Source organism: Rhineura floridana, chromosome 9 (genome assembly GCF_030035675.1).
Source record: "Rhineura floridana isolate rRhiFlo1 chromosome 9, rRhiFlo1.hap2, whole genome shotgun sequence".
In the NCBI taxonomy this organism is placed as follows: Eukaryota; Metazoa; Chordata; class Lepidosauria; order Squamata; family Rhineuridae; genus Rhineura; species Rhineura floridana.
Genome location: NC_084488.1, coordinates 114,924,585 through 114,996,673, shown reverse-complemented (window position 1 = coordinate 114,996,673; position 72,089 = coordinate 114,924,585). Strand labels below are relative to the sequence as shown.

At 44.1% G+C, this 72,089-nt stretch overlaps 1 long non-coding RNA gene across 1 annotated transcript; it reads right to left on the bottom strand.

Annotated features, from left to right (window-relative positions):
• Window positions 1–56,061: 56,061 nt before the first annotated feature.
• On the bottom strand, window positions 56,062–65,877 carry LOC133363851 (uncharacterized). The gene is made up of 3 exons (XR_009757782.1): window positions 65,767–65,877; window positions 58,085–58,171; window positions 56,062–56,724 (listed from the first exon to the last, which is right to left on the bottom strand). It is a non-coding gene; the product is annotated as an uncharacterized LOC133363851 (long non-coding RNA).
• Between the last annotated feature and the right edge of the window lie 6,212 nt (window positions 65,878–72,089).

The following is a 72,089-nucleotide window of genomic DNA, read 5'->3' as shown; positions in this document are numbered from 1 at the left end:
CAACATGACTCCTCCCATCCCCACTGCTGCCGTGTCACGCATGACTTCTGAAACAGGGAGCTTTCTCCATACGGGGAGGTCCTGCGCGCAGTTTAGAACCTCCAGCAATTCAGGGTTTGGGGTTTTGCGGGGATCCTCCACAGGTAAAGCAGGTTCCCGGGTTCAGGTGTTAAGTCCAACATGGCACAGGTGGGAGGAGCCACACAACTTGGAGATGGGGCTAAATGCACAGCCTCACTGCCCCTTTCCCAACACTTGCCCTGTTCAAATGAGCAATGCCTGGAGAGGCTCAGAAATGCTGTACAGCAGCACTGCATTTACCTAGGTAGTATATGCAGACATTATCTTTTAGACACATCCACAGCACTGAACTCCAAAGAAATATACCTTCAACAAATTGAAATCCCAAAATGCTGCAATTAACCAGTTTATTAATTGTACAGCTTATGTCCCCCCCCCACAAAAATAAGAACAGTATTTCAGTTAAACTTTCTCCCTGTTCCTCTTTCCTCTCCAATTTTGAAGGGTTTTTTTTATATATAAAAGCTGGGTTTTTTAGTATCAAACAAGCTACTTGGCAAGGATCAAAGACTTAGATAAAAGGAGATCAGATACTCACATCAAAGACTTGGATCACTGAACTTAAGGCAATTTTGCTAGAGGTGTTTCCATACAAAGGATCTTCTTGCAGAAAGCTAGACCAGACTGTCTTTCGGTGGTATTCACTGCTAGTCCTGAGCAGACCCATTGAAGTTAATATATATGACTGACTTAGGTTCATTAATTTTAAAGGGTCTACTCTGAGCAAGACTTAGTTGAATACAACCTTTTAGTTACACAGTTAACAGCCTCACAGTTGAGTTTGACTAAACAATTCATCCAACTAGTTTTGAATGCACAGGTACATGTTAGAATCACCAAGGAAGTGGAATTAAAAGCTGCAGCTGAAAAAGGAAACAATGTTTTGCTGATATTTTGATATTAGATAAGCCTTATGTCTCTTTTCTCTCTTCAATTCTATGCATGTTTATCAAAAACAAGTCTCACTGTGGGCCCCATAAGATTTACTCTTTAGCAAATGTTTTCGGATTGCCTCCACCAACCCAGGAATTGAGGCTGCTGTTCTGTGCCTATTTCCCTGGGAGTGTGCTCTACTGAATACAGTGTAACTTACTTTTAAATTAATCTACAGCGGATCGCACTGTAAGAAATATAGCACAGAAATGCAAGAGCTTTCGGGTTCCAGGAAAAATAAATATTTGTAAATTGACCATTCGTTGTTTCGATAGACGTGCCTTTTTTCAGGTTTAGACAGGTCAGGCAAATGGAAAACACAGCTAAATCTCTCAGGTATGTACAGAACAGATCTGATGGCAAATGAAGGAAATATCTTATTTGCACTGCAAATGGTAGCTCTGTCCTAAGAAAAATGTGCACAAGCTCCTTTTTAAAGACACATGCTTAGGAAACGGAATTCCTGTCACCTTACACAGGAAGCTTCGCTATACCGAGTCAAGCCAGGGGTCCCTCTAGCTTTGTATAATCTACATACTGACAACTGATCATCACTGAGAGATCTTGAGATCAGCTATGAATACCTGCTAGCTTAATGCATTGACTGTTTGAATGCTAAACAAACGCTTTGCTGGATAGTGGGAAAAGCAACAGAGAATGAACTGTAGGGGTGGCACAAACTTTCATGAACACCCCACTGCATCTTATTCCCCAAAACAATCACTCAGCACACACTCCACAACTAATTGAGGTTCAGCCAGTGAAGGTTTTACTGCACTTCCCACAGATTCATCTCGATTTCCAACCAACTTCAGTGGATAAGATTTTAACGAGGCAGCACAGAAAAAGAAACAAAACATTCAGGATCTTTTGAGGACCAGATATCCTTGGAAAAACCTGTCATGTTGTAAAAAGAGAGCCATCTTTCAAAGGATGGGCTATTTTACACCCTCAAGAATGTGAAGTGCTACCTTACTGCGTTCATTTGATTTGAGAGCCAGTGTGCTGTAGCGGTTCAACTGGGCCGTGGGAGACCAGGGTTCAAATCCCTGCTCAGCCACGAAGGTCTGTGGCTGGCCTTGTGCCAGTCACTGTCTATCAGCCTAGCCTACCTCACAGGGTTGTTGTGAAGATAAAATCAGGAGAGGGAGAACCATGTTTATCTGCCACATTGAGGTCCTTGGAGGAAAGGTGGGGTATAAATGTAATAATAATAGCCTGTGGACAGCGATACCAACCCATTCTGTCCTTCAGAATCATATCTTCTCACCCTTGCCTTTTCCTTCTCCCTCACCCTTTTCGTTTGCTGCACTGTTAACATTTGTAAGCTCTCTGGGGCAGAGACACATCTTCTTTCTTATGTTGCTCTGTAAAGTACTGTGTATAATGATGCTGCTGTAAGTCATATACGGTGATGACTGGCAGTGGCTAGATGGATTTAGACGCAGCTCTCATTGGCCGGAGTTGAGGAGATGTTCAGAAGCATCAAGAATGTCACCAGCCTACATGCCATGCAGAGAGGAATCGGCAGCTCCTTGCCCAAGAAAGGCTCCTGTGCCTTTCCTATAAAGATGCAATCCTTCGTGGATTTATGCAGAGGATGGGAATCTCTTCTCCACCGCTAGCAGTGTTTTGCCAGAGGCAGTTTTGCCCCATTGAACTAAGTGCTAAGGCTTAACTGGCTTATGAATGGCAGCCTTGCAAGGCACCTCCCCCATCCTCTAGACGGCACTGGTAACGCTGAACACCATCATTGACCAGTATCGATGAGCATCGGACATCTTTTCGTGTACTCTAAGACCCCTCTCTGCAGGGCCAGACTTACTTCCCCAATGTCCTTTTGAGCAAAGTTGAAGCAAGCACCATTTTTTTATTATTATTTTGCATTCCCATTACATCCTTTGGCAGGGAATTCCACATATGCCCTTAACTGTTGGGTGTGGCCTACTCCTGAGTAGACAAGCAGCACTGTACTGGTGAGGCTGTCAAAGCAAGCCTAGTCGAATATCTTTTAAAATAATAACAACATGCTGCTCTTTTATCTGGTGCTGATTTTATTGTTTTATCTATCGCCAGTGTAATTTTATATTTTTATCATGAGCCGCGAGGTGAAGTTATTTGTGAAGTGTTTAGACTTGGGGAGTGAATGCTTGAAGTGAAATAAAGCATGCCCACTCCCACGCTAGACCTCGGTGCAGAGCCTCCGGAAATATAAAAAGGCAACAGCAATTATTTGGTGCATGTGCAGAGGGCTTTCCCCTCCCAATAAGCACAGCCAGCCCCAACCGGCATCCGGGATGTGGAAAAACCCACAGGGGAGCGTTCAGTTCCCAGGGAACTTCCGCCCCGGAACCTCTCCCTTTCTAGAACTCAAGAACGGCCCGCGGAAATCACGAGGGGCGCGTGGGTGCCTCATCTTTTGCCTCCTAGAGTTCCTCCTGCCCCATCGGATTTTCCGATAACACCGTAAGGTTTACCCTTCTCCCCCCCCCCATTCCAGGAAAAGAACCCTAACCCTCAACTTCGCCCCCCCCCGCAGCGCCTTCACTCACCAGATTAAGACAAGACTCCCCCTGGCCGGGGGGCGCCGTCCGCGCAAAGGTTCCCCCACGTCCTTCCTCGCGGGCGCGCAGTGCCGCCGAGATCCGCCCCCCTCGGGCACTCCTGGCTCCACGTGCTCCATGGCCTGGCCCCCCGCGGGGCTCCCGCAGCCTCGCCCTCCCCGCCGTCGCCTTGCTGCTCGGTTAGGAAGGAGGGTCGCTCGCTCCCTCCACCGCCGCTCGCTCTCGCCGACCTCCGCGCCCAGACAGCGCTAGCGCGACGGAGCCAACCGAGCGGTGCCTCTGCGCTCTGCCCACCCCCGTGGCATTTTTGACAATCCGGCGAGGGGGGCGGGTCTGGGTGGCACCCGCGGCCTCTCCCCCTCCGAAGAGGCAGGCTGGGAGAAGCCCCTTCCCACGGTCCCGCCCCCGCGCATCTTGATCGTCGGGAGGGAGGAGGAGGAGACGAGAAGAGGAATCGTGGTTCTCTGCGCCCGGCTCCGCTGCCGCCTTCTCCGGACCAGAAATGCGCGGGGATTGCGGGGGAGGGCGACGCAACGCATTCTTGATCCAAGACTGAGCGCCGTCGAATCTATCTGAAAGAAGTCGCTAGCCCTCATTGGTATAAGGAGAGAGAGAGTGAGAGAGAGAGAGGTTTTGCAATAGACAGCGCCTGTGATCCGTGAGGTGTGTGGACAGTCTGTCCGTTGACTTTGCCGACGGCAACCCCATCCCGTGAATGTGTACTCTGGCCAATGTAAATCCCATTGGATTCAGTTTATTCTCCTGGATTGAATGTGCCTGCTGGCGTTCCCTCTGCATCCTTGGCTCTGGAGATTTAGGCTGCAATCCAGTACACACTTACCTAGGAGTAAGTCCCATTGAGCCCAATGGGGCTTACTTCTGAGTAGACAAGCACTGGATTACAGCCCTAGGCTGCAATCCTATATTCACTTACCTAGGAGTAAGTCCCTCTGGTTTCTTTTTTGGTGCATGGTAGAACTTACCTCTGAGTAGAGAGATGCATAGATAGCACTGTTCAAGCCTGATCCTATGCACAGTTAGGCATCATTTTAAAAGTCTGCAAAAATGCATCTAAGTGATGATAATGATGAGAATTTCCTATGGCTAACGCTAGGAAAGTTTGGACTGATACATGCAATCCTACACATGTTTACTCAGAAATATGAAAATGGAAATGGACTGCCTTCAAGTCAATCCCAACATATGGCTACCTTATGAATAGGGTGTTCATGGTAAGCGGTATTCAGAGGGGGTTTACCATTGCCTCCCTCTGAGGCTAGTCCTCCCCAGCTGGCTGGGGCCTGCTCAGCTTGCCACAGCTGCACAAGCCAGTCCCTTCCGTGTCCGCAACTGCCGGCTGGGGGGCAACTGGGCTCCTTGGGACTATGCAGCTTGCCCACGGCTGCACAGGTGGCAGGGCACGTAACCCCTGAGCCACTCACTGTGGGGGTGATCTTTAGCTGGCCCTTGGCACGAGTGGGGATTCGAACTCACAGACTCTGGACTCCCAGCCAGGCTCACCTCCCCACTGTGCTATAATAAGCCCCACAAAATTCAGTGGGACAGTAAGACTGCAGAGGTTTGCAATCCTTTATGCATTTAGTAAGGGAAGAATTCCACAGAAATTAGTGGAACTTACTTCTGAGTAACCATGCATGAAGTCATACTGTTACAGTCCATCCTAACTATTTAACTCAGAAGAAAGTCCCATGGAAAACAAGACATTCTTCTTAATGGGTGCTTATTATTGCAGGCAGTGTTAAGAAACAGTGAATTATGTATTTTCTGGATTTAAGATAAATCTGTGCCCTTGCAGGGGTGGAAAGGTGCTCCACCAGGTTGAGATTTTTAGTATGGAGCTTCAGTAATAGAGGAAACCTTCACTTGTTAAATTCCTATTAGCTATCATAATCATCACCACCTTCAATGTATATCACACAACCCCTGGCCCTCAGCCTTGCTTCATGCAGTCAGCCATATTTCCAAAGTCCTCTCGGCAAGCAATCAGTTCAGACCTCCAGCAAGAGCGACTTGTCCCTCTAAGCCATAGCTTACAAACTTATTTATTATTACATTTATATCCCGCATTTCCTCCAAGGAGCTCAAGATGGCGTAATTTATTCTTCTCCCCTCCCCATTTTATTCTCATAGCAACCCTGTGAGGTAGGTTAGACTGAGAGACTGTGAATGGACTAAGGTCACCCAGCAAGCCTCATGGCTGAGTGGGGATTTGAACCTTGGTCTCCCACATCCTCATCCAACACTCTTAATTATTACATGACACGGCCTCTCATTTGCCCATTATGACTCCTGGATTCTTCTCTGGATCAAATTTTAATGTGAGCCAAGGAAGAATTCAACCAACCAATCAATCAATCAGTTTTATTGCGGTCGTAGACCAGAAAAAAAACATTAAAAAAGCAACATGTAGATATTAAATTCAGCATAAATTATTAAAAGCAAATTTAAAAAGGACATATTAAAACAATCACATTATCAGAACTTTCCTACATTGAATGGCTGCAGCACAATATTTGGCCACTTTCTCTTACATCTATAAGACAATCAGCTAACAAATAATCTATATAAAAAGCTTCACTCCTTCCTGGTAAGAAGTCTAAAATGGGTGTAATTTGCTGAGCTCTAAGATCTTTGTAGAAGGGACAGTGTAATAAAACATGGGTAACTGATTCAATTTCTCCATTACCACAAGGGCATTTTCTATCATTATATGGTATTTTTTTAAATCTGCCCTCTAAGAGAGCAGATGGTAAAACATTGAATCTTGCCAGCGAGAATGCTGGCAACTCCCTTGCTGGAGGTCTTGAAACAAAGGCTGGGCAGCTTAATATGTTTTTTAATAATGTTTTAACCCTTTTTTTAAAGTTTTTAAAATGATTTTAATGCTGTTTTGTCTTAATGTGTTTTAAGATTTATTTTTATGATGTTTTAAAGTGTTTTTAGTGCCTTGTTTGCCGCTCTGGGCTCCTGCTGGGAGGGAGGGTGGGATGCAAATTAAATAAATAAATAAATAAATAATAATAATATTTGTTGGGGATGCTGTAACTCTGGATATCCTGCATTGATCTGGAGATTACACTAGATAGCCTGTAAGCCTCCCAGCAAGTCTTATATTATTACTTTCTCCCACCACACATTCTGACCCCAAGCCTGCTCCCTACCACCATTCAGTATTTTTTCCAATTTCCAAATGCCTTCCCTCTTCCTACCCGCCGATGATCCTCTAAGCCTTCTCCTTCCTTCTCTCCTACCCTTTTACCTGGCTGGTGCTCTGGTGACCTGGGAAATGTAACTTTCCCCAGGGGGCTACTTCCCAAGGGAACTGCTAGTAGTTTTCCTACCCAGAAAGTGAATGGGAAAGACGAGAGGAATGGATTTGAAGGGGCATCATTTTGGGGGGGGGACATCATGGAATCTCACAGGGTGTGGGTGGGACAGGAAATCAGAGACCGTCACATCTCTGACTGAGGGTGTGATGGTGTCCACAATTCATGTTGTCTCTGATTAAGGAGATCCAATTGGGAAAGAGTTTTGCTTAATTCAATTCTAGGAGAGTTTACCCCTCAGTTTCAGCAACTCCACAATGGAAAAGGCTCACGAGGACCAGGGTTACTTACCACTTACCTGTTCATAGCACAACAATGTAGCTTTTCCCAATACAGAATTGTTTGTGCTCATCATCAACATGCTGCCTTCAGTCTAGATTGATTGTAGTTCCTGTCATCCAGACTGGTGGGTCAGATTACTTGATACGCATTGGAAAACCCTCCCCTTGATTAGATTATTCATTGGAAACCCTTCCCTTGTGATCTTGGTATATGCCATCACCCACACTCAATGTCATTGGGCAAGTATGGATAAACCCTCCATTGCCGGGACTTCCTACATCCGTTTTCAAATGGACACACTGTGGGGTAAAGGAGAATCTATCTGCAATGAGCTTTTGTTTTTGGAATGAAACAGGTTTGTCAAGAAGCGCTTTTCAGGGGCAAAAATATGCAATAGGTCTAGATTGTGTGTGGATCGGTAGAAAAAAAACAAGCACCCATTCTCCATTGATTCTTGAACAAAATGTTGTGTGTATGCAGCCCAAAGTCTTTCATTTGAAAGGAACCAGGGGCGTCTCTTAATTCTGCGTAACATGATTGTGTATGCTGGAAGGATCTTCTTGCATGCCCATTTTCCCGTCCTACTCCCTTCAATGAATTTCCAACACTATTGTTAGGGATATTTTAATTCCTTTCCCCCACCCCACCCTGCCCCACTGGTACTTCCTCTGTGTTTAATCAACACTTATCTAGCCCAATGCAATCAATTCACACTTACACTAATATGACCTGACCTGTATTTTATCTTTAAAGGGCAACCCCAGGCAGGGAATTTTTTACAGCAGCAACTCAGGATCGAAGGGCTGGAAGGGAGCTGAAATAAATCATGCAGCAATCCTTGCCATGAACCAAGATCTACTACACAATCCTCTCCCATAGGCACACATTAAGTCTCAGAACCGTAGGCTTTGTGTTTAAAATATATCAAAACACATCAGTAACCCAATTTACCTTCAAAAGAAATGTATGTATTTATTTATTTTAAAAACAATTATTTTGTAATTTGAATACATAATTGTGATTAACCAAACAGAGGTTTTTATTATATTAACAAAACATTTCAGCTTCCGCCTTCATCAGCTGCCAACATACAAATGCTGTTACCAAGGTGGCAGTTATACAGCTTTGAGGATGGAATGCTCAGAGGGGCTTCATTTGCAGAAGCTAAGTAGTGGTGGTACTGTCCTGCAGGTTCAGGCCATGTGGTGCCAATGTGTCCAGAGAGTAAATCCAAAAGTTATCCCTTTTGGTCAATGCTGCTGGATCTGCTGGCATCTCTATCGCTGTTATGGAAAAGTCCAACAGGCTGTGACCCTCGATGTTAAAATGCTTTGCAACTGGTTGCTCCACTTTTTTTGTCAAGATTGCCGACTTGTGGTTCCTGAAGCGCGTGCGTAGGTCAGTTGTGGTCTTTCCTACGTATTGGATATGACATCCTGGTCTTTTGCACTCGATGATGTAAACTATATTGCAGGACCTGCAGGTGATGTTCTGTTTGATGTAATACGTCCTGCCTGTCCTAGTGCTTGTAAAAGTGGCTGTCTCCCTGAGGTACACACAGGTGATACAGCATTTGGAGTGACAAGGATGAGACCCTGGATTGGTGATTGGTGGCTTAAGCACAGCTCTCACCAACAGTCTGCGCACATTAGGAGGTTGGCGAAATGCTATAACAGGAGGCCTGCTGATGGCTCTAGCAAGATGTTCAGAGTTTGCCAGCAATGGGTAGCTCTCCTTGATTTCTTGGTGATAGTTAGGAGATGCTGGATGGAAATCTACCACAAATGGAATCCGTTGCTCTCTGCTCTTTGACACCTCAGTATGATGGAGGAGGTTTTCTCTGGACAGAATGGAGGCTCGGTGGATGTTGCAATTCATAATATGTGGAGAATATCCTCTTCGAAGAAGGTGTACAAATGACAATCCGCACATCCCTTTTCTGGATGTCCTTCTTACCATTGAAAACAACAAAATAGCCACTGATCTCTACAGCAAACCCACTGATGCCCACACCTATTTAAACTGGAAATCCTGCCATCCTAGGCATATAAAGAAGAACATTGTGTATAGCTTAGCTCTGAGAATCAAACTTATTTGCAACACTGAAGATAAATACCAGAGAAGGATCAGTGAACTTAAAGAACACCTTCTTCGAAGAGGATATTCTCCACATATTATGAATTGCAACATCCACCGAGCCTCCATGAAATGCTCAGAGGAGCTTCCTTTGGAGAAGCTAATAATGTTTGTACTGTCCTCCAGGTTCAGGCCATGTGGTGCCAATGTGTCCAGAGAGTATATCCAAAAGTTCTCCGTCTTAGTCAATACTGCTGGATTTGTTGGCATCTCTATAGCTGTTATAAATGTCCAACATGCTGTGGCCCTCAGTGTTGAAATGTTTTGCAACTGGCTGCTCCCCTTTTTTTGTCAAGATTGCCAATTTGTGGTTTCTGAAGCATGTGCGTAGGTCAGTTGTAGTTTTGCCTACATATTGGATATGACATCTTGATCTTTTGCATTCAATGACATAAATTATATTGCAGGACCTGCAGGCGATGTTCTGTTTGATGTAATATGTTCTGCCTGTCCTAGCGCTTGTGAAAATAGCTGTCTCCCTGATGTACACACAGGTGATACAGCATTTGGAGTGACAAGGATGAGACCCAGGATTGGTGGTAGGTGGCTTCAGCACAGCTCTCACTAACTGTCTGCGTAAATTAGGAGGCTGGTGAAATGCTACAACAGGAGGCTTGTTAATGGCTCTAGCAAGATGTACAGTTTGCTAGCAATGGGTAGCTCTCCCTGATTGCTCGGTGATAGGAGATGCTGGATGGAAATCTACCATAAATGGAACCCGTTGTTCTTTGTTCTTTGACACCTCAGTATGATGGAGGCTTTCTCTGGATAGAATGGAGGCTGGGTGGATGTTGCAATCAATATGTGGAGGATATCCTCTCAGAAGAAGGTGTTCTTTAAGTTCACTGATCTTATGTTTTTCAACCATTATGATATAATAAAAAGCACCCACAAAAATTAAAACAGATCATCAGCTTAGTACAGAGCCTGTTCTTCTTAATAGTCTGCATCACTATTGGAAGAGCATTGGAAGGGCCAATAACACTAAACGTTCAGTTTTATGTTGATGCCAAATGACCTTCACTGTCATGGGCTCTACAGAGCATTCCTGGAATGATCAGGAAGAGGAGGAGGAAATCTGGGACCCAGGGGAGGGACCCAGTGGGCTACAGTGGCAGGAGAGTAAAATAGGAGAAGGCTTCAGCACTTTAGACATTGACAGCTCTGCCCCCTTTGTTTCAGTTCCAACTGAAGAAACTTTGCTGCTTGGCAAGGAGATGGCCCCTGTTCCTCCTCTTCCCCTCCCTTGTCACCTAACCGCCTCTGCCGCCACTTGAGGGAGGCAGAATTGGAGGCTGGACAAGAGTCAGTGTCTGAGGAAGATTTGCCTGGCCTGCCTGCCTCCCCATCACCTAGGATGTGCTGGCAAATGCGCCAACAGGCACAATTAGTGGCTACTCTTTGCCCTGTTCTAGGATCACCTGCTTGCTAACCCAGTCCTGTTCAAAGACATTGCAAAGAGAGAGCCTGCCCTGAGCTTTCTTAAAAAGTTCTCAAGGGGTGTGTCTAGTTGCTGCAACAATGTCTTAGCATGAGTAATCATGGTCTGTACTGCCGTGTAGAGATGCAGAATCCCGTGTAAACTGCAAGCTGATTTATGAACGGCTCTAAGCAGAAATTCCACATTAAACATAACTGAGAAAAACACACTAATGAGTCCAAGTTTGAATCCAGCAGGGTTGGCCAGGACACTCACCAGCTCAGGGGAGTAGTGCTCCAGCAATGCTCCTACAGATGATCTCAGTGACTGAGCTGGTATATATGGGTTTGGGGAGTTCCTACAATACCCCGGACCTAAGTTACAAGATGTGACCGATATATGGAGTTACCAACTGACCAGGAAAAAATATTGTGGCATGTTCTAGTACCTTTAATAGAAGCATGATCTGCAGAAATCAGCAGGCAAAGGTTTCCACAGCATGGAGATAAGCTTTATCATCTGCTAATGTTTGCAGGCCAAGCTGCTGTTAAAAAGTGCAGTTACAGAGGGCAGTTGAAAAGTTGGCAAGCCTAGGTGCCACAAATTGCTTATTTATCTGAGGCACTGACACTCCATCTTTTGACTGTAAAAGTCCATTTACAGAGCAACTTCATCAAAGCAGAAAAATAGCATTGCAGCACAGTAAAGCCAAGAGACTAAAAAAAAAAAAATTCTAAAACCTGCACTAAACACTACATCCTAAACGAGTGCTATGACTGAACATTCTCTTGCCTTGTTTTGATTGCCATTCATAATGGGAAAAGAAATGGCACTTGAAAATTATTTAGCAGGAGCGAAAATTTCAGTGAAATTCTTATGGGTGGAGTGCAGGGTTTTTCCTGCTCTTGCCTTACCTTAGCGCTGGGGTGGCGAAGGGTTTGTGAGGAAGGGTGGGATATACATTTAACAAATAAAAAATTAAATAGGTCCAAGGTTCAATCCCCAGCTTCTCCAGGAACAGCTGGGAGAGGCCCCAATCTGAAATTATGGAGAGGCGTCACCAGTGTAGACAGTCGTGAGCTAGATGGATCTCCCTTGGTAGGAAGCAGGTTCCTGTGCTCCTTAGAAGACTGAGGGGAGATAAGTTAGTGGTCTTCAAGTACTTGAAAGGTAGCCACACAGAGGAGGGCCAGGATCATCTCAGAGGGCAGGACACGGAATAAGTTGCAGGAAACCAGCTTTCAGCTGAACATCAGGAATACTTCCTCACTGTTCGAGTGGTACGACAATGGGACCAATGCCCTAGGGAGGCGGTGGGCTCTCCTACACTTGAGGCCTTCAAGAGACAGCTGGACAGCCACCAGTCGGGTATGCTTTAAGTCGGATTCCTGCACTGAGCAGGGAGTTGGACACGACACCCTTGTAGGCCCCTTCCAGCTCTACAATTCTATGAATAGGGATGAGTAGATTTTCCCCATTACAGCCCTTTCATTCTCCCGTAGTTTGCTCTTTCCAGCATTCTATAATATATACTAATATTCTGACCTCAGTTCTCCGAGTCCTTTTGTAGACAAAATGGCAGGGTCCGCACGTGGGAACGAGATAGCCCCAAGGTCTGCTGAGGTACACAAAATCTTTGGCGAGAATTACCCTAAGGAAGGTAGCCTCTGTGACAGCCCTTTTAACAGTCTCCAAGTGATTATAACCAGATATGTTCCCCTGACTCTGCAACCTCACCTGCCTTCAGTAACCTCCTTCAGATTACTGACAGGCCAGTAATCTGTCCAAAAGGAAAAGGAAAATAGATGAGTAACAAATAAATAAAATCACAAGCATTTCCGGACACGTGGATATTTTAATCTTTTTAGTTAGCAGCTGTTTTGCTTTGAATATGTTTTTAACTGCTTGTTTTTTTTACAGTTTTATTGATAATTTTTAGAGGAAGGCAATGGTAAACCACTTCTGAATACCACTTACCATGAAAACCCTATTCATAGGGTCACCATAAGTGGGAATCGACTTGAAGGCAGTCATTTTTTCCACTGATAATGCTAATGCTTTTTGTAAACTGCTTACAGGTCTTTACATTCAAGCATTATATCAATTTTGTTAAATAAAATTAAAAAATAAAGGGTGTCCCAGTGTTTCCTAAGGGCGTGACCAGTACCAGAGGGGTCCCAGGAGTAATATACCTTGTATTCCCTCCGCATTCAAGAGATCCAAGTGGTATGACAATTTAAAGGAAGAACTTTATTTTAAACCAAAACCACTGCACAAACAAATAGGCGTAGGTGGCTCCTGGGCTGGAATGACCCATTGTTACAACGTTGTAACTTTTTCCTGAACCTTCTCCTGATCAGCGTCTCTTGCTATCCGTTACTCACGCCACAGACCATCTCTTATATCTACTCTGTACCCTTTGTGACCTACAACCCGCTATGTTGTTCCCATTCCCAAGCTAACAACTGAACTAACTCAACCCCCTAACTGACAAAACAGTATATCTTTTTTTCTCTCTCTCCCCCTTATTTATTTATTTATTATTTTATTTATACCCTGCCCTTCCTTCCAGCAGGAGCCCAGGGCGGCAAACAGAAACATTAAAAACACTTTAAAACATCATAAAAGACCTTAAAATACATTAAAACAAAACAACGTTAAAAACATTTAAAAAACCCTTTAAAACATCTTTTAATAAAAGGGTTCAAGATATTAAAAGACATATTAAAAGCAATTCTAACACAGATGCGGACTGGGATTACTCCCCCTTGTCAACATTCCAGTTACAGGGTTGACTGCAGACGGAGAGGGCAGGACCCAGCCTTTTCCGTCACACGCTTTCTCCCCCCCCCCACTTTATTGGCATAGGACAAGAATATAAGAAGAGTCTTCTGGATCAGGCCAGTGGACCATCTTGTCCAGCATCCTGTTCTCAAGGTGGCCACCCAGATGCCCCGATGGGAAGCCTGCAAACAGTATCTGAGCACAAGAACACTCTTCCCTCCTGCAGGTTCCAGCAATTGGCATTCAAAAGCATACTGGCTCTGACCATGGAGACAGAGCATAGCCATTGCGACGAGTAGCCCTTGATAGCTTCAGCCTCCGTGACTTTGTCTAATTCTCTTTTAAAGCGACCCAGTGCTTGCTGACTGTTGGGGGGGGATAGAAAATGGGAGGGGGAATGGAATGAAGTATCCTGAAGAGGAAGATTCTGCACTGCAACATTTTGTTGCTGGTCTCATTTGTTCTCCCTGTATTCTTATTTAAGTAGGAGAATTTGCAAACTTATTTCACAAATTGTATGCACAGATTTGCCACCGAGTGCAGTTCCTTTGCATCTTCTGCCCCTTGCTGTACATCACTGATGTGCGTGCATACATCAATAGATCAATGTGGGGAAATTAAAGCAGTCTCGGTGTGAACAGATGTATCACTGAACACTAAAGTCAGGATCATTCAGACCATGGTATTCCCGATCTCTATGTATGGATGTGAAAGTTGGACTGTGAAAAAAGTGGATAAGAGAAAAATAAACTCATTTGAAATGTGTTGGAGGAGAGCTTTGCGCATACCATGGACTGCGAAAAAGACAAATAATTGGGTGTTAGGACAAATTAAACCAGAACTGTCACTTGAAGCTAAAATGATGAAACAGAGGTTATCATACTTTAGACACATCATGAGAAGACATGATTCACTAGAAAATACAATAATGCTGGGAAAAACAGAAGAGAGTAGAAAAAGAGGAAGGCCAAACAAGAGATGGATTGATTCCATAAAGGAAGCCACAGACCTGAACTTACAAGATTTGAACAGGGTGGTTCAAGACAGATGCTCTTGGAGGTCACTGATTCATAAGGTCGCCGTAAGTCGTAATCGACTTGAAGGTACATAATAACAACAACATGAATCAGTGACCTCCAAGAGCATAATGTTGATACATTCCATTTCTTGCTCGACAATTTCGAACTTTCCCTGGTTCATGCTTCTCACATTCCATGTTCCTATTGTGTGCGTCGTACAACTCCGGACTCTCACATCTGTGTGCATCAGCCTCTGGGCTTCCCTTTGGCTTTGACCCAGCTGCGTCATTACTCACAGCGCTACTCATACCTGTTCTTTGTTCTTCCCCAGTAGCTTGGTGAGTGCCTTCTGACCTGGGGGTCTCATTTTCCAGCACTATCTCATGTTGCATTTTGGATACTCTGTTCATAGGGTTTTCATGGTAAGAGGTATTCAGAGGTGGTTTACCATTGCCTTCCTCTGAGTTTGGACAATAAAGGATCCCTAATGCATTGATTCCACTTCAGAAATCAGAGCACATAATTCAAAACTAGTCAGTAGGCATCCTGTTCTCACAGTGGCCTACCAGATGCCCGCAAACAGGCCTGAGTGCAAGAGCACTCTCCCCACTTGTGATTCCCAGCAACTGGTATTCCGAGGTATATTACCTCCACCAGTGGAGGCAGAAGATAGCCATCATGGCTAGTAGCCATTAATGTCCTTGGGAATGTGATAGCGTCTGATTGCTCCCTTAACCCCACCCACTAGAGGGCCTCTAAGTTCCCTCCTCTGACAAGCCTCTTTCCACCTCCCTTCTTCTAACTTTCCATCTACCAGTCTAACCATAAATTTCCCCCCACTTACCTGGTTGCTGGCTCAGCCACAGTGATAACAATGAAATGTCTCTTCCTCTCACACACATAAACATGGATTTCTAGCACACTGATACACAACATCCCAATTAAACCCATTTATTTCAACAAGCTGTGCTTTGTTAAGTCCTGGTCTGGTCTGTAATTTGAAGTGCCTTTTGTATCTTCTTAGTGTGTTTATTTGCAACTGAATCAGATCAATCTCTGGACTGTCTACATTTTGCACTGGCGAGTCACCAGCATCATCACTGCCTTTTCTCTTTCTTCTGTTTCAGACACTTTGATTTAAGTTTGTGAAAATCACAAATATAAAGATGCCTTGTTCAAGTACATTTCCCAGGTCTGCTTGTGCCATGCACTCTACATAGAAGCACACCAGATGCAGGAGAAAGTGAACTCTCATCACGATCAGGGCCACTGGAACCAGCATCCAGGTGTGTGAGTCAGTGGGGATTAGGTAGGAGGCAGCATGGAGGATTGTGCATGGGACAGAGGGAGAGAGTTTTGGGGCTGGGCAGCTGGGATGAGGGAAGGGTTTTAAATTTTTCTCTGGTTAGATTAAAATCTAAACTGGAGAAGACTTACAGGCTCCCAAATAATGGTCACCTGGTCACCTTATATTTAAAATGAGCATTACAACCCCCAAGGTGCATATTTCCAAGCCAGGAAATTTCACTGGCATCATGAGATTTCAGTCAATTGGGTTTCACAGAGTACACCCACTTAAAGCATTTCTACTCAGGGCAATGTTTTCTGCCCTCCCTCGGAAATGGTTTCACTTTGGTGCTACATAGTGAATCTGATTCAGCTATGGGACAATATTATAAAGCCGATCAGAGTGAGGGCAGGAAAAAAAACATTGTCTCACTCTGAGTGAGTGTCAGGGTGGAAAGAGAGTTTAACCACTACCAAGACACCCACCTCTGGTGTTGTAAGATGGGCTAGGAAAATACTTCATCCACCACTGAAGAAACATTAAAGGAAGCCCTCCTTTCAAAGGCCACAAAGCGGGCTGCAAAGTTAGTTGGGGGCATTTTGTCTCATTCCAACAATAAACCTCCTGTTTTTGCCACCTGGCCAGGGCTGCAAATACAGGAAGGGGGAAGGCAGAAATTATCAAGAACCCATTATCAAGATCCGAAATAGTACAGGCCTACAGTAGGGGGACAGATGCAACACAGTACCTGTATCTGTAATAGACAAAGGTCACCAAGAACAATTTGCAGGTGCTGCACATCATATCACAGAACAAAACAAGAGGGAGAAAAACCACACTCACTGAAATTCATTCTTCTGGTCACCGGTTGGGAAAAGGCTGTAGCTCCATGGCAGAGCACATGGGCATGCAGAAGGTCCCAAGCTCAGTCCCTGGCATGTCCTGGAAGGAGCTGGGAAAGGCTGCTACCTGAAAGCCTGGAAAACTCCTACTGGTCAGTGTAGGCCAGAGAAACTCAAGCCCGGGCCCCAAATGCAGTCCTCCAGGCCTTTCTCTCTCTGGCTTTTGGGACTCTCCCCAAGCTGCAACCCTCACTGACCCTGCTTTTGCACCCTCCTCGGGTGTTTAGGCCTGGCTACAATGTGTCCTGGAAATCTGATAATCCAAGAGGTTGTCTGTAGCTTGCAAAGTTGTGCAGGGGGAAGGGAGAATTCTACCTTGTGGTTTTTCTCATTACAGTGTTGCAAGAACACTTGCACTTGGCTGACTTTCTCTTCTCCTAAAGATGCAGGATCAGTCTCAGGCCATGAACCTGGCAACTCTAATAGAGAGATGTGTGTCTGTGCATGTGCGTAGAAACTAGCATACTATACAAGGTAAAATTTGCATCAGTTGTTCTACCTGCTTTTGCCTCTGGCCAGGAGCATGTGGATCCTTGAAGGCTGCCCAGAAAGGAAAGATTCCCTACCTCTGGCATAGACAACCCTGCACTGGGTTGACCAATGGGCTGATTTGGTATAAAACAGCTTCCTATATTCCTGTTAACGTTAACCCTTGCAAGAAGCCTAGAGGACAGTTTCTTCCTGTCAGCAGCACCTCTGAAATGCTTATTGCTGTTGTGGCCATGCATCAAACACTGCCGTAATTAAAGTCCAAGAAATGTCTGCAAAAGATCAGATCAGGCTTTGAAAACCCCAGGCAATGCTTATTGTACAAAATATCAAGAGACAGAAAGGTATATAAACATAATCAATACTGCACGCAGAGTTGATTGGATGTTGTAATTTTCATTGATAATTTTAATGTTTTTCCTTAAACCCCATGGAGGTTTTCTACAATCAAGCAGGCTACAAATTTTGCTAAATAATTTATAAAAGAGTGTATCATAACAATGCCTTTTTAGAACAACTATGCTAAGAAACACTATTTCATCACATAGCAAGAAGAATTATCTTTGTATTCAAGAGGTCTGCTTAAAATGGAAGTAGCTTACTGGAGATTGCCCTGCTCTTTGCAACACGGCACCTCTTGGCCAATTTTCAATGCCAATGGGAAAGAAGGTGAGATTATCAATGGAAGAGTTGCATTTTCATGCCAACTTTTTTTTTAATGGCTCACATTCCATTACTGATTTGACATAACAATAGACCTCTACTGTATGCTATTGGCTTAGTTAGGGAAGCAGCTGGAACGTGAGGAAACAACTCTGGAGTATGCAAAGTATGCTTAGTTGAACGAAACAGCTGATTCCAGCAGCTTTTGAACGTACTGGCTGGTTGACGTGAGAAGGGACTATCTGTGCTTTGCATTGATAATGACCTGTCTGAGTGTGTCAACCATTATGTTATGCACAGAAAGCAAATGCCAACAGTGAATTAGGATAGTCACTCACAAGGATATTTTGGAAAATTCTGCATGTATTTTTTCCCCCTCCCTCTGGATTAGAAAACTCAAATTCCCCAATGGGGAATCAATGCAGTACAATGTGTACTTCCAAATGTTGCACAAACACAAAGGAGAGGGCCCGCCAAAAATACACAAAAGAACCACAGACAAAGTCAATGGGACCCATGAACAATATTCACTAATAGGCAAAAAAAAGCATGGTTTAAGAATGTACAACAGCAAACAGATATTTCTATCAAACTTTAACATACAGGGAAATTGGGCAGCTATAGTGAATGCACCAGGGGAGCAGGAAACCTGACCTCCTCTCTGAGATATTGTACTGCCCTACAAATCTGTAAAAATGCAAATATAATTTAGGTTGGTCTTTCACCGTCCAATCCACTTCCTGTGTAGCTTGGAAGAATTCCTTTCATCCATTCCTTCATTTCATTCATGCCTTCCTTCCCCCAGTACCAATTTGCATATGAGCACTGATAAAAGCATAGCGGGAAGGCACTCTTCATGTCATTGTACATATGACTTATTACATCTAGATTCTTTGTGTGTGGGTTTTACCAATGCGCCTGTTCATTTGTGTGCATTGGTAATTCCCCCCCCCTTAAAAAAAACAAGCTTTTATGTGATTGTACTTATTGTTATATCAAAAGATTGTATTTGTGTGTTTTCTTACCAAGACACAAGAACAGATAGTGAAACACTATACAAAAAGAATCCCGGTACAATCAGAGATTTGATCAGACTGAGATTGCTTTCTTGCAGTGTTTTGCAAGGATTACACTGGCATAATTCATGCAGCACATTAATGTAACAAAGAACTATATAGATCAGGGGTGGGGAACCTGTACCTCTCCAAATGTCACTGGACTACAACTCCTAATCTCCCATCATCCCTGCTGATCAACTGACATAAAGGATGGATGTTTAGCCCAACCACAGACTCTCCACCCCTGATGTAGACGCTACACAGTAAGCAGTAACATCATTAATTTCCTGAAAATGAAGGCACTTCGCTTTTAAGGTTGTGTGGGAGATGTAATGAAAACCAAGTGGATGCAGTGTCTGCTTTCTAACATTGCCCCACTGCAGCATCAGAACAAACCCTGTATCAGCCAGGTATTGTCAGCAGCTATGACATGTTTCTTCCATCATCTAATTCATGTTTGCCTTCCATCTGTGTCAAGTTGGGCAGCTTTTAGTCTGTTGACAGCCATACTCCCTCAAATCAAAGGTAACCCGCCAGGGGCTGCAATCCCTGACATTTTCTCTCTTCCTCTGCCACCTCTTTCTTTTTCCTGCACCTTTTCTCTCTCTCTTTTTTTACTGCCACCCCCTTTCCCTTTCTGCCAGCTCCTCCTCTTTTTTCTCCCTCTCCCATCCAGTGAGCTGTCAGGAGAATGACAGGTTGTTCCTGCCAAAGTTATTTAAGTTGGCTGTGTTCTGTCTGCTCTTCTAATTGTGTTTTTAAGGATTGTTTTAAAAATTGAAATGTAATTATATATCGTATTGATTGTACACCGCCCAGAGAGCTTGCTACAGGCGGTATAGAAATCGAATTAAATAAATAAATAAATAAAATAAAGAGCTGAACTGATAGCTTGAAAAGGTCTTTTGGAATGTGTCCAAGCGCTACATGGGGCTTACCCCTGATCTGTATGAAAACTCCTTAAACCCTAACAGCCTGTGAATCTGTTTGCAGATAACTTGAATAAAGGATTAGGGAATCCCATGGGTATTAGCAAGGTCAGCTGAATAGGATCTTCTTGTCCAGAAGTGGTTTGCCTCAAAGGTCAGGTCCTTGAGGCAAAGAAGTTGTGGCTTTCATGCCCTTGCTTGTGGGTTTCCTGGAAGCACCTGATTGGCTGCTGCGGGGGGAAAGGATGCTAGACTTGATCCATCAGGGGTCTTTTATACCTTTTATATACAGAGTATAATTGGAAGACACTGGTGCCATCAGAGCAAGACTTTGGGGCAGACATCCAGAGCCCTGCTCAGTAGAATGAGCAGGGGGGCAATGACAGGAGAGCTGGCTTACCACATCTAAAGAGCCCACACACAATATAATTAAGTCCAGAACCTACTGTTAGCTATCTGTAACCAGTGATGGCTGGTGGCTCCCCATCAGTGGAGCAGTGGAATCCACTCTGGGCTTTAGTCCAAACTTGCAAGGAGCTGTCCAAGGTGCTGAACCTAGAAAAGATTCCACTGCCCCCATTGACATGGAGCCACCAGCCACCACTATCTGCAACTGTCTGGAGAATATTCAGCAGCAAGTTTTGCAGGGAATTTCTGATGGCAAATTTATTTCAGCCCCAGCTAGAGATTAGATTTCTTTCTTCAGCTTTGTGACCTTCTGGTCCCTACTGATTTCACAGTAGCAGAACTTTTGAGGTCAAAACTAGAAGTATGAAATGTAAGGATCCATTCTGGGAGTACCTTGAACATGTGGCTGGTGCTGTTTTGCTCAAAGAGGCCATCGCAGCCTAACTCCCAATAATGGTGTATTGCAGATTGTATACGATTAAAGGTAATGGAACAAAATGCTGTTAATGCCTTCTATAAAATGGGAAGGTCAAAAGATGAAACAGGTATTATATGGCTCAATAAATGTTGCTAGCATAGGCAGTTTAGCTGACAATGGACGGGCTGAAGTGAGTATCCATTACGTTATTTATTATTACACTGAACTGTTAATGCACACGGCATTTTGCAGAGCTTCATAGGCTAAAAGAGACAAGTCAGTGCTTGCAAGGAGCTTACAATCTAATTTGAAGTGTGGGGAAGGAAGGAAATTTTGCTCCTCGTATGGTTTCAGAAAATGAGTGTTGGGTAAGTTCATCTTTAAATGCAACTGAATCGAATTGCTTCCTCATCTCTATTTGCAGCCCCCCCCCCCGGCTGACTGCCCATTCTGATCCGAAAAAGCCTCATGGGAGAAGCGACCACATGATGTTTACCAGACTTGTAGTTGAAGTGTGGGAAGGTGGAAAAGCTGGCTACTGAGATTAGTGCTTGCTGACTTTGTTTTTTGAAGGGAAGTCCTTTCTTTTACCTTTTTAAAAAGTCTTCCTGCACTGACTTTTTTAAAAGTCAAAATGCTTTTTAAAAACATAAACAGCTTTCAGAAGTGTGCTAGAAAGCCTTTCCATCTCCCTGCAGTTACAGCTAAGAATGGGGTTCACTGCCCAGTTCCAATCTGCTTGGATTCCGAGAGTCCGGCTTTCATTCCTGATTCACCTTTTTTCGTTCCTGTTTACTTTTGTAATTGCCAATCCGCTGGTTTTTTTAAGTGAAAAAAAACCCCATAATTTTTAATGAAAATACTTATGAAAATGCTTATGATGCTCCATGTTTTTTTTCCTATTTACATATCAATTAAGCATATAATCGCCCATCGAGTCTGTCTCTTGCCTCAGGCTAACCGATGTGCTGCCTAATGATCCCCCTCTTCGCTAATTCTTCTTGTTTTGCAGTACTTTTGATTTTTACTGTTGAAAAGTTGACCACCACTGCTAATTTTTACCTCTTTTTTCCTGCTAAATTTTAAACTTAAAAAAATCAGTTAAAGTAACAAATACTTTTTACCAAAAATTGCATTATTTTATTCTGTGTATTTATATAATTGAAATCGTGAGGGTTATATGTTTTAAAAGCAGAAAGTAATATTGCTACTGCTATGATTTTGTCACTATTTTATATCTGAAAATCATTATTTTTTTCTTTAATTCAAAGTTATTTAAATAATACTTTTTAACCCTGCAAATGTCATGCTGGTGTGACCTCTTGAATTACTTTATCAGCACCACCACCACCTTGTATTTTTATTTCTTTGATTCCTTAAAGAAATCTGAGAATTAACAAAACAAAGAGAAAATTGGAGAGAGGTTAATGGATGTAAATGGCGATTGTTGTCACCTAGACAGCCTTTAAGAATGCATCAGCTTTGAGGACAGCCAATTACGACGTTAAAAATGTAAAATATGGATCCACCACAAGAAATCAGTGCGGGTCCAAAAAGACAGTGGGCTGTTGGATTAAGTCAAAATCCGGTACTAAATCCAATTTAGCAGATATTCTCCCCCATCCTTAGTTACAGCAAAGCCCAGCGGAGGGCATCATGGGGTTTTCAGGAAGCACAGGCATCTGGGGAGGCTATTGAATGCAGGCCACAAGAGAGATTTGTAGAATGAAAGAAAACTCACAAGATTCCTCAGCTGTTTTGAAAGTAAGGTAAGTGCAGCAAACGTTTCATGCTCTGCTCCAGTAGTGTAGTGGCAAATCCAGAAGTGCAGGGTCTCTTCATTATAGTCATGCCATGCTCCCTCACAGCCACACCTCTTCAGTCACTTGCTTGCTATCTGTCATCATCTCCACACTCCTCAGTCCTTCCTGCGCATGCCTTCTCCCACAACAACAGACATCCCTAGGAGCCAATCAGCATGAAAGGGGAGCATGTTAGCTATTGAGAAGAGTCTTCTCACTGGCTAACTCACCTTTCAATCTGATTGGCTCTAATCAGCAAGAAAGGACAAGGCAGCATGATAGAAAATTCTTCTTAGTGGTTAATAATCTCTCCTTTCATGCTGATTGGCTCGTAGAACACTGGAGGCATAGGGACCTGGCTGGGACTATGTTCCCAAAAACATAAAGGGTCTAAGACCCCCCGAGACCCTGGATGACTATACCCCTGCTCTGCCCATAAGAATTTCACCAAATTTTTCAAAATTATTTCAAAATTATCCCCTTTGATAATTCTTGAATGCAATTTGTTTTCTCATTGATTAACGGAGAATGGTCAGGGAGAAAAAACAGAAGAACCTTTCAGCACAGCAGGATTCTAGCCCACAGACAAATGTGCGCTATATTCTTTATAGCCAAACTTTCACTTTCAACTCAAATTAATTATGAGGTTCATAGCCAGGCTGCAGCTTTCCATGAACAGAAAATATATTGCTCAAATCAGGGGGCACTTAGCCATTGGTTGATCAATTGTGTCTCTGATCATTCTGCCAGTGAGGAGGGCAGTTCTTCATATACGGTTGGAGGTGCAAGCAGAGCCACAAAAGCAGCAATTCCCCTTGAGGAGCATTGGGCGAGCATCACAGGCCGACTAACGTTTGGACGACAATTGGTGGTGATACGTGGCCATTCTTCTCCGGTGGAGCGAGTTGTCTGATGCACTCCAAAAGCAGACAACGGTTTGCTCAGTGGTATCATATTTGTTTAATAAACCAGAGTCTAAACAAATATGATACCGCTAAGTAGAGGCTTTACAACGAACACTGCTTTCTCCCAGGTCAGGCTGTTTGTGCATGTAGTCCAGTACTGGTTCCAGGATCTCAGGCAGAAAGGTAATTCACATCACCTGCTACCTGTCCCTTTCAACTGGAGATGCTAAGGACTGAACCTGGGACCTCATGTAATGCACAATCTCTGCCACTGAGCTGTGTTCCCTTCTAGCGTTGTCAGGTTCCTGGTCTGAGACTGATCCTGTCTCTTCAGGAGAAGAGAAAGTCAGCCAAGTGCAGGTGTTCTTGCAACTCTGTAATGGGAAAAACCACAACATGGAATTCTCCCTTCCCCCTGCATAACTTTTAAAGATACAGAAGACCTTTTGGAGGCTGGGCCTAGCAACCAAGAGGTCTTCTGTATCTTTAAAAGTTGTACAGGGGGAGGGAGAATTCCACCTTGTGGTTTTTCTCATTACAATGCTGCAAGAACACCTGCACTTGGCTGACTTTCTCTTCTCCTAAAGATACAGGATCAGTCTCAGGCCAGGAGCCTGGTAACCTTCCCCTCAAAAAGGGATTGGACAAATGCACAGAGCAGAGGTCTGTCAACAGCCTCCAAGTTCAGAGACCATTTGCCTGATGGAATTCTAGTTGTTGGGGCACACCAATGGCAGGGCTGTTGCTTTTCTGCCCTACTTGTGGACTTCCTGGAAGCATCTGATTGGCCACAGTAGGTAACAAGATAATGGACTGTAGATGGGCCTCTGCTCTGATCCAGCAAGGGCCCTTTTGATATGAAACCGGATTAAAATTACCAACAGAGCTATTTTGTAATCATAACAGCACCGATTGCCATTGTAATTCTCTATGCATCCATAAAAAAGACCCACAGGCTACAGATTTGTCCACCCTGCTATTTTTTCACTACTTTGCTTAAATGCTGTTTCCCGAAGTATGTTATCTGTGGAAAATGTGCAAATCTCTCTCTGCAGACAGTGTTTCTCGGCAGTACATTTTGCTGTACGTTTCTTTCCCCTGAGCTTTTTCCATCAGTTAATGAGAAAAGAAGTTGCATTCAAGGACTTGTCAAGAAGCGGAATATAAATCCACAAAAGGAATACATCATCATTCTTGAGCCATGCAAGACTTATTTTCTTATGTCACACAGAAGACATTTGGCATATTTCCCCCAATATCACTGCTGAATCATGTCCAGGTGTGTGAATAACCCACAGGTTGGCAATTCTATGGTCCGCAGTGCACTCTCAGGTGGACCCTAAGGCCATGATCAAAGGAATCTGCCTTATGCTGTGAAGCCATTGGTCCATCTACCTCTGTGTTGTCTCTTCACTGACTAGCAGTGGCTCTCTGGGGTTTCAGACAGTGTCCTCTCCCAGCCCTGTTTGCAGATGTCAGGGCCTGAACCTGGCACCTTCTGCATGCAAGACAGAAGCTCTGCCACTGATCCATGGTCCTTCTCCAAATGGGACTAAAATCAGAGAGAGAAATGCAGACAGCTTTCTGGAGATCAAATAGGGATGAATGCTGATTTCAAGCTCAGTTCCCCCTGCACTCCACCGTAGTGGCACGGAACAGTGGGAAATGGATGACTTTGATGGACAAACACTTCGGTGACCAGACCCTGTGATGCAGCCATAAGATGTGCCCGCATGATCCAAGCATCCGGGTGACTGTCGCAGCAATGATCGCCAGCCATGATGGAATGACGTGCTATGCCAAGCCATGTCACAAATGGAAGGTGTTAATTAAGTCTTAGAGGAATTCAGTCTTGGAACATTCTGCCTACAAGGACTGTTTAATCTCCTATCATGGCAACATTTCAAAAATACATTTGCCAGATGTCTGTCAGCCTTTTTTCACATATATAGGTATACAAAGTCCTGTTCCAGCCAGACCAGGTAGAATACTTAGGAGGGCTTGTGACAAGTTAGACTGAAAAACATTTCAGAGGAAATGGGTTTTTAAATAACAATAACACTACATTGCTGATCTGATCAAACTCAGGGACTTCCCCACACCCCAGTGGCTGCTTTGGGGGCTTTTTGTGTGTGTGTGTAACAGGATTCACTGGTGCGTAGTACCAGCACTCTTTTTCCTGCTCAGGGCAACTATTTTGTGCTGATACCTACGGCACTTTTATCAAGGCATGAGTACTAGCATCTCATTTTATTTTTTTTACCAAAGAAAGCACTGGTAGTTTTTAAGAGCCCCTCTAGACATTATTTTTACTGTGCATTCATGATTATTTGTACTCGTAGTGCTATTAGAGCAGTCATGCACAATCCCGCTTTCAAGACTATTTGCACCTGCAGAAATTTAGGGTCAGCTACACAACTTCATTTCCGTTCAGTGCATATCCTGTACATTCCTGCTGAAACCCCATGACTTTGTGTACCACAAATGTTCTGGATAATTTTTGTCCTGTTTTTGTGGCACTATAGCCCCTCCAGAAAGCAATAACGTGCTAACATTTCGCAGAACAACTACTAAGGCAGACTAAATCCACCATTAATGCAGTTATTGTATCAGGAGCAGAAGGCAGCCCCCCAAAAAAACAAATCTCTAGACAGACCCTGAGTTGGAAAAAAGGGGGGGGGAATCTGATCATGGATTTCCAGCAGCATGTGAAGTTTGACCCCCAGATTCTGCCGGGCATGGAAGAGCCCCTGGGAAAGTTGGATGTACTGTGAATCTGTGTGTTCAGCCCAACCGGACTTGAGCGTGGGAGAACATTTATTCTTAGCTCTGAGAGGAAATTGCAGGGGGGAACGATAAAATAGCCTGCAATAGTGTGAAGGTTACAACTTGAGATTTTGGGAGCTTTCTGGTGATACATCCTTCTGGGGGACACCTTTCTCCATCATGGCAGGCTTTTTGAGCTGAATGATGGCCTCCCTCTTCCTGCAATGCCGTGCTGCACTGCTGTTTTGTGACTTTGTCATTGTTGGTTTGGGGTGGTTTTATTTTACAATTTTTAATGTAAATTGTATTTGCTTTTAATTGTGATTAAAAAAAACAACAACACCATGGAACCATTGGGGGAAGGGCTCTGTGATGAACCACCAGCATTTGGTGCCAGGTACAATGCATCAGCATGTCCGTCCCAATCAGATGTGAGTGTGGGTTGCAGGATTTGGGGCTTTTTAGTTTAGAGGAAAGGCAAGTAAGACATGATTGAGGGGCATAACCACATGCATGGCATTATGAAAGCGGGTAGAGAAAAGCTTTTCTTCCTCTCTCATAATACTGGAATGTGTGGATATCCAATGAAGCAGAATGCTGGATGATTCAGGACAGACAGACGGACAGACAGATTATAGTTAAACAATGGAATTCACTCCCGTAGGAGGCAGTGATGGCCACCAACTTGGATGGCTTTAAAAGAGGATCAGGCAAATTCATGGAGGATAAGGCTATCAATGGCTACTAGTCTTGATGGTGATGTTCTACCTCCACTGTTGGAGGCATTATGCTTATGAATACCAGTTGCTGGAAACTGCAGGTTGGAGAGTGCTCTTGCGCTCAGGTCCTGCTTGTAGGCTTCCCATGAGCATCTAGTTGGCTACTGTGAGAACAGGATGCTGGACTAGAATCATAGAATCATACAACGGTAGAGTTGGAAGGGGCCTATAAGGCCATCAAGTCCAACCCCCTGCTCAATACAGGAATCCAAATCAAAGCATTGACTAGATACGCTACTGGCCTGATCCAGCAAGGCTATATTCTTGTGAAAACCATTCTAATCCACTGGACCCCTCTGAACACTAATTTTTCCTTTCCAAGACATGCTACTTAAATTCCCATTAAAGTTATGATTAATCCAATTAATCAGTTCAGTACTCCTTTTAATATTATCCTTCCTGATTAATCTGCTTATGTACTATTCATATTTAGGGAGTCATCTCAACAATCAACAGAAAATGCACAGTTTGTCCACGTTTGTTGCAAAGCCATCAACGTGGATCCAGACAAGCGTCAATCAGCGCTGCCTTCCATTTCAAAATTATGCATTTGTTCCAGTGGAGAACAAGCAGGAGTAACAAGCTTTTTAAAAAAAAGAGAATTAAGAGCAAGTTGTTCAGTAAAAATGTAACACATAGTATTATTTTGTCTGTCATACCCACTCTGAGAAGTGTAGCTGCTATGTAGATAATAAGGGGCTATAATGATTGTTTTCAAAGTCCGTGCATAAGAACTGAAATCAAACACTGCAATGAAATAATACTTGTGCTCATGCTTGGTCACAATAATCCCCTCAATGCCGTTCTCAGTTTGCTCCTCTGATGCTTCTGAATGGGCTGGATGGTCCATAATTTGCGACATTAGATGGATGGGAACACAAGGGGCAGAGTTGGTGCTGCAGGTTTGTGAAGAGTGGAAGGAACTGAGAGATACTGTTGCTCAATGGGATACCTGCTCTTTGGAGCCCAACTTGTGGGATAGGTAGATGTGACCTTGACTGTGACCATAACTCAGTGATAGAACATATACTTTCTGAGCAAATGGTCCCGGGTTTGATCACCATTTCAGTTAAAAAGAACAGGTAGCAGGTGGTGGAACAGATGGGGGAGAATGGATACTGAAGTTGCCCATGTCCAATTCGCACCTGGACAACTCAGCAGGTATACAGGACACCTGTCTTCCCGACAATATTGAAATGCATTGTATCTGAACTGAAATGGTCAGCTTTTGAAAATTTGCATTGATACATGTAAATTAGCATATGCAGATCTGTGCCCTGTTTTGTAGCCTGTTTCAGCAATGCATTTTCTCTTGGTGACGGGTAAGTGGCAGTGGAGACTGCTGGCTCTGTTGTCAGTGGGGCAGTGAATCCGCACTGGGTTTTAGTCTGACCCTTCAAGGAGCTGTCCAAGGAGCTGTTGCAGGCCCAATTTAAGTAATGCAAAAAGAAAGGCATGAACCCATCTGAAACGTTGGAAGGAGTATGCCTATGAACAGTAGGCTGGTGGCTCCGATGTCAGTGGGGCAGTGAATAACAGTCTCTGAATATCAGTTGCTGGGAATCACAGGTGGGGAGAGAGTGCTATTAGGTCCTGATTGCGGGCTTCCCATGGACATCTGGTTGGCCACTGTGAAAACTAGATGGTCCTTGGGCCTGATCCAGCAAGGCTCTTCTTATGTTCTTATGGTAGAGGTCAGCCCATGCCTAATGACCATTCAAATAGTGCTACCTCCAGCATCGGAGACAGTTAGGGTTGCCAGGCTCAGGGCCTGAGACTGATCCTGTATCTTTAGGAGAAGAGAAAATCAGCCAAGTGCAGGTGTTCTTGCAACACTGTAATGAGAAAAACCACGCGGTGGAATTCTCCCTTCCCCCTGCACAACTTTTAAAGATACAGAAGACCTTGTGATGTCCCTGTATTAATGTAAATATGGTAAGTGCTGTTTGTATAGAAGATACATGGTAAGTGGAATGAAAGAGGAGGGGGGAGTAGATGAGCAGTAGAATGCTGGATGATTGGCTGAGCGTTTGAATGGCTGAGAGTATAAATGGAAGAATGACAGTTGAATCTGGGTGGGTTGTTTTGGTGGTGTTTGGAGGTGGGTGTTAGGTGGTGGATGTCAGGAGAGTGTGGAGAAAGAGGGAGTGGGAGTTCTAGTTAATGATAAGTCAAGTATCACAGGAATAGATGAAACCATATGCTTAAGTACCATTAGAAAAGTAATCTTGTTATTTCTGTTATTTAATAAATACTATTTTGGTTTACCGAAGGCCTGATCCTTGGCTGGGGTTTCACAGACCAGAAGGGAGGGTAAGGTAATTACCAAGACTGAAGGGCAACAGTAACAAATGGTGGCAGCGGTGAAGAGGAGAATAATAACATTACAAGTATCCAGAGCAACCCGGAGTTATATGAGTTATCTATATAGATACAAAGGGGTTGGGAACAGCATAAGCACGCAGTCACAAAAGTAACCGGATAGAGAGAGAGTCTCAGGCAAGGTCTCTGGGAACATTGGTTATAGAACGTGACTGGTGGTGCTGCCTTGCAGGGGGATCTAGTGAGATGTGTGCTAGAGCGGAGAGAGAAACCATAAAAAAGGACAGTCCGGACTGGTGGAGTCCCTGGTGGTGCCTAGTGAAAGGCAGTAGCCACAAGCAGGTAGGAACTTGACAGGGAGAGCCAGGGAAGGGTGTCACGGACCTCTTTGAGGCTGGGCCTGGCAACCAAGAGTTCTTCTGTATCTTTAAAAGTTGTGCATGGGAAAGGGAGAATTACACCTTGTGGCTTTTCCCATTACAGTGTTGGAAGAAAACCTGCACTTGACTGAGTTTTCTCTTCTCTTAAAGATACAGAATCATTCGCAGGCCCTGAGCCTGGCAACCCTAGAGACAGTCTGACTCTGAATGCCAGTTGCTGGAAACCGCAGGAGGGGAGAGTGATGTTGCTCTCAGCTCCTGCTTTCAGGCTTCCCACATAGGCATCTGGCTGGGCACTGTGAGAACAGGACGCTGGACTAGATGGGCCACTGGCCTGATCCAGCAGCCAGGCTCTTCTTAGGTTCAACTGTCATCCTGGCTCTTTCTCATTTCTTTCCTGGGGGCTGGCTGGCACTTCAAAAGGCCACTGTTGGATCCCAGGCAAAGGAAGGAACGACTCCCACTGAAAGGGGCAGCAGGTGCTGTAGTAAAGTTTTAGTAATTAAACGAATGAGAACATTATTTTAAAAATGCATTCCACATTTTTTTTAAAAAAGCAACTTATTTCCTTTTTTTTTTGATGGTGGGAGGGAATTTGGTCTCATTACAGACTCTATTCAGGAAAGCAAAACACGTGTCGGTTAGCCTAAAGCAATAACGAACTAATTCCCAGCTTGAACTTCTGCTTTAATTAGACTTGTAAGTTTTAATTGTATCTTGGGAAGGGGGAGTCAATTTATTAAATCCATAATATAGGCTGGTCCATAGGGTTTATTTTTCAGACCATGCTTGCAATATGGTAAGCATGAATCTAGGCACAGGGGAAGTTGCTCAGTCCATTGATCCTCCTGGTATGTAGAATACTTCAGGACAGAAGGCCCTATGGTGTTAGTGGACCATGACTCCCGTCATCCCTGATCATTGTCCATACTGGTTGAAGCTGATGGGAGGTGGAGTTCACACACACAAAAAAAGGAAGGTCATATCTCCCGCACCCTCTTCTAGGAGCTATGGCATCATGTGCATGAGTGCAACTGAAATAGATGTGTTGTTGATGATCAATGTGCAACATTCTTTTCTGAAAGTTCAGGGAGCAGGGGGCCTTTTCAGCAGTGGCACCTCAGCTATAGGACAGCCTCCCATGTGGCAACTTTTTAATAGCCTTTTCAGCACCAGGTGAAGACATTTTATTCACCCAGAGTTTTTTTTAAGAACTGTTTTAAATCTGGACTGCAAATTATTTTATGGTGCCTCTAGGCAAGGACTTTTTTCTGTCTTACTGTTTATTGTTGAGTTTTAGTTATTGCTGCATATTGTTTTAATATTTTCCTATAAGCCACTAAGGAAATGTTTACTGGTAGTGACTATATTATTATTGTTGTTGTTGTTGTTACTACTACTAATAATAATAATAATAACAACAACAACAGCCTACAGTACATTGCTGGGTAGTGCAGTTGGAAATTGTCCTTCCTCAAGCTGAGTCAAAGTGGCTGCAGGAAGAATTGCCACAAGCCACTACTCCACAATTGGCTAATCTGTGACCCCTCACAGTTTAACAGTAGCAGCACATGTGATGGAGCGGAGCCACAGACAGACCCTCCTACACTCACTGGCATCCCTGCTGCTTCCCTGAACAGGGCTGGAGCAGGACAGCGCCAAGGTCATGCAACTGCACTGATGGGAGTCCCAGACTGGCAACAGTGGTCCTGCCCCTGCAGATGCACAACCCAGACCTCCCCACCTGCCCTCCCCAGCATTGTCCAAGTAAGTAGCAATGATGCCAGTGCTGGGACGTCAGCTCCATGGCCCTGCCAGTCTCTTGCACCATGCCCACTGTTGCAGATCCCCACTGTATAAGCCCAATTGTGGAATGCTGTTCTTAGAGATGTTTCACTAGTGCCTAGAGATGGGCAAATATGTCCATTTCGGTTTCTCATTTTTCTTGTCTTATGTTCGGTTCTCCACATTTCTACATCAGTTTGCTTTAAAAAAAATGCATTCTGTTATACACATTTTTGGATGCTGTTTTGCCTAATACATATATCTTTGCAAAGCAGTCTTTATAATACACTGTGTTTTTGTATGATGCAATAGATATATTCATATGCGCACGACCCTAGCATATTAATTTTTGTACACGTTACTTGGCTGGAGAAGTGCATTCCAAAATTCAGGGAACTGAGAATTTAAAAGTTTGGCTGGGTTTTGTTTCATGTATTTTTTCAGAAAGTGTGAATTAGCTGAGTTCTTATGTCAATGTGAGCTGAATTTCTCCTATATCCCTACTGGTACCTGCCTTATAGACCTGGGATGGAGAACCTGTGGCCCTCCAGATGTTGTTGGACTTCAATTTCCATCAGCCCCAACTAGGATAGCCAGGATGGTGGGAGTTGGAGACTATCATTATCTGGAGGGCCACAGGTTCCCCATCCCCAGTGGAGGCTGGTCCATTAGGGAAAGTGCCCCACCAAGATCAGTCTGCCTTCAGGCAACCCCCACCTCCTGCATCCTTACTTACAACCAGTCCAGGGGGTGGCCTGGCTTGTTGTCTCCTCCTCCTTAGTCTCAGTGCTGCCCTTGTAGAACTCAGCAGGAAGAAGCTCTGCCTGTCATTGGTTCTGGCTCTGCCTAGTGTTGGGCTCCCTGCCTTCCACCCCACCAATCCAAAGGGGCACCAGATGCCACTGCCCACCCCTGTTGTAATCATTTGAGCACCAGGCAAAGACTTAAAAGAAAATATCCCCAAGCTTTTTAGATGCATGTTCATCTTGCTGTTTTATGCTGTTTTTTTAAAAAAAAAATATTGTGGACTTTTAGTTTATGTTTTGTTTGGATTTATATTTTAATTGTTTTATTCTTCTCTGTAGACCTCTCTGGGGATAGGATTGAATACAAAAATACCTCTAGTAAATAAATAAATTGCATGATCCTGAGTCCCACTGAGTTCATTGAGATCTAATCCCAAATTCGTAGGCATAGTATTGCAGCCTAAATTAATAAAATCCAAATGGCTCATGTGCTCCAGTCCAGCCCCAAGGATTATGCTTGCAGTAAACCTGGTTGTGCAAATGGTAAATCACACATAAAATCAACAATTTTGCGTGTCTCCAAAAGGCCTTTAGAAGAGAGTTGGGGTGTAAGTAAGGACCGCCTGATTCCTTATGGTCCGCCTCATTTATTGAGACCTTCTGCAACCCGGTGATGAGGCACTCTTGGTGGTCACCCTATGCCTCTGAGGTTCAGTTGACCTGACCAGGGAGTGAACCTTTAGTGTGGCAGGCTCTGCCCTGTGGAACTCCTTGCTAACGGAAGTCCGTCAGGAGTAATCATTGCTTTCTCTCAGACATCTTTTTTTTTTTTTTTCAATAATTTTTATTCAGATTTTCATAAAACATACAAGACAAAATCATAAAACATTCAAAGACAAAAAACAAAATCAAAAATAGTTAAACAAAAAGAAAAAAAGAAAAAAAATAAAAATAAAAAATAAAGAGTAAAATATTGACTTCCCATTTGTCAAAGATCAAATCAGTTATAAGTCTATAATATATAACAATCCTGTCTCTTAAGTCATATTATAAAATCACTTTCCTCCAGTAGTTATCTTACTTAATCATCAAATCTCATAAACATTACTTTATTCTTTCCACAAAAAGTCAAAGAGAGGTTTCAATTCTTTAAGAAATATATCTATCAATTTTTTTTTCCAGATAAGCATATCGATTAATCCATCTCATTACTAATTATGATAATCTTATTGTCATAACCATAGTCAAAATAAACATTTCAATTAATCCATCACATCAGAATCTGTTAAGTTCAGTAATTTCAGTAGCCATTGTTCTATTATCCCTATTAGTTCCATTTTCCATCTTCCATCTTCAGTAGTCTTGTTAAGTCCAGTAATTTCAGTATCCAATCTTCCATTATCAGTATTCCATAATAATCTTGCTGTCAAAGCCATAGTCATATAGTAAGAGTCTGATGGGAATTACCTCTATCCCAAATATTTTCTTGCCATCCATTCTGAATAGGTTGCTGAAATACTGCTGTAAAATCATATCTCTGTTCTTTTTTTCAAAATACACTGGGTCATCTCTTGAAAGTTTTTCCATTGTCACATGGCTGCAGTTAATTCCATAGATTTTCTCTATATTGGGCTCCATCACATCATTCCAGTCCAGAAGATTATCCATGCCATTGATAACTTTATCTCTAGAATCTTCATTAATTTCTTCAGAGATAACATTGAGTTCCAAACAATAGATTTTATTTCTAAAGTCCATAGACTCCAAGTCTTGTTCCTGTTCCACGTTTGTTCCAATCTCCGGGATCTCCTCTCTCACAGGGACCCCTGTTCCAGTCTCCAGGGTCTCCTCTCTCACAGGGACCCCTGTTCCAGTCTCCAGGGTCTCCTCTCTCACAAGAACCCCTATGTCTTTAATCTCCTGTGTCTCCAAACAATAAATTTTGTTTCTAAAGTCCATAGACTCCAAATCTTTTTCCTGTTCCACGTTTGTTCCAATCTCCGGGGTCTCCTCTCTCACAGGGACCCCTTCCAGGGTCACCTCTCTCACAGGGACCCCTATATCTTTAATCTCCTGCTTCATTTTACTCAATTCAATTTTCAGCTCCTTACAACCCTGTCGCAGGTTTTGTTTCGTTATCTCAATCTCATCCATTATTTTCTGAAACATAGTTATTTCCAGCTTCTCAGCCACTTTCTTAATTGCCATTTTAAAAGAAAAATATAGGAAAACCACTTCTTATTTCAGCAACAATTGGGTTAATACTCCAAACTTGGTGACATCACAGTATAAACAGAGCAGACAGCCTTATCTCTCCATGCTTAAGTAAACAAAATGCAGTTCCCAGGATCGAAACAATTAATGGCGGTCGTCAGAAAACAGATTCGTCAAAATAAAATAGACCAAAAAGAGAGTAGTCTCAGGCAATATAATATTCTTCAAAATAAAAATCTGGAATAGAAATCCCTCTTCAGTGTATATCTTTAGAATGCAAATCCAGGACAGCTTTTTGCAACAAAAACAGAGATAAGCTATTAATTAGTGAGTAGCAGAGAGAAGTTATGGCTCCCCAGTGAGATGTCAAAAACCGATCAATCTGGCAAATCTCTTTTAAACAGCAACAATTTAAGTCAAGTAAAAGAAAAATATAGAAAGAAGGGTGCTTGCCTGTTAGTGCGTTCTCTCTTAGAAGATAAGATGAACGTTCGCTTTTCCAGATAGAGCTTGTTGTTAAAAATCCGTCCCACCTTCGTCGGTTGGACCTCGTCCCATAAATTAATGAGATCTGGTCGTCCCAACAAAAATAGGCTTTGAGGTTAATCTCTTCGTTTCTCCCTACCCGGGAGAAGTTTAATCAGTCAAAAAAAAGAAAAAATCTGACTGATATATCTGAATAAGCTTCTTTTGAGGCAGGAGCCCGTCTCAAAAGCAGGCACAGGCTAAGTCACCCTTCCCGGAAGTCCCCTCTCTCAGACATCTTCTAAAAACTGCACAACCCTTTTCGCCACAAGCCCATTTTAACCAAAGGCAAGGAGCTTTGCTGCGAAAACAAAAAAAATCGTACAAACTGGACTTTTCTTAATAACAGTTGAAGAGGCTCAGAATGTATTTATCTTCATAGGTGAGGGACTTGCCTGAAAAAAGTTGAAGAAAATGTCCCTTATTTCAGAACTGCAATTCCACAGATTATAAAATGAGTCCCCCACTTTTTTTTTTAATACTGTGCAGCAGCTGAACATAATTTGAAACAGGGACATTGGCTGCAGAGTGTTCTAACTACATAAAATTATTACAACAAAAAAACCCTCACAGGATTTGTTAATTAATTTTTTAAAGGAAGGATGAGCAGATCTGTCCCTTGCCCTGAAGACTCATCAATGCATGTTCCTGAGCACAAGAATGTACCAAAATAAGCCACCTAAGGAAGAACCTGATTAGATCAGATGAAACGCAAGGAGTTTACATCACAATTTGTGAGAGTAAATTGCATGTACATTAGAAGTTGGTCAATATTGTGCATTTGTTTGGCTATCAACCATAGACCATATTTTCCATCATTTATTTCAGCATATTTTTTCAGAATATATCATGTTTTATTACACCTTGACTTCAGGGGCTCATTTCTCAGATGGCCCAAGGACCTTCTTTTCAGCTCAAGGGCCACATTCCCTTAAGAGGGCCACATGTCAGTAGCGGGCAGAGCCAGAGGTAAAAGTGGGTGGAGCAATTGATTGATTTTATCTTTCTACAGTAGAATTGTTAGGAGACACCCCATTCCCCTTACAGAACTACAATTCCAAGAGTTCCCTGGGAAGTTGAATGGATTGTTAAGCCATTCTGGAAATTGTAGCTCTGTGAGGGGATCTACAGCACCAGGATTCTTTGGGGTAAGCCATGTCTGTTTAAACTGGCATGATACTGTTTTAAATGGTATAGTGTAAACAGTTTAGAGGAAGAAGCAGAGGGAAGCTTAGATTGACTTTCTGTCTATTACCCTTCACTGGTTCAGATCACTTGTAACATGTGTTGGTGCTTTACTCTCAACACCTACAAGGTTAGAATTTTGGAATACTAGGCATTTTACACGCACACAGACAAAGCCCCCTGTCTATGCTCATAACTCCAATATTTACTGGCTAGAGGAACACAAGAGTGCATAAGGGGTGTGAATACAGCCATGGAACATTTCTCAGTTCAGGCACAATTCACTGTTAGCATGCAAAGGAAAATCCCGTAGCCACATGTGACCAAAGGTGCAGACAGTCAGCTCCAAATTCACTTTTAACATCAAGCAGTAACTATACCACAACAAAGGTAAATGTAGAAAGGCCCTGGGTGAAAAGAGAAAAATCCAAACAATCGTCCAGCCTTACTGTGAGGCTGAAATGGAATAACCCCATGGAAGCTATTCAGGTTCTTAGTACTGGGATGCATATGAAGTGTCAAGTCCAGTTTTACAACCATCAATAGCAGTGGTTGTCAGTCATCGTTTGGCAAAACATGTCCCACAGCCATTGTTTCTTGGTGAAGTTCTTTGCTTTTATTTGTTCTTTTCCTAGCAATCCACTTCATTTTCAGTGTTTTGCAAGGAGAACCATTTCCCTTTGTTCATCCTTTCCAAAACTTTCAGACAAGTTCTGGTCAAACAAAGATTGCATTGCCCTCTAAAATTATCCTTGGCCTTTTCATATTCAAATAGACTTTTGTTCTATAACCGAGAATGCAAATGAGAAGCAGAGACTCTTTTGTGGATTTAGGCTGTGTGATAATTGCCAGCTTTGCCTGGGGCATCGGTAAACCAATTATGAGCACCGGCTGACGGCTGACGGCAAATGACTCAACAATTGGCAAAGACAGCTATCGTGGCGTTATGACCCTTATGAAAGAATAGGCAATATGAACTTGTGCTTATGAATTCTCAAGGGGGAGTATTTGGGACAGAAGCACGAATCTACCGCATGTGCAGTAGCATCCTCAACTGGCACTTCCTTCAACTGCACTGCAACATTTTCTCAAAAAGAGAAACCCAAAGTAAATGTGCGGCTAGTTAGAATTACACTCAGATTCCCTCATCGCTTGGCAAAGTAGTACACGCGGCCAGCATTAGCAGCTGGCATAAAGTAACAAAAGGTTCAGAAAAAGGCAACCAAAATGATCAAGGGGATGGAGCAACTCCCCTATGAGGAAAGGTTGCAGCATAAGAACGTAAGAAGAGCTTCCCTAGCCACTTTCTCTACGCCATGCATCATTTTAGACACTTCTATAGTATCATCTCTTACTCGCTTTCTCTCTAAACAAAAAAGCCCCAGATGCTTTTCATAGTTTCACAGTGTGCAGCAGCTGAGGAAGAGGCAAATTCCATGCTGAGGATCATTAGGAAAGGTACTGAAAGTAAAACCGCCAACATCATAATGCTGTTCTACGAATCTGGGGTGTGGCCGCATTTGGAAGACTCTGTATAATTCTGGTCACCTCGCCACAAAAAGAATGTTATAGTGCTGGAAAAGGTTCAGAAAAAGGCAACCAAAATGATCAAGGGGATGGAGCAACTCCCCTATGAGGAAAGGTTGCAGCATAAGAATGTAAGAAGAGCTTCCCTAGCCACTTTCTCTACGCCATGCATCATTTTAGACACTTCTATAGTATCATCTCTTACTCGCTTTCTCTCTAAACAAAAAAGCCCCAGATGCTTTTTATAGTTTCACAGTGTGCAGCAGCTGAGGAAGAGGCAAATTCCATGCTGAGGATCATTAGGAAAGGTACTGAAAGTAAAACCGCCAACATCATAATGCCGTTCTACGAATCTGGGGTGTGGCCTCATTTGGAAGACTCTGTATAATTCTGGTCGCCTCGCCACAAAAAGAATGTTATAGTGCTGGAAAAGGTTCAGAAAAGGACAACCAAGATGATCAAGGGGATGGAGCAGCTCCCTTAGGAGGAAAGGCTGCAGCATTTGGGGCTTTTTACTTTAGAGAAAAGGAGTTTAAGAGGTGACATGACAGAAGTGTATAAAATCATGCACAGCATGGAGAAAGTGGATAGAGAAAAGCTTTTGTCCTCTCATGACGTTAGAACTTGTGGACATCCAATGAAGCTGAATGTTGGAAGATTCAGGACAGACAAAAGAAATAACTTCTTCACATAGTGCATAGTTAAGCTATGGAATTGCCTCCCACAAGAGGTAGTGATGGCCACCAACTGGGACGGATTTAAAAGAGGATTAGATAAATTCATATACTGCTGGTATAGCACAGTGGGGAGGAGATCCTGGCTGGGAGGCCACAGTCTGTGAGTTCAAATCTCTGCTCGTGTCTCCTGGGTGTCAAGAGCCAGCTAAAGATCACCCCCACAGGGAGTGGCTCAGGGCTTACGTGCCCTGCCACCTGTGCAGTCATGGGCAAGCTGCATAGTCCGAAGGAGCCCAGTTGCCCCCCAGCTAGCAGTTGTGGACAAGGAAGGGGCTGGCTTGTGCAGCTGTGGCAAGCTGAGCAGGCCCTAGCCAGCTGGGGAGGACTAGCCTCAGAGGGAGGCAACGGTAAAGCCCCTCTGAATACTACTTTTTATTTATTTATTTATTTATTCTATTTCTATGCCGCCTTTTGGCCAAAAGGCCCTCAAGGCGGCTCACAAACAATAAACACAAATACAAAATACACATCAGGGGGAAAAATACAGTGCACAAAAATTTAAATAACAAAATATTAACATTAAGAAAACTTACCACGGAAACCCTGTTCTTAGGGTAGCCATAAGTCGGGATCGCCTTGAAGGCAGTCCATTTCCATTTCAGATAAATTCATAGAGGAAAAGGCTTTCAGTGGTGATGGTGATGCTCTGCCAGGGCAGGTGCCAGAGGGTGGCCAGGTCAGGTCCTGGCTGAGGCCCCTGGAGCCCAAGGAGCCCCTTAAGGGCCCCTCCTTATGGTAGTGCTCCCTTCCTCAATCTGTGGCAGTGTTGGCTCTCAACCCTCCTGCAGATTGCAGAGAGGGAGCTCCCAGACACACACCCCACTACCGTGCAGGCCCGCGATGCCCACCTGCACACCCCATCTACCTTTCCCTTGAAGTAAATGCTGGCCACACTGTGGGCACATGCCTGTCATCAACCAAGATGATGGCAGAGGCATCAGCCCCTTAGGAAACCCTCCGCCAACATCTTGGTTGATGGCAGACATGCATGCACAGCGCAGCCAGCATTCACTTCAAGGGAAAGGCAGGTGAAGCATGTGGGCGCATGCCAGGGCCTGGAGCAGGCTGGTGCCCAAGGGCCCCAACATGCCTGGCACCAGCCCTGTGCTCTGCCTCCATAGGCAGAGGCAGTATGCTTTCAAATACCAGTTGCTGGAAACCACAGGAGGGGACAGTGCTCTTTGCACTCAGGTCCTGCTTGAAGGTTTCCCATGGGCAACTGGCTGGCCACTGTGAGAACAGGATGCTGGACTTGATGGGCCATTGGCCTGACCCAGCAGACTCTTCTTATGTTCTTAACCACCCAAATGCTTTCAGAATTCAGTTCAGGGTTAGGTCTTGGATAGTCTCTGAAGAGAGTAACTTTCTCTGCACAGGTATGCTTGGTCAGTTAAAACTTCAGCAAGCTAATTGCTCAATTGCAGATGAAGAGGCACCTGGATAGTTATCTATCAGATGTGCTATAACTTGGATTCCTGCATTGAGCAGGGGGTTGGACTTGATGGCCTTACAGGCCCCTTCCACTATGATTCTAAGTGATCAGCTGCATGTATGAAACCAGCCATGGCTACTATTTAAAGCATAAAAGACCTATACAGAGTCAGACCATTTGTCTATCTATCTGTCTGTCTGTCTGTCTGTCTGTCTATACACAAACACTTTGCAAACAGAGAGGTTTCTTTGAGGAGCCTTGCTTCACACTTATTTACCATTCAGGACAGTTTCCCATCTGCCATTGGTTTTGTCATCTTAACTCATTATCTGCAGTGCTTAGCTTACCAATGAATCAATAATGAATGACCTCATGCTGTAAAGAGACCTGTTCCCATTTTTCATATTTAGCAGGAAAGGCAAAGGATAATTGGAATGTTTGCTAGACAAATATGTTGAATACATTAAACTCGGCACTTTCTCCAATACGTTCCCAGATGAGTCCAATAAATCTGTCACCGTAACAGATACAAAATGTGGGTGATAAAGAGAATGATGAAACAATGATGATCATGACTTTCTATGCAGTGCTGGACATAGTTGGCTCAGAGACTGTCAATAAGCTACTAGCATTAATGAACTTTACTGATAAAGTTTTACCATGCAAGCATCTCTTCTTATAAGTTCTGTTTCCCAAAGATCCCTTCCCACCCTGTCCAAGTGCATTATATATGGTCTTTTCTGGTCCATACATTTACATTATACTGTCTGCAGAAGCTTCACTTCTGAGCCAAGTGTTAGAGATTTCCATAAATCCATTCAAGTCCATTTGTTTTTATTGGTTCCAGAACATTTCATCAGGCTGCATATAAAAAACCTAAGGGACCCATTTATAAACCACCCTTATAATGTTTCTCTTGAAGAGATGCTCTCTTTAAATAAGTATATACAGGTAGCTAAATAAATAACAAGAAATTGCCACAGAATGGTGGTGGTGTTATTTATTAGATTTATATCCCACCCTTTCTCCAAGTAGAAGCCCAGAATGTTGTGTGGCTAATAACTAGGGCTTGGCATTTGACTGGTCAAAAAGAAGAGCCGGCCAACTGAATGGTCAAATATTGGCTGTGACATTGGCTGCTAATAGTCAAGCATGGGTTGCTGGGTGCAGGAACCTCTGCATGACTGGAATATAGTCTCCTGTAGAAAGGTAAGAGTTGCATCCATTGCTCTGTCCACTTTTGTCTCTGGCCACACCCACCACTGAAATGCAGCCCCCTGAAGGTTGTCCAGAAGGGAACGTGGCCCTTGGACTGAAAAAGATCCTCACCCCTGGTATAATATGCCAAACGACTCTTTGTGTCCAGGACTGAATATGAGCTTCATAATGCGCTGGCCAAATGCCTGAATGCAATGGGTGAAGTCAGCCATTATCACAAATGAAAACACAGCACATGGCCTGTTGTTTAGTGAGAATGACCCAGGCCCATGTATTTGCCAAGACAAAAAAAAAATCCAGCTTGACTGAGTTTTTTTTGTTAGCAATTAATACAATTATTATTGCAACTTGCACCTACTCCGGAAAATTTATTTAAACACTAAAACTGCAAGTACGATATCCTAGCAGCCTTGTACCTGGCAAATTCTAAGAAACTAAAAACTTAGTGCAGTTTTGCAATCAGTGGTTAAAATCAGTGCGGTTTTGAAAGGTTCCCTCTGTCACCTTCATTCAAAATGCCATACATTGTATCCAAACATTGATATAAACTTGATCTCAGGAACCATCATGCAATATTTAGTTATGATATCTCAAGAGTTGTCCAAATGCATAGCGAACAAACTTTCTAAAATATATAGAAGATCCTATAATTTAGCAAAACTAATCAATGTCCAGTTTCCTCTCTGCCTTAAAATAAGGGCCACCATAATCCAGTTTCATATCTTTGCATGGCCTAATTAGCATTGTTTTTATATTTGTTCCACATAGTAATTTAACTGTATAGACTTCTCTTGGGGATGATGCCACGTTCTCATAAAAAGTGATAAATACATTTTAAATAGAGCAGGCATGTATTTATCTTTTCCAAAGCTTATCTCTCCTGTTATTTCCCTCCCAGCTGAGAGGCATGCATTGTTCGAGGTTCATTAGCTTCTGCTAAAAAATTGCCATCCATTAACTCAAATCCAGGATTCAAATTTCTCAGCATTGTAAATAGCTTGGCTGATTTCTGGCTGCTATTAAGTAAGATGTCACCAAATGACTGCCATATATGCAAGGAATACAATACTTATGGCTGTCTGCTTCCTCCCTTCAGCATGAGCAGCTAACAGTACCCATGTGTTTCTTTTATGGCATCAACAGATTCCATAGTTAAGATCCAGGGTCAAAGCAATATTATTATTATTATTATTATTTATATTCATACCAAACACCACTTCATACCAAAACATGCTTCTAAACTGTTTGCCAAGTATACAAAACAATTCCACAAACATTAAAGTATAAATATCCATCAACAATATGTTGAGTTATATTTAACAAAGTCTTGCAGAATGTGAAGCAGTCAATTTTACGTTCCTTCTCCTGTCAGGGAACTCTTCAGAATGACAATGAATGGACCCCTGTAGGAGCTTTGTTACGCAGCACACCATCCTAGGATCTTGGGTCTACACTGTTCGACCATGGAATGGTTTTGCAGGGCTTTTTATACTCTTAAATGTTAATGAGCCATATCCGCTGTTTGGGTTATTGTGACCCTGTTATGTTAACTCATGGGAAGTAGTTAAAATCTGTAGCTGACTAGTGATTCTCTCCACTTCTTAATAGCAGGTATAGAGCATGAGATAATGAGCTTATCTCCGAAAGAGTCAAGTGGTCTACGTCAAAGGGCAACATCAAAGGAAGGCACTCCCTAGTTGTTTACCTTGTCCTTCCAGCTCTCTCACTGCTATAATAATATGGCTAATAAAACACCTGCTACTCAGCACAATTTCTCACTCTCAGTGCTAAGCTTGCAGCTCACGGTGTAGCACTGTGAAGAGCTGTGGAAAGCTGGTTTAGCTCCTGAAAGAAGGCATTCTACTTACTAGCTCTGGTTAACAATATAAGCCTCGTATCATGGCTTCTAATAAGCATGGGTTCAAGCCCGTAAATATACCAAACTAGGCATAAGAACAAGAACATAAGAACATAAGAAGAGCCTGCTGGATCAGGCCAGTGGCCCATCTAGTCCAGCATCCTGTTCTCACAGTGGCCAACCAGGTGCCTGGGGGAAGCCCGCAAGCAGGACCCGAGTGCAAGAACACTCTCCCCTCCTGAGGCTTCCGGTAACTGGTTTTCAGAAGCATGCTGCCTCTGACTAGGGTGGCAGAGTACAGCCATCATGGCTAGTAGCCATTGATAGCCCTGTCCTCCATGAATTTGTCTAATCTTCTTTTAAAGCCGTCCAAACTGGTGGCCATTACTGCATCTTGTGGGAGCAAATTCCATAGTTTAACTATGCGCTGAGTAAAGAAGTACTTCCTTTTGTCTGTCCTGAATCTTCCAACATTCAGCTTCTTTGAATGTCCACGAGTTCTAGTATTATGAGAGAGGGAGAAGAACCTTTCTCTATCCACCCTCTCAATGCCATGCATAATTTTATACACTTCTATCATGTCTCCTCTGACCCGCCTTTTCTCTAAACTAAAAAGCCCCAAATGCTGCAACCTTTCCTCGTAAGGGAGTCGCTCCATCCCCTTGATCATTCTGGTTGCCCTCTTCTCAACCTTTTCCAACTCTATAATATCCTTTTTGAGATGAGGCGACCAGAACTGCACACAGTATTCCAAATGCGGCCGCACCATAGATTTATACAACGGCATTATGATATCGGCTGTTTTATTTTCAATACCTTTCCTAATTATCGCTAGCATGGAATTTGCCTTTTTCACAGCTGCCGCACACTGGGTCGACATTTTCATCGTGCTGTCCACTACAACCCCGAGGTCTCTCTCCTGGTCGGTCACTGCCAGTTCAGACCCCATGAGCGTATATGTGAAATTCAGATTTTTTGCTCCAATATGCATAATTTTACACTTGTTTATATTGAATTGCATTTGCCATTTTTCCACCCATTCACTCAGTTTGGAGAGGTCTTTTTGGAGCTCTTCACAATCCCTTTTTGTTTTAACAACCCTGAACAATTTAGTGTCGTCAGCAAACTTGGCCACTTCACTGCTCACTCCTAATTCTAGGTCATTAATGAACAAGTTGAAAAGTACAGGTCCCAATACCGATCCCTGAGGGACTCCACTTTCTACAGCCCTCCATTGGGAGGACTGTCCATTTATTCCTACTCTCTGTTTTCTGCTTCTTAACCAATTCCTTATCCACAAGAGGACCTCTCCTCTTATTCCATGACTGCTAAGCTTCCTCAGAAGCCTTTGGTGAGGTACCCTGTCAAACGCTTTTTGAAAGTCTAAGTACGCTATGTCCACTGGATCACCTCTATCTATATGCTTGTTGACACTCTCAAAGAATTCTAATAGGTTACTGAGACAGGACTTTCCCTTGCAGAAGCCATGCTGGCTCTGCTTCAGCAAGGCTTGTTCTTCTATGTGCTTAGTTAATCTAGCTTTAATAATACTTTCTACCAGTTTTCCAGGGACAGAAGTTAAGCTAACTGGCCTGTAATTTCCGGGATCCCCTCTGGATCCCTTTTTGAAGATTGGCGTTACATTTGCCACTTTCCAGTCCTCAGGCACGGAGGAGGACCCGAGGGACAAGTTACATATTTTAGTTAGCAGATCAGCAATTTCACCTTTGAGTTCTTTGAGAACTCTCGGGTGGATGCCATCCGGGCCCGGTGATTTGTCAGTTTTTATATTGTCCATTAAGCTTAGAACTTCCTTTCTCGTTACCACTATTTGTCTTACTTCCTCAGAATCCCTTCCTGCAAATGTTAGTTCAGGTTCAGGGATCTGCCCTATATATTCCACTGTGAAGACAGATGCAAAGAATTCATTTAGCTTCTCTGCAATCTCCTTATCGTTCTTTAGTACACCTTTGACTCCCTTATCATCCAAGGGTCCAATTGTCTCCCTAGATGGTCTCCTGCTGTCGGAAGGCAGAGCTGGGGTCCCAATCCCAGGGAGCTGGATCCCGGAGAGTTGGGAGAAGAGTATTCGGATGGATGGCAGAGGGAAGGGGGAGGAACTTCCCCCCTTTGGAGCGAAGACGAAACAGAGGAACTGCCAGTGATAAGGTCGCTTAGCAACGGGGAGCCTGAGCCCTCCCTGGACATTCTCACGCCTCCCCCTCTTTCAGGCTCAGAGCAAGAGGGGAAAGAGGGAGGGCTGCTCACAGCCGAAAAGCGGGGAGGCAGTTTACCATCAGCCCCTCCCCTATCCCCCATCCTGGAATCGGAAACTTCAGAAGAGGAGGGGGGATGCTTCCCCCCTCACCGCGCACACGCAGACAGCTGAAAAGACAGGAGAGAAGGGGGGAAGGCGGGCAGTATCTGAGGGCCAGTTAAGGAGGAGCGAAAGATTGCGCGCCCGTTTGGCCCCTTCTTAAAGAACAGGCGGGAAGAAGTCCCTTGCTCTGTCAACTTTCTCCCAATGCCGCAGGACCTGTATCCCTGTATTGCTTCATGAGAAAACGCAGTCTTTGTTTGGACATTACCCTAATAAAACACAAATTAACTACAGCCGTTGGTCTGGTTCCTGAGTCACATCCTGGGCCTGACACCTGCTTTGAATGTATTTATAGAATTTTTTGTTGTTGGTTTTTATGTTCTTAGCAATGTGCTCCTCAAATTCTTTTTTAGCATCCCTTATTGTCTTCTTGCATTTCTTTTGCCAGAGTTTGTGTTCTTTTTTATTTTCTTCATTCGGACAAGACTTCCATTTTCTGAAGGAAGACTTTTTGCCTCTAAGAGCTTCCTTGACTTTGCTCATTAACCATGCTGGCATCTTCTTGGCCCTGGCGGTATCTTTTCTGATCTGCGGTATGCACTCCAGTTGAGCTTCTAATATAGTGTTTTTAAACAACTTCCAAGCATTTTCGAGTGATGTGACCCTCTGGACTTTGTTTTTCAGCTTTCTTTTTACCAATCCCCTCATGTTTGTGAAGTTTCCTCTTTTGAAGTCAAATGTGACCGTGTTGGATTTTCTTGGCAATTGGCCAGTTACATGTATGTTTAATTTAATAGCACTGTGGTCACTGCTCCCAATCGGTTCGACAACACTTACATCTCGCACCAGGTCCCGGTCCCCACTGAGGATTAAGTCCAGGGTTGCCGTCCCTCTGGTCGGTTCCATGACCAACTGGTCTAGGGAATAGTCATTTGGAATATCTAGAAACTTTGCTTCTTTGTCATGACTGGAACACATATGCAGCCAGTCTATGTCTGGGTAGTTGAAGTCACCCATTACTACCACATTTCCTAGTTTGGATGCTTCCTCAATTTCATATCTCATCCCAAGGTCTCCCTGAGCATTTTGATCAGGGGGACGATAGATCGTTCCCAGTATTAAATCCCTCCTGGAGCATGGTATCACCACCCACAACGATTCTGCGGAGGAGTCTGCCTCTTTTGGGGTTTTGAGCTTGCTGGATTCAATGCCTTCTTTCACGTATAGAGCGACTCCGCCACCAATAGGCATGCTATAGGGAACATTGCATACACCACATATATGGCCATACAACCAATCAGAGAATTTTTGGCATTAACCAATTATATGTCTTCCAGCCCAGAAAGGATATCTAGGCATAAAAGGAGCAAGTGTGGCACACCAACCTAATCCTCCTCGAAGTACAATGATCTTCCACATTTATGGCACCACAAAGTGCCTCTCCTCTTGCAACTATTGGAATTTGGTGTATATTGCAGCAGAGCACAGAAATGAGTAGTCTGGTAAGACTGGTGGTTGAAAGAATAAAGAAACCTAAGGTTTATCACTTCTGGGAAATAAAGTCATTCAGGGTACAGGAATACATATGGCCATTATGAAGCTAGCATTAACTAGTGATTGGATCCATTGGCTGGTGCCACTTCAAATGCATTCTGTTGGCATAACAGGAAGTATCGATATGCATTTGTTCTTTGTCCGCTATCCAATGCTTTTACTGGTCCAATGTCTTCCTCCCAAAACTATTAATATTAATATTGATATAAACTATCGATATTTTGAAAGAAAGTATAGATATTTTGAAAGCAACTCTCAACTTTGAAAGAGTACTATTATTGGCTATTATATGCTTGGCTTGCTTCCTTCATGCTTGGAGCTTGGATTATTCAAGTGGTGGGTGGCAGACAGCGAGAGCGAGCTCTGCAGCTGTGCTGTGAATAAAATCAATAAAGGAACAATATATTCAAGTGGACAATATATTTGAGGGAATATTTGAGGGGGGAAATCCAGTGTTGGGGGAAATCTGCTGAAGATGAGGGAAGTGCTGCCCAGGAAGGGTGGGATATAAATTCAATGAATCAATCAATCAATACATTTTGAACAAACAGGATTGCTCCACAAAAATGGAGAATATGGGAGCCACTGAACTATCTGATGCTAAATTCAGATTCAGTTGAATACTTGCCCATCCCTAGCACTCACACACACTATCTAACTAACTAGCAAGATGAAAGAGGAAGGAAGTAAAGCCTGATAAAAACTATCAACAAGTGAGTTTTAAAGAAGGAATCAGCAAGGAAGAATAGGTTGCCTTTCTATTGCCCTTATCCCCCCCCCCCCGGGTTCAGGTTACTTGTTACAAGCGTTGATGTTTTACTCTCAGCAGAATCAAAAAGCTTAACCGTGAAATTCCCCATTCCCACCCCACTTTTTGGATAGATACCATTGTTGATACTTTTAGCTGGTGATAGTCAGTCTTGAGCCAAAATAGAGTGCTGTCACCAACCATCCACCCCACACACTCAGGGGCTAGAAATGTGTACAATGTGAGACACGGAGTGAAGAAGGGGGTAACTTACCTCAACTAGAGGAATGAAGTGGTGTTGTTACACAATGATCAGGAAGCTTGTATTTAAAGGCAGAGAAGAATAACCATGGAGGAACAATGTACATTAACACTGCAATCTTATATGTGCCTACTCAGAAGTAAGTTCCATTGAGTTCAAAGGGGCTTCCTCCCAAGTAAACAAACAAAGGATTGCAGCCTAAGTGTGTCATTTGCTTCTGCCTCCAACTTTTTTCTTTTCAGTGACATATTGTCACAGCAGCACAATAGGAAAAAAATATCCCTGGAACACTATCAGTAATCTCATGGTGTTCCATTATTCAGTCTCCTTCCACTGAGCTGCAGAATTTTTCGAAGTTCACAACTTCACCCTTTGACACGGACTTGGAAGCTGCCAGCTGAGAACAATTCTTAACCAACAAAACAATATTTGTTCTTTCCCCCCCTTTTTTTGGAGGGGGGAGGGAGAAGTGGACCATTTCCTGACTCTTCCAAAGTTTCCTTCAGCTGCAGATGGGTGCGTGTTCAGATTTGGCAAGTAGAGAACAAGGTAAACAACACCCTTCTTAATGACACGGCGGCTGCAGGTGCAGATTTCCCTTTGGAACTTGGGGCCGTAGAGGCTTTGCCACTGCATGTGAATTTGCAGAGGTGTGAACAAGGCACCAGCAGGAGGAAACACAGCAACAGCGTGGCAGACACATGATGGACAGGAACAGAGAGCAGAATACAGAGGCAGAATGATATAAGGAGAAAGTTTGTGTCATAGGTAGGGATGGAAAGATCTGTCTGTTTCCGTTCTCTCTGTTTCTCATTTTTCCAATGTTAAATTCAGTTCTCTACATTTCTAGAGCGATCTGTGAATTTTTTTTAAAATCCTTATGAAAACTCTCCACCATTTCAGTGCGAATTTCTCCAAATAAACACATTTTTGTAGAAAGTTTTGACAAAGGTACACATTTTTGCAAGCCATTTCTCATCATTTCGTGCCTTTTTACACGTTCTTTTCACTCCTGTGTTCGTTCTTATGCACACTTTCCCCGATATATGCATTTTTGTAAATGTTGTGTAGTTGTCGAACTGTGTCCCAAAATTCTAATAAACGTGAATTCCAAAGGATGGCTGTGCGTCGGTTCTCATGTTGTTTCGGAAATGGTGAATTTGATCAATTCTGCTTGAAATGCGAACTGAATTGAAATTCTCACCCATCCCTAATATTAAGGATAAGGAAGGAAAGGCAGCAAAGAAAAATGGAAAATGCGGGGAGGGAGTAACGTTGTACTGCTAGGATGAATAGAATAGCATTAGTTCAGCTGCAACTTTCCCCGAGCCTGGATAATGAAGAGCCAGGCCCTAGCTGAGGGGACGAGTGGCATAGCCATCAGCATGTTTAACTCCCTGGGCTATCAGTCGAGTTGGAGTCTCCGGCTGGGGACACCACTGTTGGTCTGCCATGCTGCAGGCATTTTCAGCAACCTTCTTGAATGATGACCCAGCCACAGCTTGCCTGCTGCTTCTGGAGCACACTTGCCCTGCATCTCAAGCTGTGATCGGCAGCCACAGGGAGTAGAAATGGGAAGCACGTACTCTGGATGCGCGCTGCGTTGCCTGTGGAGAGTGCAGGCATTGGAAATGTTCGAAATAATGCCTGTCATGATCACAGGGTCATGAAATTGATTTTACACTGACAGTCCTGCTGTAAGACCCGGCTCCAGGGCAATCAAGGTCAGGGTGAGCTTAGCAAAGCCTATTTGAAGTTGAGGGGGAGCAAATCTCGTCGTTGCTCAGAGGCTTCTATGAAGGTCAGGGAGAACCGCTTAACTTTCCTCAGCCTAGTAAAGCAAGGACGCTTCCATGGGTGATGTGGCTGGTCACCCAGGAGTGGTTCTCCTGGTGGGGGCAGAGCTGCAGTAATAGCCTCTTCGTAGGGACATTGCTACTGCTGACCAGAAGCGGGAAAGCCAAGGCAGTGGCAAGGCTGGAGCTGTGCAATTAAACCAATGGGGGCACCGTATTGGTTCCAGTGGTGCGCCTGCACAGTTCTGACCTTGCCTCTGCTTCCCTCTCCCGGTAAGCAGCAGCGATGCCCCCGCTGGGAGGTTCTTGCTGTGACTCCACTTCACTGGACGAGCCGCTCCTTCCACAAAGCAGAGTGAAGCCATCTGCTTCAGGCATGCCATGGGAGGGGACAGATGAAGGCTGTGACTGGCATGAGAGCAGGGCAGGAAGACTTTGTTAAATGTGAGCCTTAGCACTGGGGCACCTTTGGGGCTCTACTTCAGGTGGCAAAATGCTGGGGGGCTAACACTGCTTGAGGCTCCATTATTTGGCCCAACCAAGGTGAACACACACAGATGGACATCCTGCCATCTTGCCACCACCAGTTCAAGATGTCAGCCTTCGATTCCGGCACCCATCAAGACAGAGCTATCTGCCAAGGCTGCAATTCCACACCGAGGCCAAATCAGCACTATACATTTCGAGCACTATTGTGCCACTGTAACAGTCATGACATCTCTCAAAGAATCCTGGGAAATGTAGTTTGTTCAGGGTGCTGAGAGTTGTTAGGAGACCCTAGTCCCCTCCTGGAGTAGTTTAACAACCAGTCCCTCTCCCAGGGGAACTCTGGGAACTGTAGCTCTGTGAGGGGAATGGGGGTCTCCCAACAACTCTCAGCACCCTGAACAAACTACATTTCCCAGGATTCTTTGGGAGAGTCATGACTGTGGCGCAATAGTGCTCGAAATGTATAGCACAGATGTGGCCTCTGTGTGGAATTGTGGCCTTGGCAGTTCCAGGGATACTTTGGGGTGGGAGAAAGCCAGGACTGTTTAAAGTCTATAATACTGCTTTAAATGTACAGCACGGGGGGACTGTTACATGGAAATTCACAAAGTAGGCATCCCTGTTTGGGACCACATGAGGGGAAGGACTTTTTTGTTTTTTGTTCCTGCTGCTATGTATTTGTTACTCATGTGTTTCAGCTGTTTTGCGTATATGTGTGTGTGTGATTACTACATATGTAATTTTGTTTTATTGTAAATTGTATGATTGACTCGGGCTATCGTTTATATAGCAATGATGGTTTGGATCCTAAGAAAAGTTAACTTATGCTGCAGTTAGGGATGGGTGAGAATTTCGATTCAGTTCGCATTTCAAGCAGAATTGATCAAATCTGCAATTTCGGAAACAATATGAGAACCGAAACACAGCCGTCCTTTGAAATTCGCATTTATTAGAATTTTGGGGTGCAGTTCGCCAACTACACAACATTATAAAAATGCATATATCAGGGGAAAGTGTGTGTAACACGAGTGAAAGGAATGTGCAAAAAGGCATGAAATGATGAGACATGGCTTGCAAAAATGTGTACCTTTGTCAAAACTGCCTACAAAAATGTGTTTATTGGGAGAAATTCGCACTAAAATAGTGGAGAATGTTAATGAGGATTTTTTTAAAAAAAGAAATTGCAGATTGCTGTAGAAATGGGGAGAACTTGAATTTAACAGGAAAAAATGTGAAACTGAGAGAACCGAAACAGACAGATCTGTCCATCCCTAGCTGCAGTCCAACAGACAGATATCTGGGAGTAATTCCCCATTGAACTCAGTTGGACTTACTTCTGAATATGAATACATAGGATTGCACATTTTAAGACAGATCAGGAAAGGAAGGTTTCACATCATCTCTCCTCTCCTGCAGCCACTCTGGAACCACAGAGATTGATAGAGGATGTGGGGGACTGCAGGGGATGTGGAAAATCATACCCAATTTGGCAGACCTCGACCTAATTTGGTGTGTTTCCCCCTTCTCCCAACAACCACCCATCCCTCATCCCACAGTCCCCCAACCTTACAGAGAGACTTTTCATTAGATTCCCATGTGCTCTAGCATTATAAGAGCAAGAACATAAGGAGACCCTGCTGGATCAGACCAGTGCCCCATCTAGCCCAGCATCCTGTTCTCTCATTGGCCAGCCAGATGCCTATGGGAAGTCCCCAAGTAGGACCTAAGCACAAGAGACCTCTTCCCTCTTGTGGTTTCCAGCAACTGGTATTCAGAAGCATACTACCTCTGACCATGGAGGCAGACCACAGCCATTTGTCTAATCCTCTTTTAAAGCCAACTGGCCATCACTGCCTCTTTTGGGAGTGAATTCCAGAGTTTAACCAGAGCTTGGAAAAGTTACTTTTTTGAACTACAACTCCCATCAGCCCCAGCCAGTGTGGCCACTAGATTGGGCTGATGGGAGTTGTAGTTCAAAAAAGTAGCTTTTCCAAGCTCTAACTATGTGCTGCATGAAGAAGTACGAGTTTTTTGTTGGTCCTGAATCTTCCAACATTCATCTTCATTGGATGTCCATGAGTTCTAGTGTTATAGGGGGAGAAAAACCTTTTTTCTATCCATGTTCTCCATGCCATGCATAGCTTTATACACTCCTTGATTGCCTTTGTCTTACCGGAACAAGTCCTTGAACTGTGATAATGTCTCTTCCTTGCTTGGATGGATGGATGGATGGATGGATGGATGGATGGATGGATGGATGGATGGATGGATGGATGGATGGATGGATGGATGGATGGATGGATGAGGGTTTAGAAACCTCTGACTTTTGTGTGGCTGGAAGGGATCCTGTTCTACAAATATAAAAATCACCTCTGTTCCTCTGCCTACTTTGGCCTCTGGCCCCACACCTTTTGCCCCTGGCTCTGCCCACCACAGGCTGGTGGGTTAGGGATGTGCTAGAATTCTGCTCAAGTCGGATTTGGTACCGAATTTTCCATTAATTCACTCATTCTCTATTATTGCAAATCGGATTTTTATGCAGCAATATTGTGCAGCTGTTTTTGAAAACATCAGTGCTACGAACAACAGTTTTATCAACATTTCCTTTCATTTATCAATATTTCCTTTCAAAATATCGATATTAATATCAATATTTTTCTGAGGGGGTACAGAAACAGAATGATAAAACTAGCAGCAGGTGGAGAAAGAAGAAACTTGAATCGATACCGACCTGTTAGGTCAATGGAAGGCTTTCAAACCAGTACTGGCCAATGGAACCCATCCCTACTCATGGCTAATCATCACTCAGTGACTGCAGGATCAAATGCTGACTAGCCTGCCTGGGTCTAGAAACCCAGTCCTGTGAACGATGGTTAAAAGGAGTTGGGCATGTTTAATCTGGTCTCCTCTGCGTGCCTGGAATGAAAGATGTTAGATTGACAGGCATGCACGAGAGAGCCTTTTCAGCTGTGGCCCCCAGGCTTTGGAATTCCTTGCCTCAAGAAGCCCGTTCTGCTCCCTCCGTGATGGTTTTCCGGAAACTTGTGAAAACTATCTTGTTCTGCAGAGCCTTTGGGAGGGACTGATGGGTGAGCCTGGTGCTGCTTTTATGCTTTTTATTTAATTTTTTTACCTTTTTAGTCCTTTTAGTATCATTCCCCATATAGATATGCATATATTTACATCTCTCTCTCTCTGTGTATACATATATATATATATATATATATATATATATATATATATATATATATATATATATATATATATAATGGTATTTTATGTATTTTAATTGTATTTAACTTAATTTACTGTACTGTTTTGTGTTTTATTGTGTATAATTTTATTATGTATCAGTTTGATTTTATGGTGAGCCGCCCTGAGTGCCCTATTGTAGGGCAGAAGGGCGGGAAAGAAATATTTTAAATAAATAAATAAATAACCTCAAAAAGAGAAGATTTAGGGGAGACATTTGATCTGTGAGGTCATTTCAGCCAAGCCACGTCCGGCTGCCCTATATTTGACATCATCTTTGACATCAGGTGTGGGGCAGGTAAAATGTGACTGGGCTGGAAGGAGCTTTGCAGGCAGCGCTAATCAGCTGATTGTCAGTACTGTGCACTGCTGCTGCATGAGCTGATCCAACTGCACAGGCAGTGATGAGTTGCCTGATGTCATTGTGATTTCAGGTGGTTGGCAAGTGTGTCACCCAGATGCAGTTCCCCACCCCTGAAATACTTGAAGGGCTGCCATGCGGAAGATGGGAAAGATTTGTTCTCTGTTGCTCCAGAGAGCAGGACTTGGAACTATTAGGTGGAAATGGCAGGGAAGCAGATTTTGGTTAAATATTAAGAGAAACTTTCTAATGGTTATGTCTGTTCAACAGTGGAACACACTCCCTCCAGTGGAGGTGGGCTCTCCTTTGCTGGAGGTATTTAAACAGAAGTGCTGTGGATGCAAGACTTCTGCGTTGAGCAGGTGGTGGATAGATCCCTTCCAGCTCTAAAATTCTGTGGCTGTGGTTCCCAAACTTCCATCAGGCCACTTGAAAATTGTTGAGGGTCTTGGCAGACCCCTTAATGATTTTTCTGCCTGCTGTTTTGCCACTGCAATGAGTTGTGCCGGATGCTAAAGTTTATTTTTTTTGATTATATGGAATTCAAATGTTAATACAGTAAAATACAATAAGAAATAAAGGAAGCAATTAGAATGCAATTAAAAATCAAATATATCTGTTTTAATGTTACGGATGTGCTTGCTGTTCTCAACAAAGTTTTCGATGTGTGGTATAATATTTGTTGGTGCTCTCTCTGAGGTTGTGTACACATGACATTTTATTCTAGAATCAATGGAGAGTAGGTACTTGTTTTTACTAGATCTGTTGCATAGTTTTGCCCATGAAAAGCGCTTCCTGACAAACTGGTTTCATTCAAAAAAACCCAGCTCATTGCAGATAGATTCTGCATTTCCCTGCAGTGTGTCCATTTGAAAACGGATGTAAGTGGTCCAGGCAATGAGAGGGGATATCCGCACTTGCCCAATTACATTGTGGGTGGACATGTACCAAGATAGCAATCACTGCTTCCTTCTTCATTCACCTGGGTCATGTGCAGGAGAAAAAGAGGAGGGTGTTCAAATGCGTATCAAGCAACCACATCTACCTTGTGGACAGCAGGATTAGAATCAATCTAAATTGAAAGCAGCATTTGAAGACAAGCCCAAGCAATTCTGGATTGATAAAAGCTACATTTTTGTGCTGCAAATGGGTTAGTGTGCATACACCCTTAGGTTCTTCCCCTCTTTCTAACTGCTTCCTTCATTCTCATGTATTGACTGTCCACTCCTCAGCCTCTTTTCCCTGCTGAGAACCTTTCCCATCTTTTCACCAACCACAGGTTTATTCTTAGAATCATGGAAACATAGAATAGTAAAGTTGGAAGGGGCCTATAAGGCCATCGTGTCCAACTCCCTGCTCAATACATAAATCCAACTTAAAGCACCCCCGACAGGTGGCTGTCCAATTGCCTCATGAAGGCTTCCAGTGTTGGAGAGCCCACCACCTCCCGAGGTCACTGGTTCCATTGTCGTACCGCTCTAACAGTTAGGAAGTGTTTCCTGATGTTCAGCCGAAATCTGGCTTCTTCTCCGTGTTATTTATGGTCTATCCTGCTTCTAGGCAGTGTTCTAAGAATGATGGAGCAGTTGCTGTCCTTGCCATTCTACACACACACACACACCATTCTTTTTAAAACATATTTTTTTTATATTTTCCCACTTGTGATTCCCAGCAACTGGTATTCAGAGGCTTTTACCGCCTCTGGCAGCGGAGGTAAAATATAGCTGTTGTTGCCGGTAGCCATTGATAGCTTTATCCTCTATTATCCAATCCTTGTTTAAAGCCATCCAAGTTGATGGCTGTTGCTGTCTTATGTGGGAGTGAATTCTATAGTTTAATGATGCACTGTGCAAAGAATTACTTCCTTTTGTCTGTCCTGAATCTGAATTAAGTTTGCAGGCATGCAGCACCATCCAAACCCAAGATCCGTCAGTGCGAGTCAGTTTGGAATAGGTAGATCTTAAGCAGACCCAGTTTAATTGGGGCTCAGCTGGGACTATGGCAGCTTAATTGGGGCTCAGCCAGCAGAGCTTTCCCCCCTCCAAATCCTCCATAGCTGCCTGTGTTAGCTGCTTCTGTTTCTGCTTCTTGGAGTGTGTGTGGAAACTGGAGAGGGAGTTTTCTCTTGCACACTCTGCCCTGCATGTCTTTTGCCCTTCCTGCATGATTTCTCTGCCTTTTCCCCAAGCCAGAGGGAGTGGGGCTGTTTTGCACAGATGCATGATAGGTCCCATTGAGTTCACTGGGGCTGTGAATGCCATAGGATTTACTCCTGAGCAGACATGCAGAGCATTGCACTGCTAATGGAGTGACGCTACTCTCAGCAGCTGATGCAATTCGAATTGTGATGTAAGGAAGAAGACGTACCATGCTAGAGGCGATTTTGAAGTAAAGGAACAATTCCAGATGGTTCAAGGAAGCCCTTCCACCTACCAACTAACGAGGAATCTGGAAAAAATGATAGACCTCTGAGCCAATTTATATAGGAGGAAAACATTTCTTCTCACATCCAAAAAGGGCCAACACCTTCATAGGAGAAAATGCAGCTATTTAGAACTGATTGGCTTCCATCTGCCACTCAGTTTTGATTGATTTTTTAAAAAACAAAGTTACATTTCCTCTCTTCTTCAAAAATGAATCTGAAAAGTTTAAACACTCCTGCAAAATAATCTTCATAAATATTATAGAAGCAATATTGTCAGGAAGATGGTTGTGCAAATTACTCATTGAACGTTAACATGATGTAGCCAAGGTAAATGGGGGTGGAGGGGGGAAGAGCTATAAAATCTGTTTTAAAAAGTCAGAGAAAGGCAATCTAAGCCAGGGGCAGAACAAATATCCCTACATCTTCTCATTTGTCCTGCAGGGCAGTTATTCCAAGGAAAAGCATAATCGTGGCAATCTGATTTTGCTTGGTGGTGGAAGAATGACAGGAAGTGGATGTCGCGGCTGGGGAGGAAGCAGGAAGTGGGCATTGGCTGGGATGCTGGATTTAAGGGCTGGAGGCAATTTGGCTGTGGAAACGCCGGGTGCCTGGAAGCTGAAATGGAAGGAGAAGAAAGAGAATATAGCTGTTCTTCAACATCTCTGTCCCTATGCTCATGGGGTCTGAACTAGGGATGGGGGAGAAATTCGGTTCAGTCCACATTTAAAGCTGAATCGATCAAATCTGTGTGTTCTAAAACAACATGACAACCAAAATAATCCTTCCAACTTCACACACCCCCAAAAAATTGCAGTGCAGTTCCCTAACCAAACAGTGTTGTTGAAAATTTATATATTAGGAGAAAATGTGCATTAAAATGAATATATTAGTGAAAATAACACACAAAGATGCTTTATATTATCAGAAATCCCTTGCCAAGCTGTGTACATTAGTCAAAACTGCAAACTTGTGCTTATTAGAAGAAATTTGTGCTAAAATGCTGAAGAATTATCATGAGGATTTTTTAAAAAAAAAATCATAAATTGCTGCAGCAGTGTGGAGAACTGAATTTAAGACTAGAAGAATGAGAAACTTGGAGAACTGAAATTGACAGATCCTCCCATCTCTAGTCTGACCTGGCAATTGACTGACCAGGAATGAGACCGTGGGCTCGTAGTAGGTAACCTGATGATGATGTGGACCCAATGTGTGGCAGGTATGAAAAAGGCAAAATCCATGCTAGGGATCATTTGGAAAGGAACTGAAAACAGAACTGCCAATATCATAAAGCTGTTACAAAAATCTATGGAACAACGACAGTTGGAATTCTGTGTACAGTTCTCATCGCCTCACCTCAAATAGGATATTGTAGTGTTGGTAGAGGTTCAGAAAAGGGCAACCAAAATGATCAAGAGGATGGAGCAACTCCTCTACAAGGAAAGATTACAGCATTTGGTGCTTTTCATTTTAGAGAAAAGGCATGCAAGAGCTGACGTGACAGAAATGTATAAAATTATGCAAGATGTGGAGAAAGGAGATAGAGGAAAGCTTTTCTCCTTCTCTCATAACACTAGAACTCGTGGACATCCAATGAAGCTGAATGATGGAAGATTCAGGACAGACAAAAGAAAGTCCTTCTTCACACATGTTAAACTATGGAAGTCACTCCCACTAGAGGCAGTGATGGCCACCAACTTGTATGGCTCTCAAAGAGGATTAGACAAATTCGTGGAGAAAAAAACTATCAATGGCTATTAGCCATGATGGCTACGGGAGAACAGGAAGCTGGACTAGATGGGCCAGTGGCCTCATCCAGCAGGCTCCTCTTATGTCCTTATGTTCTTATGAGGGTGCACAGCAGAGTCACTGAGAGGCATGGCCTGGGGAGAGGGAATATGGCCTGTGGAGGGTTCTGAGGGCCTTATAAGAGAGATCCGGAGGGCTACGCTCAACCCCTGGATCTAAGGTTTCCCACCTTCGCTTACGTGGCATCTGGGCATACGACAAAGTCCAGTGTTGGTGAGACCCCACGTAGCCGTCATCTTATCTTGCCTGGAGGTATCTGTACATATAAATTAGCATATGCTTATTGTATGCCCTGAGCCCTTTAAGTTAGAGGAGTATCTGTAAGCCCATATAACTAGTAGCAGCCAGTGGGGCTGCCTTGCTTTTCCACCCCGCATCTCTGCCAGTTACCAAGAGGGGGAAGGGCAAGGCAGCGGGAAGCTCAGCGCTGTGCAAGTGCAGGTTTGGTTGTGTCAGATTGGCTGTGCCACTGCACTGCACCGTGCCAAACTCCCAGCTGCCTTGCCCCTCTCCCTCTCAGTAACCCGCAGCAATGCATGGTGTTGGGACGGCAGGGGAACATCGCAGCCCCACCTGCATATCCCTGATGGCCACTACTGCATGTAACAAATCTCCCCGGTTTCACAGTTTGTGACATCAGTATAAATGACTAGGGCAGAGTGCAAACAGCCGCTTGAAATTTTCCCTCCCCTATTTGTGGGCAGGAAAATTCAGGAAACGGTTTCACCAAATTTCTGCACAGGGAGGAGAAATTCTCCAACGGTTTCTCACTGTTGGGGGTCACCAGTCACCGTGGCAATAGCCCAGTTTCGTTTCTTTTCTTTTCTGAGTTGGAAGCCTGTGCACCATTTTGCAACCTCTGCAATGCCCTGGGCCTAGCATCACTCCCGGGCATGAGGCGGTGGTGGTTGCAACCCAAAAAAGCGGTGGAGAATATTTGGATAAATTTCTGCTAAGCAACTTTCTTTTCTATGCAAGCAGAAGAAAAACGACAGAAAAATGTCTACGAAAAAATATATCTAGAGAAATTTCAGCTCATTTCTACAAATTACAGGGTTGTTTGTTTTTGTGCGCTGCCGAAATTTTGTTCTGAAATCTTCCCTAAATTTTCTCGCCAAGCTTTGATTAAGGGTGTTAACAACTTGCTAAGTATTTTCTGGCCCCAGCTCCTACGATCGATATTTCCCATTCGTCATAACATGCACGCTCAACGTCCGCCGCTTGCAGCCAATGGTGCCTGTTCTTTGTGACAAAGAGAATAATCAGGCACTTTCATTTGTGCCTTAGCAAAGGCTTATTAGGTTGCTGTTTCTTAATTTTCATTTCTGTGCTTCCTTTAATTGTGCTTCACGTGCCCCTTTCCCCTTGGAAGTGCCAGGGGCAACCTGTTAACAGAGCCAGCTTTCCTGGGAGGATTGGAGACTGACGGTGTCTTTTGCAAGAAACTGCCAACGTCGGCATTGCTACAGCTTACCTGGATGGGGATGGGATGGGGCAGGGTGGTGGCAAGACCGCTGGACAGGCTTCGCTGCTGCATCCGCACAGCCCTGACCTTGCTGCCACCCCGTCCAGGAAAGCTACCACAATGCCAGTGTTAAGCTCTGCAGCTCTGTCCCACTACCTCCACTGCAACTGCATATATACAAAGTGGAGTAGGCATGGGAGCAACCTCCAGCTGCAGGTGGTGCGAGCCTCCAAAACAAAAACCACTCCTCTAAAAGCGACTGCGGCCCACCCATCCCCACTGCAAGCTTGCTTCCATCAGCCAGTTGCAAAAGCTCAAAACTTTTTTGGGGGAGGGGACAAATTCAAAAAAGTAATGTATGCTTGTAAACACGCAGCTGCTGCCAAATTGGGGGGGCAGTCCGGCGTAACATGTCTGGAAAACACATGCAGAAGGAGTGCACTCTGGTCCGGCTTGTGGATTTCCCACAGGGATCTGGTTGGCCACTGTGAGAAGAGGATGCTGGCTGAGGTGGCCTGCTCCAACAGAGCTCTTCTTATGCTCTCATGACCTTACGTTCTCCCTCTCTTCCATTGCAAAGGTCAGGAAAATGGAACCCTGTCCTGATCTCATGGCGTGATGCCTTTACACCTGCCTTGAAATCTTTAGCTGCTGCAGTGGCAAAAATGCAGAGCATTGGTGCAAACCTTGGAGCGGATATAAGACCTCCCTCTCCCTATATTTCTGTCCCTCTATTTCCCAGTATATTCCTGTTTATAGCATGTTATTTAAAAATGATATTGTTATGGGACCGAGGGAATCAAACGGATGATTTCTTTGTGTCCCCTTCAAGCCTGCGATCCTTGTATTTGAAGTTGGGATATGCAAGCAAGAAACCTGCTCTACCGGTGAGGCGAGTTTCCTTTGTTAAGCTAGCCTGTGAGTTAATGGACTTATTGAATGGTCAATCTGCATATCTAAAGGGAGCTTTGGATTGGAACACTTTTCAGGGGAGAGCTCCCCCCCCCAACCTGGAGCCAAAGAGAGCCTTTTTTTTTTAGTATAGTGAAGAAAAAAGGCTGGAAACTGGAGACAGACAGAGAAGCTTGCTTGCTGCCTGTACACCCAAAGCTATAGCCAATGAGGGGCAAGATCTGATGGACTGCTAATGCTGTGAACCCTTCCATCTTAAGCTCAGGTTGGAATGTGTCTAAATAAAAACCATATATCCTATAAGACACTGTAGTCTCTGCTGACCTTCTTTCCAAGGAAACCAAACCCTGGGCAAGGGCAGGAACCCCTGGGAGTCTCGCACCGCTCAGAGATTGGGGTGGCGCAAAACAGTATTATTAGTTTGATCAAAACAAATCTACACACAACTCCAATAAATGCACATGTGGCTGCAGTTCAAACAAAACACAATTTGAAATCAGGCATCCTGAGAATAATCTATCACATGAGCAACCGTGAAATGTTGTTTAGAGACTTTGGGTACCAAAGCAAAAGAGGAAATATTATATGTGACCAGCAGCTTCACTTTATTTGCCAATTAAATACCTCCTCCAACTCCTTCATCTTCTCCTGAGGCAGGGGTGGGGAACCAGATCTTATTGGGCTCCAGTGCCCAGCAGCCCCAAGTAGTGTGGCCAATGGTCATGGTAGTGGTGGGGAGGCAGCTAGATGAGCTGATGGAGGCTGGGGACCATGAAAAGCATCCTGGGACATGTACAGGTCAGAAAGTTTCTTGAGTGAAATTTTCGGTCCCCGCAGCAGTCACTCCGGTGCCTGCTTGTATATATCTATCTTCCCACATGGACTGAGAATCCGTCTGTCCGTCTGTCCGTCTGTCCGTCTATCCGTCTATCCGTCTGTCCGTCCGTCCGTCCGTCCTCCAAGGATCTCAAAATGGCATACATGCTTTCCTTCCCCATTTGTATCCTCACAACAACCACGTGAGGTAGGTCAGGATGAGAGATGGTGACTGGCCCAAGGTCACCCAGGGAGCTTCACAGCCAAGTAGGGATTTGAACCCTGGTCTCTCAGGTCCTAGCCTGACACCCCAACCACTACACTACACCACACTGGCTTTGACTTCTGATATACTAAGCCCATGTTTTTATCCACTGAGCTATAGTCCCACTTGGAACCCCTTCAGTGTTTTCCAAAATGACTGGGATCTCACCCATGCACAGGGTGGGAAGGGAAGAGGAGGGCATGCTATAAGCTAGACCCCTGGCAACTGCAAAGAGCCTAACATGGGCCTTTCTGCTGCTTGCTCCTGCAGCTGAGTGGTTAACTCTGCAGAGTAGGAGACCTGAAGTCCAGTCCTGGAAGCTCTTCATATTTCCCCAATACTTTGTTTTTCACAGATCTAGGTCTTCTGAGTTTGTTGTAGTAGCTAAGACTGTTTCAAGACACACACTGCAAATTCACCACCCCATTAGTGGGTGGCAAAAATATTGTTAATTTTCCAAGAGCTGACAGGCAGAAGCAGTGGGTTATCACCGCAGTGCTAGCTTCCCGGCCACCACATTGCTGCGGCTTACCAGGAGGGGTAAGGTGGCAGGGAGGTCAGGACTGTGCAGGTGCACTAGCATCTGCCACTCCCACTGGTGCACCTGCACAGTCCTAAGTACCCTGCTGCCTTTCCTCCTCCCTTCTGGAGAGCAGCAGTGATGCCACTGATGGGAGGCTAGCATTGCAGTGACACTTTTCTTCTTTTTTAAAAAAACATTTTTGCTGTGGGCTGTAGCAGTGATACTCCTCATCTGGCTTCTGGCCACCGTCATCCTCTCCTAAAATGCCCCTGCAATTAGGGTTGCCAGGTCGGAACCATCCAAAAACCTGAGAAAATGAGGGCGGGCCCTAGTGACATCACGGGGCGGGCCCTAGTGACGTCACGGGGCGGGCCCTAGTGACATCACGGGGCGGGCCCTAGTGACGTCACGGGGCGGGCCCTAGTGACGTCACGGGGCGGGCCCTAGTGACGTCACGGGGCGGGCCCTAGTGACATCACGGGGCGGGCCCTAGTGACATCATTAAACATGATACATTGTATCAACCACAGTTGCTTGGAGCATACCATTCCAAAAAAAATTCTCTGGAGATTAAAATAGAAATCTTACCTAAAATAGGGTGTTCCTAGGTCCATCTGAAGTGACAAGGTCATTCTTTCTCACAAGCTTAGGGTGATGCAAAATGGAAATGGACTGACTTCAAGTTGATCCCAGATAGGGTCTTCATGGTAAGCAGTATTCAGACAGAGGTGGTTTACTATTGCCTTCCTCTGAGTCTGACAGGCAGTGACTGGCCCAAGGTCACCCAGTGAGCTTCATGGCTGTGTGGGGATTCAAACCCTGGTCTGCCAGGTCACAGTTCAATGCCTTTAGCGAACATTTAATCTAGTTTACTTGCTTCTGGCAAGAAGGGTTTACGTGCCCTCAGGCCAGGCCATTATTGGAAGAAAGGAGCTTAGTGTTGCAGAGATGTTAGATGGGAGCACAGATGGATGCCCCTGAAGGCAGCAACTGTAAACTTGCTTATTAAGGAACTAAGCCCCATAGAACTCAATAGGACTTACTTCTGAGTAGATATGGTTGCAGCCATGTTAAACAAATTAAACCAGCACTATCACTAGAAGCTAAAATAATGAAACTGAGGTTATCATACTTTGGACACATAATGAGAAGACATGATTCACTAGAAAAGATAATAATGCTTGGAAAAACAGAAGGGAGTAGAAAAAGAGGAAGGCCAAACAAGAGATGGATTGATTCCATCAAGGAAGCCACAGACCTGAACTTACAAGATCTGAACAGGGTGGTTCATGACAGATGCTCTTGGAGGTCACTGATTCATAGGGTTGCCATAAGTCATAGTCGACTTGGAGGCACATAACAACAACAACAGGCTTCAATCCTAAATACATATAGTAGGTTGTATATGCCCCGCCCTATGGAAACATTCATAGGATTGTGCTGTTAAGTATTGAAGTTACAGCTATTTTTGTTAACCTTTTAAACCTCAATCAGCCTTTTTACTTTGAGCTTTTCATTGCATAAATTATTCTAGACATTAACATTTCATAATGAAGTTTTGCTTTGTATATAGCTTACAGATTTCTGCTTAGTCATGCAATTATTCCAGAGTCTTTTAGATATTGAATAAATCTGTTGCTGTGTCTTAATAAGGCAGTACATACAGAATTAATTCTGCTGCAATCAGCGAGGAGCTGGGTTGCACTCATGGTGCGACCACATTCAGTGAAATCAGTGATAATTTAGGTTGCTGTCCTATGCATATTTAGGACTGGGAATAAATATTGTTAGTGGGTTAGACTTCCGGGTAAACATACATGGAATCAAACTGTTAATTTCATAAAAAAGAAAGCAAAGCTAGTTTAAGGGCAGATGTACTGGCTGTTACAGATGCCATATTAAATACCACAGGGACTTTCAAAATTGCCCAGAAGGGCAAATTCCAGCAGACATAGTTTCTCACAACATTACAACCTTCCAGAAATTGTAAACTACTGTTAATTAAAAGGCATATAGGAAGTTGCTTTGCATTAAGCCAGGCCATTGGTCCAACTAGCTGAGTATTGTTTTGCAGGATTTCAGACTGGGGTCTTTCCCAGCCTGACTTGGAGATGCCAGGGCTTGCATCCAGAACGTTTCCTGTTCAAAGCATGTAGTATACCACTGAGCCCTTCCTTCAGGAATTTGCTTTTTTAAATCTGGCAGTGTTATAATGCAGGGTGGGGAAACCTATGGCACCCAGATGTTGGACTACAACTCCATTCATTCCTGACCATTGGCTATGCTTGCTGGGACTGACAGGAGTTAGAGCAGCCTTTCCCAACCAGTGTGCCTCCCGATGTTGTTGGACCACAACTCCCATCAGCCCCAGACAGCATTGCCAATGGTCAGGAAAGGTGGGAATTGTGGTCCAACAACATCTGGAGGCACACTGGTTGGGAAAGGCTGAGTTAGAGTCTAACAACATCTGGAGGGCCATGGTTTCCCCAGACCTGCTGTAGTGGCTGGTGGATCTTGAACTGTAGTGTATGTGGCAACTGGATATTTGCAGGACCAGAGCCCTCTGATAATCAGTTTATTGACCCAATGGGAGTTTCCACCCACAGCTCCCATCATGTATCAGCTGACAATTTTAATCAGGTGTGTGGAACCTTTGGCCCACTAGATGTTGCTGAACTACAACTCCCATCATCCCCAGCAAGCATTGTTAATAGCTAGGTAGGGATTATGGGAGTTGTAGTTCAACAACAACTCAAGGGCCTCAGGTTCCCCACAGTTGCTTTTAACTAACTAGAGTCATTTATTGATTAGCCAGAATACAACATGATTCAGATTATGTTGCATTGTGACTGAGCTGGGACACAATGGATCATCTGTAACCATTAGAAACAACAAGCTGACATGACAGCCCTTAACATGACTATATCTTAAGAACATAAGAACATAAGAAGAGCCTGCTGGATCAGGCCAGTGGCCCATCTAGTCCAGCATCCTGTTCTCACAGTGGCCAACCAGGTGCCTGGGGGAAGCCCGCAAGCAGGACCCGAGTGCAAGAACACTCTCCCCTCCTGAGGCTTCCGGCAACTGGTTTTCAGAAGCATGCTGCCTCTGACTAGGGTGGCACAGCACAGCCATCACAGCTAGTAGCCATTGATAGCCCTGTCCTCCATCTTCACTAAACTAACATTACAAAGTTCCCAACAGTTTGTAAGCTGCAGTCATAAACTGTAAAATAGCTGAAACTATGTCAACATCTATGTTCAGCAGGCACTTTGAGATAAAATAATTACAGTTGAACCTTCTATATAGTGCAGTAATTTTCAAGCAGTTTCTTTATTTACAAGCTAAAGGAAACATCAGTTCAATACTATGTCGCTCTACAGGTTTGAGTAATACTATACATACACTTCATCCCTGATAATTTCCAACAACTCTTCAGCTTGTGTTTACACATCCTTAGATTTCTGGCAAGCAATCACTTTGTAACCAGCTAGCTTATTTTATGCACAAGTTTAAAAATGTGGTTTCAAGAAACGAGCAGTCAGACTCAGTTCAGAGTTATTATTTCTTCATGTTCTGTTCTGTGCCTCTTGCAGCCCAGTCCCACATACATTTACTTGGAAGTAAGTGCTGAGTTTAATAGTAATTAAGCTTGTGTGTGCACAGAATTTCAGCCTAAGGACAGAAGGGACTACATATTATTTTAGCAAATGCAGGTTCCCAAACCTGTGGTAGCCAAAATAATGTGAAGTGAAAGCAGGGGAGAACTGGCATGTTATTTTACTTTATCTGGAATATTTCTGTTTCACCCCATCCCAGGCTGGTTAACAATACAAATGTTGGAAAGGAGAGAGGAATCTTTAAACTTACCTCTCACCTGCCAATTCCCCCTCCTCATGGCTCTAGCAGCTCAGTTTACTTTCAGTTATAGAGTCCATAAAGAGTGGGAGCAATGACCCAGGGGGTATTTGTCTGCAATAGCAGAAGGTGTAGTGGGGCTGAATCTGCTCACTCCACAGTAGGGTTGCCAGGTCCATAGCCTGAGACTGATCCTGTATCTTTAGGAGGAGAGAAGGTCAGCCAAGTGCAGGTGTTCTTGCAACTCTGTAATGGGAAAAACCATAAGGTGGAATTCTCCCTCCCTCCTCCACAACTTTTAAACATACAGAAGACCTCTTGGTTGCCAGGCCCAGCCTCCAAGAGGTCTTCTATATCTTTAAAAGCTGGGCAGGGGGAAGTGAGAATTCCACCTTGTGGTTTTTCTCATTACAGAGTTGCAAGAACACCTGCACTTGGCTGACCTTCTCTTCTCCTAAAGATACAGGATCAGTCTCAGGCCAAGAACCTGGCAACCCTACTCCACAGCTCAGTTGCCTGCCCCCCCTCTCTCTCTCTCTCGGGCCTACCAAGCCTGCTTCCCCAGCGCAACGACTCCCAAGCAGAGGCCTAGCTACCAACAAGCTGGGCCGGCCTCCTCCGACGAGGCCTTCTTGCTCCAGGGGCGGCGGCTACACTTTGCTCACTTCCTGTCTCTCTAGTAGTCCCTCCCTCAATGACAAAGGGCGGGAAGGCGGCCAGTCAATCACGCATGCGTGCCTGAGGGAGACACTGAAAAGCCGGAGATCAACGGCTTCAAACAAACTATGGCCGGAGGCTGGAGATGGCCCCCTTTTGCCGGAGACTCCGGCAGAAAACCGGAGATCTGGCAACCCTACCTGCAATTATGCTAACTCAGGAATCAGCAATGTTTTTCTAGGGAGTTTTGGGGGGAGAGGGGGAGGCAAATTAGCCTCCACCAAGGGCCTCTCTGCTTGGTGCTTCAGTGTTGTTGACTTTGCTGCTGGTAGAGCTAGGATTGTGACTGCATTCTGGTCTAGTTCTGACATGGGTTACAGGTGGAGGTGGATAAGGATCAAAAGGTCCAAAAGCAACAGATGTGGTCAGTGGCAAGCTAGAGACAGGTACCAGCCTGAGCAGATATACTGCTGCTGCTCACAGGGACAAGTTCCACAAGACAGATGAACCTACCTGGCTACAAGGGCCTTATAGGGCCTGGAGCATCCCAGTCGGCTTGGAGAGTCAGTCGACAATGTTCAGGTTGAGAGGTCAGAAGACATTTTAGGCTGGACCTGCAGCCTAGAGGGCTAGGTATAGGGAACCTCTGGCCCTCCAGCTGCCAACTGCCACCCTTCCTGATCCTTGACCATGCTGGCTGCGGCTGATGGGAGTTAAAATCCAACAACATCTGGGCGGGGGCATAAGTTCCTCAACCCAGGGCTGAGGCTTAGTGAGCCAGACTTTCTGGGGAACCAGAATGAGGATGGTGCAAGGGAGGCAATGTGCCTCTGAAAACCTGTTGCTGGGAATCACAAACGGAGAAAGTGCTTTTGAGCACAAGCTCTCCTTGCAGGCTTCCCATAGCCCCCTGGTTAGCCACTGTGAGAACTGAATGGTGGCTTAGATGAGCCTCTGCTCTGATCCAACAGGGCTCTTAAGTTCTTATAAAGCATTGGAGTCCCTGGTGTGAGACCCTTTTTGGCACCTTATAGTTACACTGGCAGCTCTTGTGTCGTTCCCATGCCAGGACCATAAGATTGCTCTGCTCGAGACTTTCACAAACAAATGGAATGAAACTGAACCACCTGGCAGAACTCTTGGCATCTCTGCAAAGGATCTCTGCTCATTCCAAGGGGGATTTGCCACTGGCCTTATGCGTGAACTGCAGTGGTACTGTTTCTGTTTCCCCTTTATGCTAAAAACAAACACAAACAAACAACAACAACAACACAAAGATTCATAGCTAGCAGGAGAAAAATCTTAATGAACCCTCAATCTGTGTAGTTATGTTTACCAGAGATGGATAAGATGAATTTGCCTACCACTGTGACTTTACAGTGCAAATTTCTCTATAAATCATATGCTCTGTGAACTAGAAAATGGCTTTCTTAATTGCTTTCCAAAGACCAGGATAAATTAGCAAGATTGTTAGGTCTTCCAAGAATTTCAGAGCTGAGGAACTACCAGTAATACTGGGCCACAGAATTCATTGTTCTGATAGTAGTGGTATCAGTGGCTCATTCAACTTGATCAGGACACTGGGAAGACCTCATCTCAGGAGGAGGCAAAGGAGGGGGACCCTGTGGATAATCCAGGCACAGTGGGATATTCAGAAGAGCCAACTAAGCTACCCAGTCCCAAGGGCATCTTTCTGGTCCTCCTTGATGATCCCCACAGACCTTCTTCACTCCCACCTCTCCTCCATCACCCTCATCTGAGGCACAGGAGCTGAGACAGTAGTGGACCTAGTAGGCAATGGTGGCCGGTGGCTCCATGTCAGTGGGGAGGTGGAATCCGCTCCAGTTTTAGTCCCAAAGTTTCAAGAAGCTGCCCAAGGTGCTTTAGCCACATGGAGCCACCAGCCACCCCTGCTAGTAGGAAATCCAGAGCTGATGAAGGAGTTCACATCTAGTTGCCAGAAGGCCTTCACATCAGGAGTCTACTTGGGAGGAGGGGTCTATTCGGGAGGAGAGAGAAGCCAGAAAAAGACCAGTTGTACCTTGTAACCTGGCAGGAAAGTGTTTGGTCTATCCTGGTCCTGTGTTAATGTAACTCCTATGGATTATTGGTTTTGCCCAGTGGATGGGAAACCTAAAAGGAAGGGCTGTCCTGGTGAGTTTTAATTCAGAAAGAGAGGGAGCTGGAGAGAAAAGGAGCTGTGAATGCCATGGAGCAGGAATTAGGCCCTTGTCACCTTGAATTAGGTAAAGAGATTTTAATGTATGTGCGTAGGAGGGAATGGAAGAGTAAATCCCATTTTATGGCTTTATGTGCTTGTATCGATCTTGTATTTTATTTAGGACTTTAAGTTTTTTTATCTATGGGAGCCACTGATCTTCCTATCTCAGACTTTTCTGCAAGGAGCTCCTGCACTGGTGCATTGTTGGATGCATGGAACTTTGGGAATTGTGTATATGTGTTATATTCTGTTGGGATGTGTTGCACTGTTGTTGCTATTTTTGCTGCCCAATTAAAACTTGCATTTTTTTTTTACAAAATTGTAATTGCGTTGGCATCATTACATTTATAAAGTAGCCCCATAGAACCCAAAAGAGTGGTACAACAGGAGAACAGCTTCCTATGGGTCTGTTGATCCTGCGGTAGGATAACAGCTTGCTATAGGTCCCCTTTAAGCAGCTGTCATTCTTGCTCTTGTGAACCTTTGCCTTGACTCCAGGTCTTGCTATTGGCTGGTCTTCCTTGGCTTTAGTGCCCCTGCGGCATCGGGGCACCTGTGCTGTGGATCCTGCTTCTGCACCGGCTGTACCCTTGATCCCGCTTGGATCCAGGTATGAGGAACGGACCTTGGACAAGTGGCCGAGACTTTGTTGGGAAGCAATCCTAAGCTAATGGATATCAAGGTTTGGGAGAGAAGGAAAGGAACGGTCCCAATACTGGGTCCAGGATAGGAACTGAAGAGGAGAAAAAACAAAATGCTTTACTATATCAGACCAGCATTGTGCTTCCAACCATAGCCAGCCAGAGGTGCCTTTTGGAGCTTTCGAGCTGAATATGAAGTGGACGCCTGGCCTTTATTGATTTATTCACAGCATCCGGTATTCTGAGGTGTGCCGTCTCTGAAGACAGCATTTCTGTGCTTAGGTACCAGCTGTTGATATGGAAGCTGAGTTCTCCTGCAAGAACTGTCAGCTCAAAATCTGTGAGGTGTAGGGAAGAAAGTTCCCTGAAACTGCTCCTTCTCCCCCTTGCCCACATTCATCCCCCCCCCCAAAAAAAGTGGTAGTGCTGATCTTACGGGTGTAGCGAAGCAGGACGATGTGGTGTTGTGCCCAGGAAACTTCTAAGAAATAATAACAGCAGCTGCCAGTCGATTAGAAGAGCATTGCTGTAAGCAAGCTCCCCATACCTCCTCCCCCCATTTCATCAATGTGGCTGTGAAATTGGGGGAGTAAGCCTTGGCATGACTCCTCCAGAAATACTCTTCTTCAAGGGAGGCTGCCTGTTGTATCCCTGTTGTCATAAGAAGAGTCCTGCTGGATCAGGCCAAACACCCATCTACTCTTATCCTCCATGGGTAAAGGAATACTAGAGTTAGAACAAAGAACCCTCTGTTCTGTGTGTGGCTGCCCCATGTGGTGAGCCACAAAACTGCAGCTTGAGCATCTTCAGAACATAAGAAGGTACCTTATTCTGAGTCAGATCTTTGGTCCAACTAGTTTAATATTGTCTACTCTGACTGGCAGCTGCTCTCCAGGTTTTTGGTCAGGGTTCTCTCCCAGCCCTACCTAGAGATGCTGGGGATTGAACCAGGGACCTTCTGCATGGAAAGCAGATGCTCTACCACAAAGCTACAGCCCTTCTCCTAGCAGCAAATTATTCTCAGGCTGTGGCCTATCTTTGCTCACCCTCACTGGCCATTGGGCCCTCCCAGACAGGAAGGACTGTAAAAGGCATTCTGTTTGGACTGAGGTTTTGCCTGAGCAACAACGATCTTGCATTTCTAAAACCAGACATTTAGTTCATCTTGCTCAGTATCGTCCGAACTGACTGGTAGCAGATCTCCAGAGTTTCAGGCAGGTTTTTCCCAGTCCTCCCTGGAGATGCTGGGGATTGGACATGGGACCTTATTCATGGAAAGAAGATGTTCTGCCACTGAGCTATGGTCCTTCTTGACTCTGGTGTTCTTCTGTGTGTCCCTTGATTTTATCTCCTGAGTCAACTCTTGGCTCCTTTTTCTCAACTCCTTGTTCTCTCCTAACTGCTACCTGCATCGAAGCCTTGATAATTTCATGAATAGCTTCTATGGGCTTCCCCTTTTGCAGTCATGATCCACGACTCCTACAAGCAGATCATTCTGGCTCTTAACAGTAAAGCCTTTTCAGCAGCAATGGTGGACTGTGCTTCTCATTTTAATGCAAGACAAAAAACATGGCTGATTTTTAATGAATTTCAATAGATTATCTGACAGAAAAACATCCAAAAGAGCTCTGGGTTTTTTTCCTCTCTTTTTAGACTTTGAACTCTCAATTTTCTCTGACTGTTTCGTGTATCGCCATGACAATTTACAGGGTTGTTAAGCAAGCGTTTCTGAGTTCAGGACTATATGTTTTGTAAGGTTTTGTTTTGAAATGAGCTTATGGGAAGCATCAGAATGGCATGGGGGGTATTTTCAATTTAACATTGAGGAATGTGAAAAATCCACGCTGGCTATTGTATACAGCCACTCTCGTGGCTGTATAATCAAAATTGTCACCGCTATAGATCACTAATTCTCTTTCAACATTTGTTGCAAAACGGTAGATGAACTTTCTTTTCAGCCTGAGGACTACAGTCCATTTTGTCCAACCTTCCAGGGGCCACATGCCACTCTTGGGTGGAGCCAGAAGCAAAAGTGGGCCGAGCAACAAATGGTAATTTTGCCATGGTAAAGGCTTGTTTTTACACACACTCGCACAGTCCTCCATCCAGGCAAGCAAGAAGCATGAGCAGAGTTTAAAGAGACACTCAAAGAGGGTGTAAAGGAAAGCTAATGAGGGATGTGTCTCAGGCAGGGGTGTGGCCTGAGGAGAATGCTGAAGGCCAGATCAAGGGCTGCATTTGGCCCTTGGGCCTGAGGTTCCCTACCCTGATGTGAAACAAACATAACAACTATCAACTAAAGGAGAAAACACAGTTTAATGCACAGATTAAGGATGGGTGAAAAAATTGATAAAGGTGAAGTGTACACCAGACTACCCTGCAGTTCACACGTCCACTATGTTTGTGCCACTCCCTCAGCTTCTGTGGCTTTTCGTTGGTACCAGAATTATTATTTAAAAAAAAAAGTGAATATAATGGCATGGTTATTGATGACATCTTTTATCCGATCTGGTGAAATGTATATTGCCTGTCACTTCTGTTTCATTAAGGTGATGATGGTAGCCATTATGTTGTTCATGGTTTGATTCTTAACCTGTCTCCTCCTTGTATCTGTTTTATTTTAAAAAATATATATATATTTGTGACTTTTGCCAAACTCAGAGATAGTCTGTAGCCTCAGGCAGGCAAAATATCTCACCATCGAAGTGATAGGAAAAATGGCTGCCGAAGCAAGTTGCTAGCTGCAAACCCTCTTCTGTGATTAGAACTAAAACCTTTCTACCCGCTACGAAATTCAAGTAAGTCTAACAGAATTG